This window comes from Nerophis ophidion, linkage group LG10 (genome assembly GCF_033978795.1).
Source record: "Nerophis ophidion isolate RoL-2023_Sa linkage group LG10, RoL_Noph_v1.0, whole genome shotgun sequence".
Lineage (NCBI taxonomy): Eukaryota > Metazoa > Chordata > Actinopteri > Syngnathiformes > Syngnathidae > Nerophis > Nerophis ophidion.
The window spans coordinates 70,657,575-70,729,663 of record NC_084620.1 but is presented as its reverse complement, the minus strand read 5'-3'; the positions used below and the strand labels follow the sequence as shown (position 1 = coordinate 70,729,663).

The following is a 72,089-nucleotide window of genomic DNA, read 5'->3' as shown; positions in this document are numbered from 1 at the left end:
TACTGAAGACGCCGCACCGATCCGCCTGTCGATCTCACCATCCACTCTTCCCTCACCCGTGAACAAGACTCCTAGGTACTTGAACTCCTCCACTTGGGGCAGGGTCTCCTCCCCAACCCGGAGATGGCACTCCACCCTTTTCCGGGCGAGAACCATGGACTCGGACTTGGAGGTGCTGATTCTCATTCCGGTCGCTTCACACTCGGCTGCAAACCGATCCAGTGAGAGCTGAAGATCCCGGCCAGATGAAGCCATCAGGACCACATCGTCTGCAAAAAGCAGAGACCTAATCCTGCGGTCACCAAACCGGAACCCCTCAACGCCTTGACTGCGCCTAAAAATTCTGTCCATAAAAGTTATGAACAGAATGGGTGACAAAGGACAGCCTTGGCGGAGTCCAACCCTCACTGGAAACGCGTCCGACTTACTGCCGGCAATGCGGACCAAGCTCTGACACTGATCATACAGGGAGCGGACTGCCACAATAAGACAGTCCGATACCCCATACTCTCTGAGCACTCCCCACAGGACTTCCCGGGGGACACGGTCCAATGCCTTCTCCAAGTCCACAAAGCACATGTAGACTGGTTGGGCAAACTCCCATGCACCCTCAAGAACCCTGCCCAGAGTATAGAGCTGGTCCACAGTTCCACGACCAGGACCAAAACCACAATGTTCCTCCTGAATCAGAGGTTCGACTATCCAGAGTAGTCTCCTCTCCAGTACACCTGAATAGACCTTACCGGGAAGGCTGGTTATAAAACATTATTACCTTAAAGTATGATTCACATTCAGAATTTTCCATCCTTTTATATGTGGTAGTTGGAGTTGCTGACAACTTCATTACTGTTAAATAGCAGTTTTCAGTAACGTCACAGAAGATGCTTTAACATTTAATTCAGGGGTGTCCAAAGTGCAGCCCGGGGGCCATTTGCGGCCCGTAGGTAATTTTTTTAGGTTCCCCACGGCACATTTTAAAAATAAGACTGAAAAATGTTTAAACTGTAAAAGTGATATAAAAGAGCAAAGGGGTGAAATGTAACAAGAAAATGTTGCAATGTTTACTCTAATAACACAAAGCTGCCATGCAGGCTGTTTCTTTCTTTAAAAAATAATAATGAATCAAAATCAATGTCATTATGAATTATTGACCTATTCAAGGCTCCAATTACGTCTCGTTAAATGTTCCACTTTGAGATGTTTTTTGGGGAAAACTTTGCATAATTTGTGTTTGCCACATAAAAAACTGAGCTGTTTTTTTAAAGAAAGGCCGAAAATGAACAAACAAAAAACATAAACAACAATAAAACTTGTAATTGACCGATAGATCCGAAGTTGATCTCGGGATTATTGTCTTAAAAGTAAATCTTATGTTTTAAGTTACGAGGCTCAATTTTTGTGTGTGTGTGTGTGTGTGTGTGTGTGTGTGTGTGTGTGTGTGTGTGTGTGTGTGTGTGTTCTGGCAGTGCTTACTTAAAGGGGACATCCCTCTGTTTACACAGTCACCTTTAGGAGTTCTGACGGTATGGGGACCAATAAACAGGTCCCCTAAAGGGAAACCTTTTTAAATGGTAATCATTTCCATTTTGAGATGTTTTTTGGGGGAAAACTTTACATATTTTGTGTTTGCCATATAAAAAACTGAGCTGTTTTTTTAAAGAAAGGCCGAAAATGAACAAAACATAAACAACAAAGAGATTATTGTGTTAAAAGTAAACCTTATGTTTAAATTACGAGGCTCAATTTGTGTGTGTGTGTGTGTGTGTGTGTGTGTGTGTGTAAGTTACGAGGCTCAATTTCCGTGTGTGTGTGTGTGTGTTCTGGCAGTGCTTACTTAAAGGGGACATCGCTCTGTTTACACAGTCACCTTTAGGAGTTCTGACTTTATGGGGACCAATAAACAGGTCCCCTAAAGGGAAACCTTTTTAAATGGTAATCATTTCCGCTTTGAGATGTTTTTTTGGGGAAAACGTTACATATTTTGTGTTTGCCATATACAAAACTGAGCTGTTTTTTTAAAGAAAGGCTGAAAATGAACAAAACAAAAAACATAAACAACAATAAAGAGATTATTGTGGTAAAAGTAAACCTTATGTTTAAATTACGAGGCTCAATTTGTGTGTGTGTGTGTGTGTGTGTGTGTGTGTGTGTGTGTAAGTTACGAGGCTCAATTTCCGTGTGTGTGTTCTGGCAGTGCTTACTTAAAGGGGACATCGCTCTGTTTACACAGTCACCTTTAGGAGTTCTGACGGTATGGGGACCAATAAACAGGTCCCCTAAAGGGAAACCTTTTTAAATGGTAATCATTTCCATTTTGAGATGTTTTTTTGGGGAAAACTTTACATATTTTGTGTTTGCCATATAAAAAAACTGAGCTGTTTTTTTAAAGAAAGGCCGAAAATGAACAAAACAAAAAACATACACAACAATAAAGAGATTATTGTGTTAAAAGTAAACCTTATGTTTAAGTTACGAGGCTCAATTTTTGTGTGTGTGTGTGTGTGTGTGTGTGTGTGTGTGTGTGTGTGTGTGTGTGTGTGTGTGTGTGTGTGGCTCGCCTCCACCCAGGGAGAGACAGTGGATGACTGACAGGTGTCACGATTAGGTCCGAATTGATTCAGAATCGATTCTTGATTCTGACCGATTCTCGCAATGTATTATTTCGTCCAACAATTATAATGTATTTTCAAAATAGTTTGTAAAAACTCCTACTGGTTGCATGGATAAGGCCTAAAAAACGTCTTTAAAAAAAATGATTATTATAAAAGGAAATATTTAAAAATTGTATAACTTGTTCAAAATGATGGATCATTTAGAAACAGGGGGAATAAAAATTGCAATTTAATGTAAATCGATGTTTTGTGTTTGTGTGCATACAGTAGAGGCCAAAAGTTTGGACACACCTCCTCATTCAATGTGTTTTCTTTATTTTCATGACTATTTACATTGTAGATTGTCACTGAAGGCATCAAAACTATGAATGTACACATGTGGAGTTATGGACTTAACAAAAAAAAGTAATATAACTAAAAACATGTTTTATGTTCTAGGGTCTTCAAAATAGACTTACACTTCCTTTTTATTGTCATTCAAACTTGAACTTCAAAGTACAGATAAGAACGAAATTGAGTTGCATTAGCTCATGGTAGCGCAGGACAAAAAAGGAATAAGGTGCAGATATAAATAAATAGATTACTGTACAGATAAATATATTACACTTTTGCATATGCATCCACGTTTATGGATGTATGTTACATTGTCTTTATATAAATAGCCACCCTTTGCTCTGATTACTGCTTTGCACACTCTTGGCATTCTCTCGATGAGCTTCACGCACACCTGGGAAGCGAAAACCATTTCAAGCTCATGGAAAGAAAGCCGAGTGTGTGCCAAAAAGTAATCAGCAAGGGGTGGCTATTTTGAATGAACAAGAATATAAAACACGTTTTCAGTTATTTCGCCTTTTAGTACTTAACTCCACATGTGTTCATTCATAGTTTTGATGCCTTCAGTGACAATCTACCATGGAAATAGTCATGAAAAGGCATTGAATGAGAAGGTGTGTCCAAACTTTTGGTCTGTTTGTTTCATTCCACTTTAGGTATCTCATAAGGTACATGAGTAGATTTTGATGAAACTTCCATAAAAAGTCAGAAATGGGATAAGGAACAAGTAATTACATTTTAGGGCCGACCTGTATCACCCGTCTGGGTTCGGGATTCTTGTTAGAAATAATGATTTAATATTGAGCGATGGGGCCAGGCGGAGGTCTGCGCTCTTAGAGTGCGGTTCTTGTTGGATTTGCATTATTTCCTTCGGGAACCAATCTGGTAAGCGATTATTTGATAGGACTTTGATGTCTAGTACGGGTGGCTAACTTACAGTCCTGTCATCTGGCCCTTCATGTCATGATAATCAGAGAAAGCCCAGGAACAGGTCTTGAAAGAAAGGCTCGGTCTTATAAACAAACAGAATATAAACAAAGGCTTAGCGGCAAAACTGAACAAGCAACAAATCATGCCCGTGTTGAACGCTTGCTATGACTTCAGCATAAATACTTTACCCGACCTCTGACCCTGTGGCCTCTTCGACAGGTGGCGAGCATAAAAAGCCGACACAGAGCCGTGCGTCTGGCGCAAGTCAAAGACATACTCTCCCATACCTGGGGGCAACGGGATTGCACGGCGGCGTCTCAGAAACAATCCCACGTCCTCACCTACCACCAAATTCCTCTGATCACGCTGGACTGGGACAACGATAATACTTTAATGGACGATATCTTGAACGCAAGAGCCAAAGTGACCTTGTCGAAAGAAGAAAGTGTAAAAGCCGCAGGGCCAGGGAATGATATTTGGGGGTCTTTTCTCAACGGGCAAGGTCCCGCTGCTGATAACGACACCTCCGTGTGTGACGTATGGCAGGCTTTTATAAACGGGCCCCGCTGCCAGGGCGACTTGACTGTCCCCCAGTCGGAATGGCTGCAGACCGCCACGCTGGTTCCTGCTGCGACTAAAAGCAAGGAGCACGTCCAGAATGCCACCCGAGCTGCGAGTCAGGCGCAGTCACATGCTCCGCGGGCCTCGCCGGATCGCGTTTCCTCGAGAGGTGACAACAGAGTCGCCGCAGAGTTTACGCGGACACCGCCCGTGTCCGAGGGATCTGTTGACACACCAGAAGAACGGGTAACAGAGAGAGATGAAAGCCTGAAGGAGTTGACTGCAATGACAGCGGGGACTCTGATCTCACTGGGAGAAAGGCCGATTCAGGGTTGGGGAGACGAAGGTCACGCGCCGGCATTTTCTGAGACCGCCAGAGAAGAAGGGCGAGGAGTCGCCATAAGCTGCGACAAAATCCTCAAGCCTGAGAGCGATGAAAGACCACTGGATGTAAACAAAAGCCGTGGTGAATGTGATCCAAACCAAAGAACTGAGAACGAAGTAGAGATGTCATTCAGACATCTTGTAGAGGAAGTTGGAGAGGGTGAGGAGAAAAAGGAGGAAATTGTCACACCGGATGTCATCGTCTCAAATGGAACCAGCTTGCAGGTATTTTCAGACAATCCGGAGACTCGTGTCGAGAGGCTTTCGGACAATCCGGAGACTCGTGTCGAGAGGCTTTCGGACAATCCGGAGACTCGTGTCGAGAGGCGACTTGAAATAAAGACTTTAAGACATTTCCCCACGGATAGCCACAAAGGGAAGTCTGAGGAGGGTCAAAAAAGCCCAGAGCTCTGCAACCAACGGGACTTAAACCCAGCAAAACCCAATGCATCTTCAGCTTTGGAGGACCCTCCGGGAGTGAAGGAGCAGAATTTGACGGCGTTCACCAAAACGCTTGAAGCGATCGAGTCCAGATCGGATGGAGATGGAGAGCCCGAGGGAGCTGATGGTGCACTTGAAGAACCAGCAGACCTCCACCATCAGACGGGAAGTAGCGGGCATTCAGATCCTGTCTCGCCCACTCCGGACGTCAACCACCCGTCCAAGAAGTCCAACGGGTTTTTGTGGTGGAGCATGTTGTACATCCTAAGTCACATCACACAGTTCACCACCTGCTGCCTGCTGGTCGCCGGATTCGTAGTCATTGTTTCCTTCTATGATTTCCCAGCATTCTTTGTGCTTTACATGTTCTCACTAGTGTGGTGGTTTTATAAGTGGAAAGGGCCTGAAGAGGCGACAAGGTTGCTAGAGAGGGAGAAATAGTAGCTAAAGCAAGATGTCTTCATAGGGAGTAGGTGCAATGACACATTTTTATAACTATTTTTGTCTTTCCTACCTATCAAGTAGTGCACTGTTTGGCTTTTCTTGAATGAAATAAATGATTGGTCACGATACTTTTTGCCACCTTTCTTGCCTTTTTGAATGCTGACTTAGCCCACAATAAAGTTTCCTAAGCAACGAGAAGGAAGGGAACATCTTGTTTGCCGCGTTGCTTCACACGAATCAACTCCGTGAACCTCGGCAGCCTCGCCGCCTCTTTGGGGAGTCATTCATCGTTCCCGTTTTAAGTGCCTGTCCACTGGAACTGGAAGTAAGTCAAATTCACACGGAGGACACTGTGTTTTTCTCATGGGAGAAGCAGCAATGGTTTGTGATAAGATGGCCTAAAAGTCCTGCTCTTGCTTGAAAAAAAGGTTTCTCCAAATGCCGCTTGGTAAAAACAAATCCAAATGCTGCTAATTTGGGGTTGTACCTAAAATAGGTCTCAAAATTTTATGCTATTAATCACAAAAAATGGTTGCAGTAATTGTGTAGAAACTAAAAACAGATTAATCGTGCAATTTATTTAATTTTTACCTGAAAAATGGCGCTGATTGCTATACGGTTAGTACTGAGATCAACGCAAATAAAGTGCGGTCATCAAAATGAAATGACGTACATTCAAGTAAAATATATATCTTTTAAATGTTCTTCTGTGTGACAATAATATTGCATTTGTGTCAAAATATTTGGGGTATTTTTTAAAGTTAATTTAAAATATGCCAGCGAGTAATTCATTGAGATTAATTGTGATTATTCAAAATCCAAAAGTGTGATTCGTTGCAATCCTCAAATCCAAAAATTCTGATTTAAAAATCGGCTGACTGCACTAATTCAAGTCAAATTTTACATATATGTGAACTAAACTAAAAAAAAAAAATATATATATATATATATATATATATATAAATTTATATACATACATATGCATAATATATATATATGTGTGTGTGTATATATATAGGTTTCTCCTATATATATATATATATATAATATATATATATATATGTGTATATATATATATATATATATATGTATGTGTAGATATATATGTATGTGTGTTTATATGTGTATATGTATATATATTGTCTATATATATATATTGACATACATATATGCACATATATGTACAAGTGAACTAAACTAAAAATATATATATATATATAATTTATATACATACATATGTATAATATATATACGTGTGTATATATATATATAGGTTTCTCCTATATATATATAATATATATATATATATATATATATATATATATATATATATGTGTAGATATATATGTATGTGTGTTTATATGTGTATATGTATATATATATTGTGTCTATATATATATATTGACATACATATATGCACATATATGTACAAGTGAACTAAACTAAAAAAAATATATACATATATATATATATAATTTATATACATACATATGTATAATATATATACGTGTGTATATATATAGGTTTCTCCTATATATATATGTGTGTGTGTGTGTATATATATGTAATGTATATATATATATATGTGTCTATATATATATAGACATGTGTGTGTATATATATGTAATGTATATATATATTTATAAATGTGTCTATATATATATAGACATACATATATGCACATATATATACACACATTTATGTATGTATATATATACATACATAGATGTGTGTATATAAATACATATATGTATGTGTGTGTATGTAATATATATACACGTGTATATCTGTATATATATATATATGTATATATAATTAATATACATACATACACACACGTATGTATGTATATATATATATACATACGTATAAGCACATATATATAATATATATATATATATGTATATATACACACACATATATATTATACATACATACAGTGGGGCAAAAAAGTATTTAATCAGCCAGCGATTGTGCAAGTTCTCCCACTTCAAATGATGACAGAGGTCTGTCATTTTCATCATAGGTACACTTCAACTGGGAGAGACAGAATGTGAAAAAAAAAATCCAGGAATTCACATTGTAGGAATTTTAAAGAATTTATTTGTAATTTATGGTGGAAAATAAGTATTAGGTGACTTCAAACAAGGAAGATCTCTGGCTCTCACAGACCTGTAACTTAATTCTTTAAGAAGCTCTTCTGTCCTGTATTAATGGAACCTGTTTGAACTCATTATCTGTATAAAAGACACCTGTCCACAACCTCAAACAGTCAGACTCAAAACTCCACTATGGCCAAGACCAAAGAACTGTCGAAGGACACCAGGAAAATAATTGTAGACCTGCACCAGACTGGGAAGAGTGAATCTACAATAGGCAAGCAGCTTGGTGTGAAAAAATCAACTGTGGGAGCAATTATCAGAAAATGGAAGACATACAAGACCACTGATAATCTCCCTCGATCTGGGGCTCCACACAAGATCTCATCCCGTGGGGTCAAAATGATCATGAGAACGGTGAGCAAAAATCCCAGAACCACACGGGGGGACCTGGTGAATGACCTGCAGAGCTGGGACCAAAGTAACAAAAGTGACCATCAGTAACACACTACGCTGACAGGGAATCAAATCCTGCAGTGCCAGGCATGTCCCCCAGTTTAAGCCAGTGCATGTCCAGGCCCGTCTGAAGTTTGCCAGAGACCACATGGGAGAATGTCATGTGGTCAGATGAAACCAAAATAGAACTTTTTGGTAGAAACTCAACTTGTCGTGTTTGGAGGAAGAAGAATACTGAGTTGCATCCCAAGAACACCACACCTACTGTGAAGCATGGGGGTGGAAACATCATGCTTTGGGGCTGTTTTTCTGCTAAGGGGACAGGACGATTGATCCGTGTTAAGGAAAGAATGAATGGGGCCATGTATCGTGAGATTTGGAGCCAAAACCTCCTTCCATCAGTGAGAGCTTTGAATGGTTGACCAAATACTTATTTTCCACCATAATTTACAAATAAATTCTTTAAAATTCCTACAATGTGAATTCCTGGAGTTTTTGCCCCACTGTATACATTTGCTTAACTATAAATGAGTCACAGGAACCGCATCCATACATTTTTCTACCTCTTTGTGTCCCTTTTTGGCGGTGCTGGAGCCTATCCCAGCTGCATTCGGGCGGAAGGCGGGGTACACCCCTGGACAAGTGGAGTCATAAGAACCTTGTCCACAAAATGAACCACCACATATTATGAAAATAATTCAATATGTGTACTTTTAGATTTATTAGGGACCGAATGTCCCTTTGGAACAGAGGACCCTATTGTATTTCTAAGGTTTTATTATTATTATACCGCCGCCACTTTGAGCTGTAATTTGACCCCCTTAACATGCTTCAAAACTCACCAAATTTGACACACACATCAGGACTGGCGAAAATTGCGATCGAATCAAAAAACCAAAACCCAAAACTCAAAATTGCGCTCTAGCACCCCCTAGGAAAAACCGACAAAACTGCTTGTAACTTCCGTTAGGAATGTCGTAGAGACATGAAACAAAAACCTCTATGTAGGCCTGATTTGGACCTAGATTTCATACACGACTTCCTTCAGCAAAAATCAACAAGAAGTTGGCAAAAACCCCTTCAAAACGAAAGTTTCCCTAAAAAAATTTCATTTTTGCCTCTTTGAGCTGTAATTTGACCCTCTTAAAATGCTCCAAAACTCACCAAACTGGACACACACATTAGAACTGGAAAATATTGCGATATAATAAAAAACCAAACCCCAAAACTCAAAACTGCGCTCTAGCGCCCCATAGAAATAAAAAGACAAAACTGCTCCTAGTAAGAAAACACTGACAAAATTGCTTGTAACCTTCCGGTAGGAATGTCGTAGAGACATGAAACAAAAACCTCTATGTAGGTCTCACTTAGACCTACATTTCATTCATTTACATCCGTCAGCAAAAAACAACAGGAAGTTGGCAAAAACCCCTTCAAAACAAGTTTCCCTAAAAAAGTGTAATTTTTGCCTCTTTGAGCTGTAATTTGACCCTCTTAAAATGCTTCAAAATCACCAAACTGGACACACACATCAGAACTGGCGAAAATTGCGATATAATAAAAAACCAAACCCCAAAACTCAAAACTGCGCTCTAGCGCCCCATAGGAATAAAACAGACAAAACTGCTCCTAGGAAGAAAACACAGAAAAAACTGCTTGTAACCTTCCAGTAGGAATGTCGTAGAGACATGAAACAAAAACCTCTATGTAGGTCTCACTTAGACCTACATTTCATTCATTTACATCAGTCAGCAAAAACCAACAGGAAGTTGGCAAAAACCCCTTCAAAACAAGTTTCCCTAAAAAAGTGTAATTTTTGCCTCTTTGAGCTGTAATTTGACCCTCTCAAAATGCTTCAAAACTCACCAAACTGGACACACACATCAAAACTGGCGAAAATTGCGATATAATAAAAAACCAAACCCCCAAACTCAAAACTGCGCTCTAGCGCCCCATAGGAATAAAACAGACAAAACTGCTCCTCGGAAGAAAACAGACAAAATTGCTTGGAACCTTCCGGTGGGAATGTCGTAGAGACATGAAACAAAAACATCTATGTAGGTCTCACTTAGACCTACATTTAATTCATTTACATCCGTCAGCAAAAACCAACAGGCAGGAAGTTGGCAAAAACCCCTTCAAAACAAGTTTCCCTAAAAAAGTGTCATTTTTGCCTCTTTGAGCTGTAATTTGACCCTCTTAAAATGCTTCAAAACTCACCAAACTGGACACACACATCAGAACAAGCGAAAATTGCGATATAATAAAAAAACCAAACCCCAAAACTCAAAACTGCGCTCTAGTGCCCCCTAGGAATAAAACAGACAAAACTGCCCCTAGGAAGAAAACACAGACAAAAGGGCTTGTAACTTCCAGTAGGAATGTCGTAGAGACATGAAACAAAAACCTCTATGTAGGTCTCATTTAGACCTACATTTCATTCATTTACATCCGTCAGCAAAAACCAACAGGAAGTTGGCAAAAAACCCTTCAAAACAAGTTTCCCTAAAAAAGTGTCATTTTTGCCTCTTTGAGCTGTAATTTGACCCTCTTAAAATGCGTCAAAACTCACCAAACTGGACACACACATCAGAACTGGCGAAAATTGCGCTATAATAAAAAATAAAAAAAAATTCAAAACTGCGCTCTAGTACCCCCTAGGAATAAAACTGACAAAACTGCTCCTAGGAAGAAAACACAGACAAAACGGCTTGTAACCTTCCTGTAGGAATGTCGTAGCGACATGAAACAAAAACCTCTATGTAGGTCTCACTTAGACCTACATTTCATTCATTTACATCCGTCGGCAAAAATCAACAGGAAGTTGGCAATGACCCATTCAAAACAAAAGTTTTGTAAAAAAACCCTCACCTTTTTTCAAACATTCTCTCCTCTGAGCGTGTGTGTTGTGTCTGCTTCAAACTCACACAGGAAAGAGATTGAACCCTTCTGATTAAAAGTTGCGCAAAGAGTTTTTCTAACTGCTCCGGTTTTGATTTTACGAGCCTTCAAAGAACTGCTGCGCTGCTGCCGCCTCAAGATGGCCGCTTAAAAGCTGGAAGCCCCAGCGTGACCACACAATGCAGAGAAGGTAGGTACTGTGCAGGTAAAGATATGTTGACTGGGTGATGGCAGGAAGCACCAGCATGTATGGGTGAAAGTAAGAAGCCCCAGTGTGACCCCAGGATGCAGGGAAGGTAGGTAATGTGCAGGTAAAGATATGTTGAATGGGTAAAGGCAGGAAACACCAGCAAAAGTCGGTCCTGTCCATCGCTGCTTGCAGCTTTAATCCGAGTTGAAACCCGACGTCTGTGTTTTTCACTAGAAATTCACTTGATATGAACAACACACTTAGAACAATTGTCACATCCAACCCCCTCGAAATGAAAACTTGTGTCACCGCTCAGCAAGTTCAGAGTGCGCCACCAGCGTCATTGATACTCGACACCCGTGGGTGGCGAGGCCGCTCAGCCCGAGTCACTCGATCCAATCTGGGGTATGGCGACCTTTTGTAAGCGGGCGCCAATCCCATGCTGGCACCGAGGCCCCGGCTTTGGGCGGCCGGCCAGTGTTGGCATGGCGTTAAGGCGGGCATGGCTTGGCGACAATGCATTCATCATATCTTAAATAATGTGTAAAATGGGGATTTTAACGCTGTGGATTACAGTAAGAGTAATTATGGGATGCAATAATCAGGTGTTGAAATAGGAGCAGCATCATGTGACTGTAAAATCCAGAATAGAAAGTATTTCCAACTTTTAATAGTGTTGTTGCTGGCAGGCTTCATTGCAGCAAGCCGCTGCAATACCCACACTTTCCACCAGATGCCACTGCAGCATCACTTTTCAAACTGGCTCCTGTTTAAAGCCATAAAAAAGCAGACTTGTACCATCACCTCCGGGCGGATATTTGACACCATCTGCATAATCCGGGACTGGACATGTCACTCTAAACCAGGGGAGTCCAAAGTGTGGCCCGGGGGCCATTTGAGGCCCCCAGCTAATCATTTACCAGCCAGCCACACATTCTGCAAACATTGCAAAATTGATATCCATCCATCCATCCATTTCCTACCGCTTATTCCCTTTGGGGTGGCGGGGGGCGCTGGCGCCTATCTCAGCTACAATTGGGCGGAAGGCGGGGTACACCCTGGATAAGTCGCCACCTCATCCCAGGGCCAACACAGATAGACAACATTCACACACTAGGGACCATGCATGTCTTTGGAGGTGGGAGGGGCCTATCCCCAGGTGCATGTCAAAATTGATAGTATTGCAAAAATTAAAAAAAACTTTAAAAAAAAGTGGAATGAGGTGAAATCCAATGAGAAAAAGTGGCAATGTTGACACAAAGCTGCCATGCAGGCAGTTTGTTTTGTTCCTTTTGTCTTTATTTTCTCTTTTTTCCATTGCTCAATAAAAAAAAGGCAAAAAAAAATCTATGTTATAATGAATTATTACTTGAAAATGATCACTTTAAAATGTTTTATGTGGAAAAAAATTGCATTTGTTGTGTGGTTGCCATATAAAAACATCAAAGTTTTGAGAAAAGAGCATAAAAAACAAAATAATACTTCAAACTTAAAATCTACAGTTGATCTTGAAATTTAAGTGTTAAAAGTAAAAAAAAAAAAAAAATGCATCACTTTATGAGTGGGGAACCTTTCGGATCTCAAATATATTTAGTAGGATTTTATTTAACTTTTAACTGTGATTACTCAAAAATATTCAATGGTGTCCTGCATTATTGATCTTTGAAGGCTTTAATTACTAAATAAAAGAACTCTCCTGAAGGAATCAATAAAGTACTATCCATCTAAATACTGCATATTTCAGTTTTACTATAGAAAACAAAGTTGTCTTCGACAGAAAAGGCATAAAACCTTGTTTGTTTTACTTTATATCAACTTCAAGTTGATATAGAGATTTACTGTAAGCATTAAATAAAAAACAATAATAATAATTTGACTAATTTCTAACACTTTAGTGACTGAGACCCTCTATGCTCCCCAGGAGCCCTAAGGATTAAAAAAAAAATCCATATACAGTGGGGCAAAAAAGTATTTAGTCAGCCAGCGATTGTGCAAGTTCTCCCACTTCAAATGATGACAGAGGTCTGTCATTTTCATCATAGGTACACTTCAACTGGGAGAGACAGAATGGGAAAAAAAAAATCCAGGAATTCACATTGTAGGAATTTTTAAGAATTTATTTGTAAATTATGGTGGAAAATAAGTATTTGTTCAACCATTCAAAGGAGGTTTTGGCTCCAAATCTCACGATACATGGCCCCATTCATTCTTTCCTTAACACGGATCAATCTTCCTGTCCCCTTAGCAGAAAAACAGCCCCAAAGCATGATGTTTCCACCCCCATGCTTCACAGTAGGTGTTGTGTTCTTGGGATGCAACTCAGTATTCTTCTTCCTCCAAACACCACCAGTTGAGTTTATACCAAAAAGTTCTATTTTGGTTTCATCTGACCACATGACATTCTCCCATGTGCTCTCTGGCAAACTTCAGACGGGCCTGGACATGCACTGGCTTAAGCAGGGGGACACGTCTGGCACTGCAGGATTTGATTCCCTGTCAGCGTAGTGTGTTACTAATGGTAACTTTTGTTACTTTGGTCCCAGCTCTCTGCAGGTCATTCACCAGGTCCCCCCGTGTTTTTCTGGGATTTTTGCTCACCGTTCTCATGATCATTTTGACCCCACGGGATGAGATCTTGCGTGGAGCCCCAGATCGAGGGAGATTATCAGTGGTCTTGTATGTCTTTCATTTTCTGATAATTGCTCCCACAGTTGATTTTTTCACACCAAGCTGCTTGCCTATTGTAGATTCACTCTTCCCAGTCTGGTGCAGGTCTACAATTATTTTCCTGGTGTCCTTCGACAGTTCTTTGGTCTTGGCCATTGTGGAGTTTGGAATTTGACTGTTTTGAGGTTGTGGACAGGTGTCTTTTATACAGATAACGAGTTCAAACAGGTGCCATTAATACAGGTAACGAGTGGAGGACAGAAGAACTTCTAAAAGAAGAAGTTACAGGTCTGTGAGAGCCAGAGATCTTACTTGTTTGAAGTCACCAAATACTTATTTTCCACCATAATTTACAAATAAATTTGTACAATGTGAATTCCTTGATTTTTGTTCCACATTCTGTCTGCCCAACTGTATTTTGTTATGTTTTGAAATTGAATTTCTCCCGATTTCCACCCGGATAATAATATTGGGGGCGGGCCGTAAAAGCATTGCTTTTGGCGTTCTCTACATGTCGCCACGTCCGATTTTCTTCCATAAAAACAGCGTGCCGGCCCACTCACATAATATATGCGGCTCATACACACACACAAGTGTATGCAAGCCATACTTGGTCAACAGCCATACAGGTCACACTGAGGGTGGCCGTATAAAGAAGGTTAACACTGTTACAAATATGCGCCACACTGTGAACCCACAGCAAACAATAATGACAAAACACATTTTGGGAGAACATCCGCACCGTAACACAACATAAACACAACCGGACAAATACCCAGAACCCCTTGCAGCACTAACTCTTCCGGGACGCTACAATATACCACCAAACCCCGCTCCTAATCATCACAGATATTTAAGTCACTCTTTTTCTTGTCTTCGTCCTGGGATCCTCTCACTCACACGCACCCTACCCATGCTGTTCCAACCTTCACGCCCTCGTCCATTGTTCCATGCCGTGTAAGTGTTTTGTATTCATGCCACAGTGCTAGTTTTGTTTATAGTTTATTATGATTCATGCCAATCGAGCAAGTGTTTTTGTTTCATGTTTGTAGTTTTGCATTTATGCTAGTCTTTTGTTTGTTCATAGCCAAGTGTCTGTACCTCCTTGTGAGCGCCCTTAGTTTGTTTATTTTTTATCCATCCATCCATCATCTTCCGCTTATCCGAGGTCGGGTCGCGGGGGCAGCAGCCTAAGCAGTAAAGCCCAGACTTCCCTCTCCCCAGCCACTTCGTCTAGCTCTTCCCGGGGGATCCCGAGGCGTTCCCAGGCCAGCCGGGAGACATAGTCTTCCCAACGTGTCCTGGGTCTTCCCCGTGGCCTCCTACCGGTTGGACGTGCCCTAAACACCTCCCTAGGGAGGCGTTCGGGTGGCATCCTGACCAGATGCCCGAACCACCTCATCTGGCTCCTCTCCATGTGGAGGAGCAGCGGCTTTACTTTGAGTTCCTCCCGGATGGCAGAGCTTCTCACCCTATCTCTAAGGGAGAGACCCAAACTCATTTGGGCCGCTTGTACCCGTGATCTTATCCTTTCGGTCATGACCCAAAGCTCATGACCATAGGTGAGGATGGGAATGTAGATTGAACAGTAAATTGAGAGTTTTGCCTTCCGGCTCAGCTCCTTCTTCACCACAACGGATCGATACAACGTCCGCATTACTGAAGACGCCGCACCGATTTATTTTTTATTATAGTTTTAAATAAACAACTATGTACTCACGTCCACGCCTCGCTCGTGCTGATCCTCATCTGCATCGAAGAAACAATCCATGTCCAAGCCTTGTTGTGACAGCCCCAACTCAAATCCGCCGCCGAAAAAAGGCATAAAATGTGTGTTTTTATTTGATTTGATATGCCATTGATATTTTTTAATTATTGTGGCGGTCCACTCCCTGTATGATCAGTGCCAGACCTTGGTCCGCATTGCCGGCAGTAAGTCGGACACATTTCCAGTGAGGGTTGGACTCCGCCAAGGCTGTCCTTTGTCACCCATTCTGTTCATAACTTTTATGGACAGAATTTCTAGGCGCAGTCAAGGCGTTGAGGTGTTCTGGTTTGGTGACCGCAGGATTAGGTCTCTGCTTTTTGCAGATGATGTGGTCCTGATGGCTTCATCTGACCAGGATCTTCAACTCTCACTGGATCGGTTCGCAGCCTAGTATGAAGCGACCGGAATGAGAATCAGCACCTCCAAGTCCGAGTCCATGGTTCTCTCCCGGAAAAGGGTGGAGTGCCATCTCCGGGTTGGGGAGGAGACCCTGCCTCAACTGGAGGAGTTCAAGTACCTAGGAGTCTTGTTCACGAGTGAGGGAAGAGTGGATGGTGAGATCGACAGGCGGATCGGTGCGGCGTCTTCAGTAATACGGACGTTGTATCGATCCGTTGTGGTGAAGAAGGAGCTGAGCCGGAAGGCAAAGCTCTCAATTTACCGGTCGATCTACGTTCCCATCCTCACCTATGGTCATGAGCTTTGGGTCATGACCGAAAGGATAAGATCACGGGTACAAGCGGCCGAAATGAGTTTCCAGGTCTCTCCCTTAGAGATAGGGTGAGAAGCTCTGCCATCCGGGAGGAACTCAAAGTAAAGCCGCTGCTCCTCCACATGGAAAGGAGCCAGATGAGGTGGTTCGGGCATCTGGTCAGGATGCCACCCGAACGCCTCCCTAGGGAGGTGTTTAGGGCACGTCCAACCGGTAGGAGGCCACGGGGAAGACCCAGGACACGTTGGGAAGACTATGTCTCCCGGCTGGCCTGGGAACGCCTCGGGATCCCCCGGGAAGAGCTAGACCAAGTGGCTGGGGAGAGGGAAGTCTGGGTTTCCCTGCTTAGGCTGTTGCCCCCGCGACCCGACCTCGGATAAGCGGAAGAAGATGGATGGATGGATGGATGGATTTTTTAATTATTATTATTTGAAACTGGATTTTGCATGTCACTAAAGTTATTTAAGCCTTGCTTGGTCAATATTCAATGCAAAACTTGTTTGGGTCCCTATTAAAGGGTTAATTAGTTCAACCGTGGCCCGCGGGTTGGTTCAGTTTTACATTTTGGCCCACTCTGTATTTGAGTTTGACACCCCTGCTCTAAATGATAATAAGCATGACACACGTAAACAATCTACTGCCGCCCTGGTAGAAAAAATAAACAAATCCAGTGTGCAAGCGAGTGGTCTTGCGGGGACGAGAGGGTGAATGAGGACATGGCGGCGTGAGTGGATGAGAGCTCCAGTGGGAGCAGGACCTCGCCGCCAGACCCCCAGGGTGGTAAGCAAGCACTCGGCTGACGGATGGCAGACCTGACAAGACCGTGTTGTCCGCCGCACGCCGTCCGACCTTCAGCCCGCCACCTTGGAGTCCTCCTATGACATTCCCAGATGTCCCCTGGATCTTACAGCTGCTGCTGGCACTTGGCATTTGGAGGGCGGTGTGTGGGCGGACCTCCCGTAACGCTAATTGCAGCAAAGTGAGCGCGTTCCTTCGTCCGAGCGCCGTGACGCTAAACTACTTTTGAAGTGCACCTGATACGCCGCTGAAGGCAGGTGTATTTAACCAGCGGGATGATGTCATACCAGCCACCGAGTTCAGTTAAAAACTAGTGAGGCGACATTTTGGCGGCCATCCATCCATTTTCTACCGCTTATTCCCTTTTTGGGGTCGCGAGGGGCGCTGGCGCCTATCTCAGCTACAATCAGGCGGAAGGCGGGGTACACCCTGGACAAGTCGCCACCTCATTGCAGGGTATTTAAGTCTCACCTTAAAAACTCATTTGTATACTCTAGCCTCTAACTCTAACCTCCTTTTTAGACCAGTTGATCTGCCCCTTCTTTTCTTTTTCTCCCATGTCCCCCACTCCCTTGTGGAGGGGGTCCGGTCCGATGACCGGACCCTCTCCACAACGGAGGGGGTCCGGTCACTTCATCCATGGTCACCGGACCCCGATGACCATGGATGAAGTACTGGCTGTCCAGAGTCGAGACCCAGGATGGACCGCTCGCCTGTGTATCGGTTGGGGACATCTCTACGCTGCTGATCCGCCTCCGCTTGGGATGGTTTCCTGTGGACGGGACTCTCGCTGCTGTCTTGGATCCGCTTTGAACTGAACTCTCGCGGCTGTGTTGGAGCCACTATGGATTGAACTTTCACAGTATCATGTTAGACCCGCTCCACATCCATTGCTTTCGGTCCCCTAGAGGGGGGGGGGGGGGGGGGGGCGGGGGATTGCCCACTTCTGAGGTCCTCTCCAAGGTTTCTCATAGTCAGCATTGTCACTGGCGTCCCACTGGATGTGAATTCTCCCTGCCCACTGGGTGTGAGTTTTCCTTGTCCTTTTGTGGGTTCTTCCGAGGATGTTGTAGTCGTAATGATTTGTGCAGTCCTTTGAGACATTTGTGATTTGGGGCTATATAAATAAACATTGATTGATTGATTGATTGATTGATTTTGGCAGCCAGTTCCTAAAAAAACACTACTGTGCTCCTAGCAGGGGGGGGCCCATTGAGGGCCACAGACTTGACAAATCAAAGGGTGCGGGGGTGTCATTTTGGTAGTTTTCACCTTCAAAACCAGTAAAAAAAAAAAAAAAAAAAATATATATATATATATATATATATATATATATATATATATATATATATTTCCTTGAATTGCCGCCGGGGCACTAATTAATTGAAAACCTCTTCTCACGCCGGCGCTTACCAAAGGCATGCGGTAAAAGTAAGCATGCATTAATTATTTTAACACCTCTTCTCACTTCTCACTCTGGCACTTACCAAAGGCATGCAGTAAAAAAAAAAGAGTGTGATGTAAGCTTGGACCTTGAATCATACCGAATAACTTTTAATCTTCTTCCCTTTATGCGATTTCAAGTTATTGGTATTGAAATCAGCCTCCTCCATTTTGAAAATGACGACAGGAGAAGTGTCACTCACGAGTTTGACCAGGCGATAATACCAAGCATGCGCTAATAAGCGAGTTTGACCCGGCAGTAATTCAAGGCAGGCACATACTATATACCCGGCGGCAATTCAAGGAAATACGGTATATATATATATATATATCTATATATATATATATATATATATATATATATATATAGATATATATATATATATAGATATATATATATATATATATTTTTTTTTTTTTATTTTATTAATTTTTTTTTCCCCCCGAGGTGTCTCATTGTCCCATTGGGTTGAGTTTTTTCCTTGTCCTGATGTGGGATCTAAGTTGAGGATATCGTTTGAAATATTTGTGAGTACAAGCTATATAAGTAAACATTGATTGATTGATTTTACTAAGAACTACAAAAAACAATTTCAGTCAACAGTTCGTGTGAATGCTAAAGAGCCAAAGCCGAACTGAAACGCTAACAGTTATCACGCGGGCCAAATAGTGTCAAGTAACAAAACATTTTAGCAAAATGAGCTTGTTCGCCAAAAGTATTATGCTAACAATATCATGCTTGAGTTAATGTTAAAATATATGACAGATTAGATAAACAAAAGATAGCACGCTAATGTTCAGATTGTACGCTAACAGTAATATGCTAACATGCTTACAAAATCATGCTCATAATTAATTTAAAATATATGACACTATACCACGCAAAAATGCTAACTGTAACATGAGTCGAGTACCATAATATATTATTCGGAGGTGTATACCTGAAAAAGGTGTTTAAAATGCTACCTTCCAAACGAACATGCATAAAGTAACAAAATAAGACTAAGGTGTATTCCTGTAAAATTAGCAACAAAAAAAAGCTAGCATAGCAACATTAGCATGCAATGTTTTCTGTTTCTGTTGTAGTTTTCACCTACAAAACCAGTACTATATATATATATATATATATATATATATATATATATATATATATATATATATATATATATATATATATATATAATCCATGCGATTTAGCATCCATGCAAACTCCCCACTCCCCAGCCTCCAATTTCGGGAGGTGGGAAGTTGGGGCGTGGTTGGGGCGTGGCTAAGAGGGGGGAGTATATTTACAGCTAGATTCACCAAGTCAAGTATTTCATATATATATATATATATATAGGAAATATTTCAATTTCAGTGTTCATTTATTCACACACTCATAACACTCATCTACTCATTGTTGAGTTAAGGGTTGAATTGTCCATCCTTGTTTTCTAACCATATGCATGTACAGTAGATGGCAGTATTGTCCTGTTTAAGAGTGTCTCAACATTGCTGTTTACGGCAGACGAACTGCTTTACGGTAGACAAAAACGTGACTGCTGTTGTTGTGTGTTGTTGCCGCGCTGGGAGGGCGTGAATGAAACTGCCTAACAATAAACCCACATAAGAAACCAAGAACTCGCCCTGGATCATTCTACAGTTATAACGTGATTGGGCAGACACGCTGTTTATATTGTGGGAAAGCGGACGTGAAAACAGGCTGTCCTCACTCCGGTCCGCATGGAGATGGAGGGGGCGTGGCCTCCAGCTCCGCCTGAATTTTGGGAGATTTTCGGGACAAAATTTGTCCCGGGAGGTTTTCGGGAGAGGCGCTGAATTTCGGGAGTCTCCAGGAAAATCCGTGAGGGTTGGCAAGTATGATCCTACGCCAACATTTGTTTCTGCTCACTTCCTACGGTGCATTTTCTGAGGCAGAAGGCACAGATTTTTGGAGGCAATTCGTTGTGGGAATTTGTGTTCAAAGTAAGTGTGTCATGGAGTTTGTGTTCAAAGTAAGTGTGTCATGTTTTCAGGCAACATAAGCATGTGACAGCATTTGTGAAGCCTGGATTCACATGTTTTGGAGCGTAAACACAACCAAGTGCAGAGGATTATATTATATATCATGTTTTATACCGTGTCTCTGATGGATGTCAACTATATTATATGTTATGATAAATATGGACTATATTATATGTTATCATAAATATGAACTATATCATATGTTATGATAAATATGAACTATATTATGTGTTATGATGGATATGGACTATATTATATGTTATGATGGATATGGACTATATTATATGTTATGATGGATATGGACTATTTTATATGTTATGATAAATATGAACTATATTATATGTTATGATAAATATTAACTATATTATATGTTATGATGGATATGGACTATATTATATGTTATGATGGATATGGACTATATTATACGTTATGATAAATATTAACTATATTATATGTTATGATGGATATGGACTATATTATATGTTATGATGGATATGGACTATATTATATGTTATGATGGATATGGACTATATTATATGTTATGATGGATATGGACTATATCGCCCATGAGTTGCACAACCCAGCATGAGCTCCTTCAGATGTATGTCTGGAGAATGAAGAAAGAAAGAAAAAAAAAGACTGACGTGCGACGAGGGTGACCTGAGTTCGATCCATTTTTCCGCCACCGCTCGTGTAAATCCACACTCGTGCCTTGTTGCGACACGTACACATATGCGTCTTATCAAGTTCTTATGACCTTCACTACAACAACACTCACCGAATCGACGCAGAGCGTCATCATGTCTTTTTTGACTGTATAAGAATGTATAATAGACTGTATTTATGTTATTCACATGTGAATAATGTTGTATAATAGAATGTATTTATGTTATTCACATGTGAATAATGCTGCAGAATAGACTGTATTTATGTTATTCACATGTGAATAATGCTGCATAATAGATTGTAGTAATGATATTCACATGTGAATAATGCTGTATAATAGACGGTATTTGTGTTATTCACATGTGAATAATGCTGTATAATAGACTATATTTATGTTATTCACTTGTGAATAATGCTGTATAATAGACCATATTTATGTTATTCACTTGTGAATAATGCTGTATAATAGACTGTATTTATATTATTCACATGTGAATAATGCTGTAAAATTGACTGTATTTATAATATTTGCATGTGAATAATGCTGTATAATAGACGGTATTTATATCATGCTATATCTTGCTGTGGTCACCAACATGTTGTTTACATTGGCAGCACTGTGTGACGTCACAGGGAAATGGATAGTGGTTTCGAAGATAGTGAAAATAAGGCACTTTAAAGCTTTATTTAGGGATATTCCGAGACCGGTAAAATTTTGAAAAAAACTTCAAAAAATACAACAAGCCACTGGGAACTGATTTTTATTGTTTTTAACCCTTTTGAAATTGTGATAATGTTCCCCTTTAAAAAATTGTGTTCTTAGGGTCAAAAATGCAACTTTTTCTCATTGCATTTCACCTATTTGCTCTTTTATTCCACTTTTTAATGTTTAAAAAATATATACAGTATATATTTTAGTATTTTTAGAATGATGTTCTGCGGGCCGGTAAAACATTAGCTGGGGGCCGCAAATGGACACCCCTGCTCTAACTACTGCTCTAGAGCAGGGGTCGGGAACCTTTTTGGCTGAGAGCCAAGAAGCCAAATATTTTAAAATGTATTTCCGTAAGAGCCATATAATATATTTTAACATTGAACACAACTTAACGCGTGCATTTTTAAGTAAGATTAACATTTCTAGAGTATAATATGTCTCTTATTCTTTGTAATAACATTGTTATTCTGAAGCTAACTGTGGAGGGGGCGTGGTCTGCAGCAAAGCGGGGTGTTGCCAGGATCGGCCTCAAAATCAGCGACAGGTGCGTAGATGGCCCACCTGGGCCTTGTTAAATAATCACCTGTCGCTCTGTTATAAGCAGCAGCCCGGAGGAGAGACGGGGTTGGAGCTGGAGCCAGAGCGCGAGCGAGAACGAAAGAGAAAAAGACAATTGCTGGAAAGCAACTGAGAGACTTTTTGAAAAATAAAACAATATTGTAACCCTGAAACAGGCTCTCATGTCGGTGCTTGGTGGTCTGAAGAACCCCCAGGAGGACAAGCCCCACACTAACCATTATTAAATAAATAACTTCTTACCATTAACGCCATTTCTTGAACAGGTGCGGTAGAAAAACGGATGGATGGATTAAAACTGCATGAGAATGTTTTATATTTTGAACACTATTTTTAACACTGTGATCCATCCATCCATTTTCTACCGCTTATTCCCTTTTGGGGTCGCGGGGGGGGGGCGCTGGCACCTATCTCAGCTACAATCGGGCGGAAGGCGTCGTACACCCTGGACAAGTCGCCACCTCATCGCAGGGCCACACTGTGATTACAAGAGGAATTATGTATGACTTATCGTATTAAGCAATGTCAGCTCAGATTTATCCGAGAGCCAGATGCAGTCATCAAAAGAGCCACATCTGGCTCTAGAGCCATAGGTTCCCTACCCCTGCTCTAGACGCTTCACAACACCCTGTAGGCTGGACACACACACACACACACACACACACACACACACACACACACACACACACACACACACACACACACACACACACACACACACACACACACACACACACACACACCAACTAGCATACACTACCCAGTATTCTACATGTGCTCATTACCGAGAAACCTCATAGGTCAGAGTAATGTTCTCTGCGGGATTCCCGATGAGAGATCACTCACACAACTCATGTCACACACACACACACACACACACACACACACACACACACACACACACACACACACACACACACACACACACACACACACAGCAGCATGGGAGCGGTCTGCAATGTGGCCGCCTCTGGAGCTAACAAGAACATGTTACCTAGTCAGCGGGGATCCACAGCGGGATAAAAATATGTTGTCCTCCTTTCTTTTCCCCTCAAAAGCAATCTTATCAGTGGAAGTTTGCGTTTCAATTCCGTGCAAAATTGCACTCCCGGCGTTAAGACAAAGTGTTCCAGTCCGAGGCATGATTGATTAATTAATTTCGATATCAGCCTCACCGCCTTGACTGCAGCTATTATCTCTCCCCTTGAAGGTTCACGAACTTTAAAAGATAAATGTGCTTTATATGGAAGAACGTCATCACTGCCAGCTATCTTTGTCTCCGCGCTAACAAGGAGACAAGCTTGCTCCGGTTCATCGCTTACAAGGCTGCTGAAGTATAAGAGGACCGGTGTGCCATGTACTGTAACTGTGTGTGTGTGTGTGTGTGTGTGCGCGTGTGTGTGTGTGTGTGTGCGTGTTAAAGCAGGCCTACAGTAAGTCCGGTGGCTTCACTTTGACTGACAAGTGAAGCTGCACAGCACCTCAGCCTGCTGTTGTCAGCTTATGGGGAAAAGTACTTTCATCGACTTTTCTTAAACGGAACCAAAGCCATGTTTTCTAGCGCTCCATTAGGCGGATGAGGACCGTTTTAAAAGGACAAAAAAAAAATTATGTCAGGGTTTAAAGTTATGTACAGGAAAATCTGTATTTTTCTTTTTTGGGCCAATATATATATATATATTAGGGCTGGGCAACGATTAAACATTTTAATCGAAGTTAATTGTTATGCCTGTTAATTGTGATGCCGGGTTCGATTCCCTCGTGGATGCGTCAACAAGTGAACACAGCAAAGGTAAGATATAAACAATTTATTTAACGAAAAGGATCTATGAAACAAAACACTGTTGCTAATGAAAGGCAAACCAAAGACGCTAGCATAAAAGCTAGGATATACAAAAATGAGAACTAAACTGGCACATGGACACATTAAAGAGTAAAACAAAACATGTAGCATGAGAGCTGGAATAAACAAATGGCTGAGCGTGAAAAGCTAGCGAGAATATATATACGATGACAGAGTGCAGGCGTAACTTGTCGCGTGAAAGCAAATTTGGATCCCAGACTGAACAACAAAAGATGCAGGCTTATATAAGGTAGGTGATTAGTGAGGACAGGTGTGCAGGGCCGTGAGAAACAGGTGAAAACTGATAAGCTACCATGGTGACCGACTTAAACAGGAAATAATAGGATCAGATGGAGAGTGAGAATAAAAATGGAACAACAAACAATAATATGTGGAGGATCCAAAAAGCGGATCTCAACTTTAATCGCAGTATTTCTCAGATTAATCGCGATTAACTGCATTGTATAAGCAAAGCCCAATAATGAATTCAAAAGTAGTGTGTAGTGCACCTTTATTGGAATATTCTCCCACATGAACAAAAGCGCCAAAACATTTGTTGTGCAAACACAATTTAAATCAGTCCTTGTTAAACAGTAGCAGTTAAATAGCATATTTGATGAAAATCAACTCCAAAATGTAAATACAAACTTTTAAGCTTATTGCCACTGCCAGGGTATTTAAGTTATCCTGTTTGTTATGGAAAATAAATATAATCTACATACAAATCTCTGAGCCACAATCATAACATCTGAACAGGCAATTTCTGAGGTAACAGCAGAAACATTTTTTTTTATCAGAGATCTTATGTTTAAAAAACCTATATTATAGGTAGTGGGCTGTTTTAGGGAATTTTGGATCAAATTATCCGTAGTAGCAATATTAATAATGTTGTGTTTATCCTGCGTAGTGCACTTAAAATAATTATGACCATATCTAGGAATTGATATGATGGGAATTTTCCGATTGGTGCTTTGATAAACTGAAGGCATCATATACATGGTACTATATTGTGATGTTATGAGCCAGGGAATAAAAGAACTACCCTACCCAGCATGCAACAGGAGTGAGGAGCATGTATAGGTTGTGTCGCCATGACGGCATCTTGTATGTTGTGATATGCACGCTCTGAAAGCAAACGTTAAGAAGTCAGCCAACACTCCTGGTCTGCATTATTCATAAATAGACAGACAACACATATACTCCGCTGCTTCACAGGCCGCTGGATGTAGCCGGCAAAGTATTCCCATGCTAGCTAGCCGGTCTAGCAAGCACGCCTCATTCAGTCCAAAACGGCCCGATCTATCCACATCCAGAATTGTCTGGCGGTCGTAAGTGATCCCGGAGTGACCACGCTGTAAGCCAGCCAGGACATTTGCAGAATTGTCCGCTATTTTTGCCAAATGTTCCATCTTTACCAAGAGCCCCTCCACGCCATCTTGTTAAGAAAAGGCGTTAACAAAATAAAAGCATGTAAACAACAAACGCAAATGTGCGATAAAATAATTGTCGGCGTTAATAGATTGATGAGTTAACTCATAATTAACGTATTAATTTGCCCACCCCTAATATATATATAAATTATATCCATCCATCTTCTTCTGCTTATCCGAGGTCGGGTCGTGGGGGCAGCAGCCTAAGCAGGGAAGCCCAGACTTCCCTCTCCCCAGCCACTTCATCTAGCTCAGGGGTGTCAAACTCAAATACAGAGTGGGCCAAACTTTAAAACGGAACAAAGCCGCGGGCCGAGGTTGAATAAATTAACCTTTTAATAGGGACCCAAACAAGTTTTGCACTGAATATTGAACAAGCAAGGCTTATATAACTTTAAGGTGACATGCAAAATCAAGTTTCAAATAATTATAATAATAATTAAAAAATATCAATGGCATCCATCCATCCATTTCTACCGCTTATTCCCTTTTGGGGTCGCGGGGGGCGCTGGCGCCTATCTCAGCTACAATCAGGTGGAAGGTGGGGTACACCCTGGACAAGTCGCCACCTCATCACAGGGCCAACACAGATAGACAGACAACATTCACACACTAGGGACCATTTAGTGTTGCCAATCAACCTATCCCCAGGTGCATGTCTTTGGAAGTGGGAGGGGCCTATCCCCAGGTGCATGTCTTTGGAGGTGGGAGGGGCCTATCCTCAGGTGCATGTCTTTGGAGGTGGGAGGGGCCTATCCCCAGGTGCATGTCTTTGGAAGTGGGAGGAAGCCAGAGTAAACGCAGGGAACCCACGCAATCACGGGGAGAACATGCAAACTCCACACAGAAAGATCCCGAGCCTGGATTTGAACCCGGGACTGCAGGACCTTCGTATTGTGAGGCAGACGCACTAACCCCTCTGCCACCGTGAAGCCTATCAATGGCATATCAAATAAAATTTAAATACAAATTTAATGCCACTTTTCTATTTGCAGCCTTCAGAGGTAAATATCAAAATATATTGTAGCGTCCGGAAAGAGTTAGTGCTGCAAGGGTTTCTGGGTAATTGTTCTGTTGTGTTTATGTTGTGTTACAGTGCAGATGTTCTCCCAAAATGTGTTTGTCATTCTTGTTTGGTGTGAGTTCACAGTGTGGCGCATATTTGTAACAGTGTTAAAGTTGTTTATACGGCCACCCTCAGTGTGACCTGTATGGCTGTTGAGCAAGTATGCATGTCATTCACTTATGTGTGTGTAATAGCCGCATATATTATGTGAGTGGGCCTGCACGCTGTTTGTATGGAGGAAATGCGGACGTGACGACAGGTTGTAGAGAATGCTAAAGGCCCTCAATATTGTTGTCCGGGTAAAAATCGGGAGAATGCTTGCCCCGGGAGATTTTCGGGAGGGGCACTGAACTTCGGGAGGATTGGCAAGTGTGAGAAATTGAGGTGTTACAGCGGCACCACTGCTGTGTAATAACGGCGGTCCAGCTGTAATGTTTATTTGATATTGCCTCAAGGGCCAAAATAAATTACACGGCGGGCCAGAGTTTGACACCCATGGTCTAGCTCTTCCCGGGGGATCCCAAGGCGTTCCCAGGCCATCCAGGACATACCTACTCAGTGGCCTAGTGGTTAGAGTGTCCGCCCTGAGCTCGGTAGGTCGTGAGTTCAAATCCCGGCCGAGTCATACCAAAGACTATATAAATGGGACCATTACCTCCCTGCTTGGCACTCAGCATCAAGGCTTGGAATTGGTGGTTAAATCACCAGAAATGATTCCACTGCTCCCCTCACCTCCCAGGGGGTGATCAAGGGTGTGTGACAATCATTAGTACTTTAACGTGTCCTGGGTCTTCCCCGTGGCCTCCTACCGGTTGGACGTGCCCTAAACACCTCCCTAGGGAGGCGTTCGGGTGGCATCCTGACCAGATGCCCGAACCACCTCATCTGGCTCCTCTCCATGTGGAGGAGCAGCGGCTTTACTTTGAGTTCCTCCCGGATGGCAGAGCTTCTCACCCTATCTCTAAGGGAGAGACCCAAACTCATTTGGGCCGCTTGTACCCGTGATCTTATCCTTTCGGTCATGACCCAAAGCTCATGACCATAGGTGAGGATGGGAACGTAGATCGACCGGTAAATTGAGAGCTTTGCCTTCCGGCTCAGCTCCTTCTTGAACCACAACGGATCGGTACAACGTCCGCATTACTGAAGACGCCGCACAGATCGCAAAAATCACAATTTTTGTTCATCCCAATTCTATATATATATATATATATATATTCCGGGTTGTATATATATATATATGTATAACCCGGAATGCCATCTCCGGGTTGGGGAGGAGACCCTGCCCCAAGTGGAGGAGTTCAAGTACCTAGGAGTCTTGTTCACGAGTGGGGGAAGAGTGGATGGTGAGATCGACAGGTGGTGTCTTCAGTGATGCGGACGTTGTATCGATCCGTTGTGGTGAAGAAGGAGCTGAGCCGGAAGGCAAAGCTCTCAATTTACCGGTCGATCTACGTTCCCATCCTCACCTATGGTCATGGGCTTTGGGTCATGACCGAAAGGATAAGATCACGGGTACAAGCGGCCCAAATGAGTTTCCAGGTCTCTCACTTAGAGATAGGGTGAGAAGCTCTGCCATCCGGGAGGAACTCAAAGTAAAGCCGCTGCTCCTCCACATGGAGAGGAGCCAGATGAGGTGGTTCGGGCATCTGGTCAGGATGCCACCCGAACGCCTCCCTGGGGAGGTGTTTAGGGCACGTCCAACCGGTAGGAGGCCACGGGGAAGACCCAGGACATTTTGGAAAGACTATGTCTCCCGGCTGGCCTGGGAACGCCTCGGGATCCCCCGGGAAGAGCTAGACGAAGTGGCTGGGGAGAGGGAAGTCTGGGCTTCCCTGCTTAGGCTGTTGCCCCCGCGACCCGACCTCGGATAAGCGGAAGAAGATGGATGGAAATATATATATATATATATACACACATAAATACGTATACATACATATATATGTACATATATATTTAAGTATACATATATATACATATATATATACACTTCTATATAAATACATTTATATTTTTATTTATTTATATATATATATATATATATATATATATATATAGAGAGAGAGAGAGAGAGAGAGAGAGAGAGGATTGGGATGAACAAAAATTGTGATTTAGATGAGAATAGATTTTTTTGTGCGCCACTAATCATTGTTATTCATTATTTCTCTCATGCATTGAGGTGTCCTTGTTCAGCGATCCTTGAACTCACCATAAAAACATCTTTGTCTCGTATTCCTCTGAACATAGAATGACCACAATGTTGTAAAAGAGCACAGTTTGTACGTTCAATGTGTACAATTGAACATGTTAGTTGCTCACACAGTCATGTGTTTATGTACAAAACACAAAACCAGTGAAGTTGACACGTTGTGTAAATGCTAAATAAAACAGAATACAATGATTTGCAAATCCTTTTCAACTTAGATTCTATTGAATAGACGGCAAAGACAAGATATTAAATGTTCCAACTGAGAAACTTTTTTTTTTTTAGCAAATAATCATTAACTTAGATTTTAATGTCAGCAACACATTGTGAAAAAGTTGGCACAGGGGCATTTTTACCACTGTGTTGAAGTGAATTATATTTATATAGCGCTTTTCTCTAGTGACTCAAAGCGCTTTACAAAGTGACACCCAATATCTAAGTTACATTTAAAGCAGTGTGGGTGGCACTGGGGGCAGGTGGGTAAAGTGTCTTGCCAAAGGACACAACGGCAGTGACTAGGATGGCGGAAGCGGGAATCAAACCTGGAACCCTCAGGTTGCTAGCACGGCCACTCTACCAACCGAGCTATGCCGAGTAACCGTGTAATACTCTTCCATATCAGTAGGTGGCAGTCGGTAGCTAACTGCTTTGTAGATGTGGGAAACAGCGGGAGGCAGAGTGCAGGTAAAAAGGTGTCTAATGATTAAACCAGGGGTAGGGAACCTATGGCTCTAGAGCAGGGGTAGGGAACCTATGGCTGTAGAGCAGGGGTAGGGAACCTATGGCTGTAGAGCAGGGGTAGGGAACCTATGGCTGTAGAGCAGGGGTAGGGAACCTATGGCTGTAGAGCAGGGGTAGGGAACCTATGGCTCTAGAGCAGGGGTAGGGAACCTATGGCTGTAGAGCAGGGGTAGGGAACCTATGGCTCTAGAGCAGGGGTAGGGAACCTATGGCTGTAGAGCAGGGGTAGGGAACCTATGGCTCTAGAGCAGGGGTAGGGAACCTATGGCTGTAGAGCAGGGGTAGGGAACCTATGGCTCTAGAGCAGGGGTAGGGAACCTATGGCTGTAGAGCAGGGGTAGGGAACCTATGGCTGTAGAGCAGGGGTAGGGAACCTATGGCTCTAGAGCAGGGGTAGGGAACCTATGGCTCTAGAGCAGGGGTAGGGAACCTATGGCTCTAGAGCAGGGGTAGGGAACCTATGGCTGTAGAGCAGGGGTAGGGAACCTATGGCTGTAGAGCAGGGGTAGGGAACCTATGGCTGTAGAGCAGGGGTAGGGAACCTATGGCTCTAGAGCAGGGGTAGGGAACCTATGGCTGTAGAGCAGGGGTAGGGAACCTATGGCTCTAGAGCAGGGGTAGGGAACCTATGGCTGTAGAGCAGGGGTAGGGAACCTATGGCTCTAGAGCAGGGGTAGTGAACCTATGACTGTAGAGCAGGGGTAGTGAACCTATGACTGTAGAGCAGGGGTAGGGAACCTATGGCTCTAGAGCAGGGGTAGGGAACCTATGGCTGTAGAGCAGGGGTAGGGAACCTATGGCTCTAGAGCAGGGGTAGGGAACCTATGGCTGTAGAGCAGGGGTAGGGAACCTATGGCTCTAGAGCAGGGGTAGGGAACCTATGGCTGTAGAGCAGGGGTAGGGAACCTATGGCTCTAGAGCAGGGGTAGGGAACCTGTGGCTCTAGAGCAGGGGTAGGGAACCTATGGCTCTAGAGCAGGGGTAGGGAACCTATGGCTGTAGAGCAGGGGTAGGGAACCTATGGCTCTAGAGCAGGGGTAGTGAACCTATGACTGTAGAGCAGGGGTAGTGAACCTATGACTGTAGAGCAGGGGTAGGGAACCTATGGCTCTAGAGCAGGGGTAGGGAACCTATGGCTGTAGAGCAGGGGTAGGGAACCTATGGCTCTAGGGCAGGGGTAGGGAACCTATGGCTCTAGAGCCAGATGCGGCTCTTTTAATGACTGCATCTGGCTCTCAGATCAATCTTAGCTGACATTGTTTAACACGATAAGTAACGAATAATTCGGCTGGTAATCACAGTTTCAAAAATAACGTTCAAATTATAAAACATTCTCATGCATTTTAATCCAACCATCCGTTTTCTACCGCACCTGTTCAAGATGTCGCATTAATGGTAAAAAGTAATATATTTATTATTGGTTAACTTTTAGAATAACAATGTTATTAAACAGAATAAGAGACTTATTATACTCTACAAATGTTGGTCATACTTAAAAATGCACAAATTTAGTTGTATTCAGTGTTGAAAAATGTTATATGGCTCTTACGGAAATACATTGTGAAATATTTGGCTTTCATGGCTCTCTCAGCCAAAAAGGTTCCAGACCCCTGGCTTAAGTTGTTCAACAGTCCGAAGTCTACGTTGAGGTATTTTACGCTTTATAATGTGCCACACATTTTCAATGGGAGACAGGTCTTGACTTCGGGCAGGCCAGTCTAGTACCCGCACTCTTTTACAATGAAGCCACGCTCTTGTAACACGTGGCTTGGCATTGTCTTGCTGAAATAAGCAGGGGTGTCCATGATAACGTTGCCTGGATGACAACATATGTTGCTCCAAAACCTGTATGGACCTTTCAGCATTAATGGTGCCTTCACAGATGTGTAAGTTACCCATGCCTTGGGCACTAATACACCCCCATACCATCACAAATGCTGGCGTTAACACTTTGCGACTACAACAACCCGAAAGGTTATTTTCCTCTTGGGTCGGGAGGACACAACATCCACAGTTTCCAAACAAATTTTAAATGTGGACTGGTCAGACCACAGAACACTTTCACACTTTGCATCAGTCCACAGAGCTCAGGCCCAACGAAGAGTTTCTGGGTGTTGTTGATAAATGGCTTTCGCTTTGCATAGAAGAGTTTTAACTTGCACTAACAGATGTAGCGACAACCTATTGTTACTGACAATGTCTTTTTGAGGTGTTCCTGAAATCCACGTGGTGATATCCTTTACACACTGATGTCGCTTTTTGATGCAGTACCGCCAGAGGGATCGAAGGTCACGGGCATTCATTGGTGGTTTTCAACATTTTTGCTTACTTGCAGTGATTTCTCCAAATTCTCTGAACCTTTTGATGATATTACGGACCATAGATGGTAAAATCCCTAAATTCCTTGCCATAGCTCGTTGAGAAATGTTGTTCTTTAAACTGCTCGACAATTTCCTCACGCATTCGTTCACAAAGTGGCGACCCTCGCCCCGTCCTTGTTTGTGAATGGTTACCCAATCATGGCACCCACCTGTTCCCAATTAGCCTGTTCACCTGTGGGATGTTCCAAATAAGTGTTTGATGAGCATTCCTCAACTTGTGCCAAGTTATTTGAAACATGTTGCAGGCATCAAGTTCCAAATGAGGTAATATTTGCAAAAAAATAACAAAGTTTTCCAGTTTGAATGCTAAGTATCTTGACTTTGCAGTCAATTCTGTCAGATATATTTTGTGTCGAACCCCAAGATGCAGAGAAGGAGGCAGGCATTTGGTAAGTAAACATGATTTAATAAAGATACTAAGACAAAAACAAAACCAAAAGGGTACAAACAAAAACTACGCACATGGGCGGATATAACAAACTAAGGGCTATGAACAAACTAATCGGAAGCAGGGAACAAAAAACAGTAAGCTACAAAACATCTACCAAATATAGCTTACGGCTACGCTGCAATCACACGACCAGTAGGAATGACAAGTAGAAAATGACATTGACACAACAATAATCCAGCCCTGACTGGAGGAGAAAACAGGTATTAAATAGTGGCTGGCTGATTGACACCAGGTGTGGCCAGGTGCCAATCAGCCACAGCTGAGGGTTACACAGCACTCAGGGAGACAAACAGGAAACAGAACCAAAATAAGCGTGCTGACAGGAACTAAAGACAAACGCAGAGGAAAAACTAAAACATAGACCAAAACTGTCAGGGACAAGCCTGACATATTCAAATGAAAATATAGTTTGATAATGATATGCAAATCATTGTATTCTGTTTTTATTTACCATTTTGAAAAAGTGCCAACTTAACCAGTTTCGTGTTTTGTAAATTCCTGCAAGAACGGGCTTCGAAATGATATAATTACACACCTCATTTAAAAGTACCACATTTCCTTGAATTGCCGACGGGGCAGTAATACATTTCTTACCAAAGGCATGCGGTAAAAGTAAGCATGCGCAAATTATTTCAAAACCTCTTCTCACTCCGGCACTTACCAAAGACATGCAGTAAAAATTTGAGTGTGATGTAAGGTTGCACCTTAAATCCTACTGAATAGCTCTTAATCGTCTTCCCTTTATGCCATTTCAAATTACCGGTATTAAAATCATCCTCCATTTTGAAACTGATGACAGGGGAAGTGTCACTCGTGACGTCACGAGTTTGACCCGGCGGTAACACTAAGCATGCGCTAATTATTTTTACGAAGCGAGTTTGACAACAAGCTATCCATACACTCAGGTAAAACGGAATCCATCCTATTTGGGTCCCATATCAAACTTAAGAAGGTCGGTGACTTGACTATAAAAGTGGGTGACATTGTTATCACCAGGAAGGATGAGATCACCTACCTAGGTTCCATTCTAGAGACCAATTTTTCCTGTGATAAAATGGCAACCAAGGTGATCAAAAAGGTCAACCAAAGAACGAGATTCCTCTACAGAATCTCCTCTCTGGTCAACAAAAGCACCTTCGGGAACTCTCATTCAACCCTTCTTCGATTACGCTTGCACCTCCTGGTACCCCAGCACCTCCAAAACCCTCAAATCTAGACTCCAAACATCCCAGAATAAGCTAGTCCGGTTACTTTTAGACCTCCACCCCAGATCACACCTCACTCCAACCCACTTCTCCAAAGTGGGCTGGCTCAGGGTGGAGGACAGAGTCAAACAACTTGCACTGAGCCTGGTCTATAAAATCCGCTACACCTCCTTGATACCGAAGTACATGTCAAACTACTTCCTTAACGTAAATGACCGCCATAACCACAACACCAGGGGGAGCTCCACAAACCACGTTAAACCCAGATTCCCATCTAACAAAGGTCTTAACTCATTCTCTTTCTATGCCACATCAATGTGGAATGCACTCCCAACAGGTATAAAAGTAAGTGCATCTCTATATTCCTTCAAAAGTGCTCTAAAACAACACCTCCAGGCAACTTCAACCCTTTACTAACACCCTCCTCCATTCACATCCCATCTCCCTGGATTATAAACAACTCAAATGTACTTCTAATGTATATACTTGCTCTTATGCTATGTGAACTCACTATGTTCTCTGCTGGCTGTACATATCCTACTAAGTCACACCTACACTCTTTCAATGTCCACATTTCTCTGTTGATGCAATTGTTGATGACTGAAGTACTGATATCAACCAAAGCTCCTCATCCCACCCCCCGGATTGTAAATAATGTAAATAATTCAATGTATATACTCTGATGATTAACTTGTGTGATGACTGTATTATGCTGATAGTATATATTTGTACCATGAATTGATGAACGTGGACCCCGACTTAAACAAGTTGAAAAACTTATTGGGGTGTTACCATTTATCAATCAATCAATCAATCAATGTTTACTTATATAGCCCTAAATCACTAGTGTCTCAAAGGGCTGCACAAACCACAACACAAACCACTACCACATCCTCGGTAGGCCCACATAAGGGCAAGGAAAACTCACACCCAGTGGGACATCGGTGACAATGATGACTATGAGAACATGATACTGTGATACTGATGATACTGATGACTATGAGAACATATGAGAACATGATACTGTGAAAGATCAATCCATAATGGATCCAACACAGTCGCGAGAGTCCAGTCCAAAGCGGATCCAACACAGCAGCGAGAGTCCCGTTCACAGCGGAGCCAGCAGGAAACCATCCCAAGCGGAGGCTGATCAGCAGCGCAGAGATGTCCCCAGCCGATACACAGGCAAGCAATACATGGCCACCGGATCGGACCGGACTCCCTCCACAAAGGAGAGTGGGACATAGAAGAAAAAGAAAAGAAACGGCAGATCAACTGGTCTAAAAAGGGAGTCTATTTAAAGGCTAGAGTATACAAATGAGTTTTAAGGTGAGACTTAAATGCTTCTACTGAGGTAGCATCTCGAACTGTTACCGGGAGGGCATTCCAGAGTACTGGAGCCCGAAATGAAAACGCTCTATAGCCCGCAGACTTTTTTGGGGCTTTGGGAATCACTAATAAGCCGGAGTCCTTTGAAGGCAGATTTCTTGCCGGGACATATGGTACAATACAATCGGCAAGATAGGATGGAGCTAGACCGTGTAGTATTTTATACGTAAGTAGTAAAACCTTAAAGTCACATCTTAAGTGCACAGGAAGCCAGTGCAGGTGAGCCAGTATAGGTATATATGTATGTATATATGTATATAAAGGTATATACAGTATAGGTATATATGTATGTATATATGTATATAAAGGTATATACAGTATAGGTATATATGTATGTATATATGTATATAAAGGTATATACAGTACAGGTATATATGTATGTATATATGTATATAAAGGTATATACAGTACAGGTATATATGTATGTATATATGTATATAAAGGTATATACAGTATAGGTATATATGTATGTATATATGTATATAAAGGTATATACAGTATAGGTATATATGTATGTATATATGTATATAAAGGTATATACAGTACAGGCGTAATGTGATCAAACTTTCTTGTTCTTGTCAAAAGTCTAGCAGCCGCATTTTGTACCAACTGTAATCTTTTAATGCTAGACATGGGGAGACCCGAAAATAATACGTTACAGTAGTCGAGGCGAGACGTAAAGTGGTCAATTTAGTGGTCAATTGTACGGAATATGTACTGTACTGTGCAAACTACTAATAAAAGTATCAATCAATCAATCAAAGACCCGGCAGTAATTCAAGGCAGGTGCATACTATATATCCGGTGGCAATTCAAGGAAATACTGTAACCTAAAAGACGTTATTTTTGTACCAATTCCGAACTGTTTTTGTGCGTAACCGTGCGAGAATCCTTGAGATCGCATCGACGCCAGGTGAGCCGCTGGGGATGCTGGGGACAACAAATCCCGAGCAGTCGGCGTCGGCGGGTGCTTGTGTACCTTGTTGGCAAGCAGAGCAGGCAGCGAGGGGGCGGAGAGGGAAAGGCGCCTACAGTTGGACTGCTGTGTTGCCATGGCGACTGTCTTTGCATCAAAACCACGGAGGAGAGATGCTGGGATATTTTCTTTTTCTGTGTCCTCTCCTCCTTTTTTTTCCCTTCCTTTCTCCCATTGCTTCTTGATGTTTTTCTTCTCTGCTTTGTTGCCGTCTTCCTGTCTACACACACACACACACACACACACACACACACACACACACACACACACACACACACACACACACACACACACACACACACACACACACACACACTCACACACAAAATCCTGAGTTGTTTTGAGTGGAGAGAGAGAAATAAATCGCCGATTCAGACGGAATGCTGATGAAGGAAGGGGAATGTGGAGACGATTATCTGACGCCGAGGTTAAATCTCAACGCAATCAACAAAGACCTCGGGTTGCCTTTCATTTGCCGAGGAGATAATGATGAGCTTGTCAGGTCCCCCCGTGATGTGTCGCCGGATCAAATGTGCCGGCCACACGCCGCAGATAAACGCCGCGCATGGAGGACCGGCGCTGCGTGGGCGTGCAGCAATCACGCGCCGCTGTCGACACTAGAACGCCCGGTTAAGTAGGATCCTTCGCCATGGTAACAGCGCTTTTACCTCTGCCCATTTCTATGGCAACGTTGTGTAACATTCCACTGTCAACGGCGAGGAGTGGCAGGTCATTCACTCTCGCATTATCACTCGCCGAATGTCATCGCACTTTTAGAAACATAAAACCTTGAAGGCGTTTGACATCTAGTAGTTCAGGGGTCACCAACCTTTTTTGAAAACAAGAGCTACTTTTTGGGTAGCGATTGTGCAAGTTCTCCCACTTCAAATGATGACAGAGGTCTGTCATTTTCATCATAGGTACACTTCAACTGTGAGAGACAGAATGGGAAAAACAAAATCCAGGAATTCATCCATCCATCCATCTTCTTCCGCTTATCCGAGGTCGGGTCGCGGGGGCAGCAGCCTAAGCAGGGAAACCCAGACTTCCCTCTCCCCAGCCACTTCGTCAATTTACCATGAATTGATTAACGTGGACCCCGACTTAAACAAGTTGAAAAACTTATTCGGGTGTTACCATTTAGTGGTCAATTGTACGGAATATGTACTGTACTGTGCAATCTACTAATAAAAGTATCAATCAATCAATCAAAACTCTTCCAGGGGGATCCCGAGGCGTTCCCAGGCCAGCCGGGAGACATAGTCTTCCCAACGTGTCCTGGGTCTTCCCCGTGGCCTCCTACCGGTTGGACGTGCCCTAAACACCTCCCTAGGGAGGCGTTCGGGTGGCATCCTGACCAGATGCCCGAACCACCTCATCTGGCTCCTCTCCATGTGGAGGAGCAGCGGCTTTACTTTGAGTTCCTCCCGGATGGCAGAGCTTCTCACCCTATCTCTAAGGGAGAGACCCAAACTCATTTGGGCCGCTTGTACCCGTGATCTTATCCTTTCGGTCATGACCCAAATCTCATGACCATAGGTGAGGATGTGAACGTAGATCGACCGGTAAATTGAGAGCTTTGCCTTCCGGCTCAGCTCCTTCTTCACCACAACAGATCGGTACAACGTCCGCATTACTGAAGACGCCGCACCGATCCGCCTGTTGATCTCACCATCCACTCTTCCCTCACTCGTGAACAAGACTCCTAGGTACTTGAACTCCTCCACTTGGGGCAGGGTCTCCTCCCCAACCCGAACAGGAATTCACATTGTAGGAATTTTAAAGAATCTATTTGTAAATTATGGTGAAAAATAAGTATTTGGTCAACCATTCAAAGCTCTCACTGACGGAAGGAGGTTTTTGGCTCAAAATCTCACGATACATGGCCCCATTCATTCTTTCCTTAACACGGATCAATCGTCCTGTCCCCTTAGCAGAAAAACAGCCCCAAAGCATGATGTTTCCACCCCCATGCTTCACAGTAGGTATGGTGTTCTTGGGATGCAACTCAGTATTCTTCTTCCTCCAAACACCACCAGTTGAGTTTATACCAAAAAGTTCTATTTTGGTTTCATCTGACCACATGACATTCTCCCAATCCTCTATTGTATCATCCATGTGCTCTCTGGCAAACTTCAGACGGGCCTGGACATGCACTGGCTTAAGCGAGGGACATGTCTGGCACTGCAGGATTTGATTCCCTGTCAGCGTAGTGTGTTACTGATGGTAACTTTTGTTACTTTGGTCCCAGCTCTCTGCAGGTCATTCACCAGGTCACCCCGTGTGGTTTTGGGATTTTTGCTCACCTTTCTCATGATCATTTTGACCCCACGGGATGAGATCTTGCGTGGAGCCCCAGATCGAGGGAGATTATCAGTGGGTAATTGCTCCCACAGTTGATTTCTTCACACCAAGCTGCTTGCCTATTGTAGATTCACTCTTCCCAGTCTGGTGCAGGTCTACAATTCTTTTCCTGGTGTCCTTTGACAGTTCTTTGGTCTTGGCCATAGTGGAGTTTGGAATTTGACTGTTTGAGGCTGTGGACAGGTGTCTTTTATACAGATAACGAGTTCAAACAGGTGCTATTAATACAGGTAACGAGTGGAGGACAGAAGAGCTTCTTAAAGAAGAAGTTACAGGTCTGTGAGAGCCAGAGATCTTCCTTGTTTGAAGTCACCAAATACTTATTTTCCACCATAATTTACAAATAAATTCTTTAAAATTCCTACAATGTGAATTCCTGGATTTTTTTTCCCATTCTGTCTCTCACAGTTGAAGTGTACCTATGATGAAAATGACAGACCTCTGTCATCATTTGAAGTGGAAGAACTTGCACAATCGCTGGCTGACTAAATACTTTTTGCCCCACTGTGTGTGTGTGTGTATATATATATATATATATATATATATATATATATATATATATATATATATATACATATATATATATATACATATATATATATATATATATATACATATATATATATATATATATATATATATATATATATATCTTGATTGGATTATCCAGAGAATAGTGCTCGATACCGTGGTAGAGCGCAATATGTAGGTGTGGGAAAAAATCACAAGACTACTTCATCTCTACAGAACTGTTTCATGAGGGGTTCCCTCAGTCATCAATGATGAAAGCGGATACAACTTCACCCTCACCTATGAACCCACTCCAGGAAACCAACCAAAAAAGAGCAGAAAACGAAACAACATCATCTGGTACAATCCGCCATTCAGCAAAGACGTCTCAACCAACATCGGCCGCAAGTTCCTCACTCTGATTGACAAACACTTCCCCAAAGGCAACACCCTAAGAAAAATATTCAACAAGAACAACATTAAATTGAGCTACAGCTGTATGAACAACATGCAACAAATCATTTCAAACTACAACAAAGCAATTGCAAAAGGACTGCCTACCCCCAGACTAAACGACTCTGAAACCAATAAGAAATGTAACTGTCGCAAGAAACCTGATTGCCCTCTCAACGGAGGGTGCTTACAGACATCAGTCGTTTACCAAGCAAAGGTAACACGCAAGGACATTAACACATCCGACACGTACGTAGGATTAACCGAAGGAGCGTTCAAAACAAGATGGAATAATCACAACGCCTCCTTTAGAAACCAGACTTTGCGGAATTCTACAGAACTCAGCAAACACATTTGGAACCTCAAAGACAATAATGTTGAATATTCAATAACATGGCAAATTCTTGCATCCAGCACACCTTACAACAGTGGTAATAAAAGATGCAACCTATGCTTAAAAGAGAAACTGTTTATTATATATCATCCAGATCTGTCATCCCTCAACAAGCGCAGTGAAATCATTTCAACATGCCGCCACAGACGGAAACACCTCCTAGGTAACACATGAGCCAATCACCACACCCTACCCCTGCTTGTACCCACCCACTCTGTGCCCTATATAAACCATTGTATGTGAATGCTTCCATTAAAATCTCCTGATGATTGAGGGAACCCCTCATGAAACAGTTCTGTAGAGATGAAGTAGTCTTGTGATTTTTTCCCACACCTACATATATATATATATATATATATATATATATATATATATATATATATATATATATATATATATATATATATATATATATATATATATATGTATGGGTTGGATCAAAAGCATCAATTCTTAAACTGCCGTACCAGTAATGGAACGCAGAAAGAGGATTTTAATGAAATTAAATTATATTAGAAATATTTACATGGAATATGCATTTGGACACACACAAATTTATTAAACAAAAATTGACTGAATTTGTACTCAAACATATTTCCCAATGCAGAACAACACCAGAAGTTGAAGCACAAGCCGCACACCAAGAGATAAACAATGATGGCAAGTAAAGGTGAGCAAACAAAACCATTCTTGACGTGTTACTTGTCGTAAAAAAAAAGTGTGAGAGGAAGACAAAACCTGAGCTGGACTTATGTGTGGATTCAGGATTCAAACCCCGGTCACAGGGATGTCCCCCTGGTGGCTGCACTGTGCCAGGATTGCTGCTCCAGTATAATTGGCAAATGCAGCGTGCGTGCATTATCACGCCAGGAGGGTTCAAATCAGTGCGGCGCTTAATAAACTGGATTAATACGACTTCCCAAAACAGTCCCTCCCTCCTTCTCTCTCTGGCCTCATTTTGGGTAAAAGGCGGGAGGGGATGTGAGAGTAGTGGGTGGGGGGAGAAAGGGGGGTGGGGGGGGTACACCATCGGAGCAGCCTCCGCTTGGGGGAGAGAGACAGAACATGAGGTGTCTTCCGCGCACCGGATGATGAAATCCTCGGCAGGAAGACGGCGAGCCAATGGCGAGGCACGCAGCCGCCGACGCGTGCGGGGTTTCCACGGCTACCCCAAACCTTCCTTGCTTGCATTTCTTCCTCTTTCACCTCCTTTACATGCAAATTGTAACGCTGACATTTTTTTTTTTAATCACACACGGGATACAATCTGCAAAAAGCCCACTGTTGGACTGTCACCCTCCCTCGTTAAACACGCCCATTTGACGCTCGCCGTGCGGTAGAACCGCATGCAGGTTTGCCGACCTTAAAGTGCATCCGGCAGTGGAGGCTCCTCTGCCTCTTTGCTACGGTTACCCCAGGTGGGCCTTGGCAAAGGCCTAGCACCTGACTGCCCCCTAGCCAAGGATACGGTGAAGACCTCAACGGCGGAGCAGGCGGAAGACGCTAGATTTTAAGAACTACCACAACGGCCCCGATGGTGGATGAAGGTTGCAGCAGAAAAAGGTCCCCGGTCGTCTTGGACTCCATGCCACTGGACCCTGACCCGATTCTGTCAAGGATCACGTGGTGACTAGTCTGTGCACCAGTCTCCCCAACGTAAAACAAAGTCATGCAAAGGCATCCTCCATAAAGGGATACACCCCTACCACATACTTGCCAACCTTGAGACCTCCGTTATCGGGAGGAGGGGAGCATGGAAGGCGGGGGTGTGGTTGGAGGCGGGGTGTGGTTGGGGGCGTGGTTAAGAGGGGAGCAGTATATTTACAGCTAGATTTCACCAAGTCAAGTATTTCATATATATATATTAGGGCTGCGAATCTTTGGGTGTCCCATGATTCGATTCAATATCGATTCTTGAAGTCACGATTCGATAATATATCGATTTTTTTCGATTCGATTCAATTCTCGATTCAAAAACGATATTTTTCCGATTCAAAAGGATTCTGTATTCATTCAATACATAGATTTCAGCAGGATCTACCCCAGTCTGCTGACATGCTAGCAGAGTAGTAGATTTTTGTAAAAAGCTTTTATAATTGTAAAGGACAATGTTTTATCAACTGATTTAACTATGGGTTTCACGGTGGCAGAGGGGTTAGTGCGTCTGCCTCACAATACGAAGGTCCTGCAGTCCTGGGTTCAAATCCAGGCTCGGGATCTTTCTGTGTGGAGTTTGCATGTTCTCCCCGTGACTGCGTGAGTTCCCTCCGGGTACTCCGGCTTCCTCCCACTTCCAAAGACATGCACCTGGGGATAGGTTGATTGGCAACACTAAATGGTCCCTAGAGTGTGAATGTTGTCTGTTTATCTGTGTTGGCCCTGCGATGAGGTGGCGACTGGTCCAGGGTGTACCCCGCCTTCCGCCCGATTGTAGCTGAGATAGGCGCCAGCGCCCCCCGCGACCCCGAAAGGGAATAAGCGGTAGTAAATGGGTGGATGGATGGATGTTTTAACTATTAAACGAACCAAAAATATGACTTATTTTATCTTTGTGAAAACATTGGACACAGTGTGTTGTCCAGCTTATGAGATGCCATGCAAGTGTAAGCCACTGTGACACTATTGTTCTCTTTTATTATTTTTATAAATGTCTAATGATAATGTCAATGAGGGATTTTTAATCAAGGCTGAAATTATAACTAATATTGATACTGTTGTTGATAATATTCATTTTTGTTTCACTACTTTTGGTTTGTTCTGTGTGGTGTTTGTGTCTCCTCTCAATTGCTCTGTTTATTGGAGTTCTGAGTGTTGCTGGGTCAGGTTCGGTTTTGGAATTGGATTGCATTGTTACGGTATTGCTGTGTAGTGGTTAAAAAATTGATTTAAAGAAAAATTAGAATCGATTCTGAATCACACAACGTATTCGAATCGATTTTATCCCACATCCCTGAAATATACATATATATAAAGAAATATATAAATATATATATACATATATATACATAAATATATATAGCTATATATATATCAGGGTTCAATCAAACTCTAGGGGTTCGGTGGAGCCTCCACTCAAGCCACACCCAACTCATCGTGGACATAGAAACTTCTCCCTATCGGCATATTAGGCATACGACAACAGCAGAACCCAAACTGATTTGCAGGTGTGTAATTTGTTACGAGTTCATGCACTGTGTTGGTTTTGTTCTTTGAACAGGACGGCAATAAATGGGCGAGAGCAGGAACTTGGCTTCACGCTGACACCGAGGAAGTCGAGTCGACAACCGGCAGTGGTCCTCACAGACTTCGACTGTGCAGATGACATCAGTCTGCTCTCCAACAACGCGTAACAAGTACAAGAACTACTACACAGGGTAGAGCTAGAGTGTGCCAAGGTTGGCCTTAGGCTAAATGCCAAGAAAACTGAAGTCCTGACCTACAACGTTCCACCAGAACATCAACCTCTGGTAACAGCAGGAGGCACTGTGCTGAAAAAAGTTGAGGACTTCAAATACCTGGGTGCATGGGTCAACTCAACTGAGCAAGATTTAAAAGTGAGGACGGGACTTGCATGGAGGGCCCTGAACGGGATGACCAGTGTATGGAACTCCAACCTCCCCCGCCAAATCAAACTCAGCTTCTTCTACGCGACAGTTGAGTCTGTTCTCCTCTATGGCAGCGAATGCTGGACCTTGAAGCAAACCCTGGAGACTTATCTGGATGGTTGTTTCACCAAGATGCTGTGTACAGTGCATAACATCAACAAGAGTGCGCACGTAACCAACAGAATCCTCTACAAGGGAATACCAAGGGTGAGCGAGAAGTAGGTGTAAGGAGATTGAGACTAGCAGGACACTGCCAAAGACATCAGGAGCTGCCAGCCAGCAAATTGGTGCTGTGGGGACCAACATATGGGCATCGGTCAAGAGGACGCCCCACATTAACGTACGTGGACATACTCAAGAAGGATGCAGGAGCTCAGAGTACCAAGCAACTGGCCAAAGGTATGGAGAATCGGGATGACTGGAAGCAACGAGGACGATCTAGAGAGATGTTCATGCACACTTCATTTTGTGCAACAGTAAACAAATCATATAACTTTGTCTTGAATTTGAAAAACATTTAATTTTTTACTTAAGAAGGGTTCGGTGATTGCGCAAATGAAACTGGTGGGGTTCAGTACTTCCAACAAGGTTAAGAACCACTGATATATATATATATATATATATATATATATATATATATATATATATATATATATATATATATATATATATATATATATATATATATATATATAAGAAATACTTGACTTTAAGTGAATTTTATCTACATATATATTTATTTTACTATATATATGTATATATAAATAAAATAAATACTTGAATTTCAGTGTTCATTTATCTACACATATACACACACATAACACACATTCCTCGTTCTTCTGCTTCATCTCCTTGTTGTGATATCAACCAAAGCTCCTCATCCCACCCCCCGGATTGTAAATAATTCAATGTATATACTATGATGATTAACTTGTGTGATGACTGTATTATGTTGATAGTATATATTTGTACCATGAATTGATTAACGTGGACTTAAAGAAGTTGAAAAACTTATTGGGGTGTTACCATTTAGTGGTCAATTGTACGGAATATGTACTGTACTGTGCAATCTACTAATAAAAGTATCAATCAATCAATCAAAAGTGTGCACAGTTGTGCACTGCACTCTCCAACAGCCGTACATGTTATTCTCACATATGCATGGACAGTAGATGGCGGTATTGTCCTGTTTAATAGTGTCACAACATTGCTGTTTACGGCAGATACGAGTCCGAGTCCATGGTTCTCGCCCGGAAAAGGGTGGAATGCCATCTCCGGGTTGGGGAGGAGACCCTGCCCCAAGTGGAGGAGTTCAAGTACTTAGGAGTCTTGTTCACGAGTGAGGGAAGAGTGGATCATGAGATCGACAGGCGGATCGGTGCGGCGTCTTCAGTAATGCGGACGTTGTACCGATCCGTTGTGGTGAAGAAGGAGCTGAGCCGGAAGGCAAAGCTCTCAATTTACCGGTCGATCTACGTTCCCATCCTCACCTATGGTCATGAGCTTTGGGTCATGACCGAAAGGATAAGATCACGGGTACAAGCGGCCCAAATGAGTTTGGGTCTCTCCCTTAGAGATAGGGTGAGAAGCTCTGCCATCCGGGAGGAACTCAAAGTAAAGCCGCTGCTCCTCCACATGGAGAGGAGCCAGATGAGGTGGTTCGGGCATCTGGTCAGGATGCCACCCGAACGCCTCCCTAGGGAGGTGTTTAGGGCACCTCCAACCGGTAGGAGGCCACGGGGAAGACCCAGGACACGTTGGGAAGACTATGTCTCCCGGCTGGCCAGGGAACGCCTCGGGATCCCCTGGGAAGAGCTAGACGAAGTGGCTGGGGAAAGGGAAGTCTGGGTTTCCCTGCTTAGGTTGTTGCCCCCGCGACCCGACCTCAGATAAGCGGAAGAAGATGGATGGATAGATGGATGGCAGATGAACTGCTTTGAGGTAGACGAATACGTGACTGCTGTTGTTGGGTGTTGTTACCGCGCTGGGAGGACGTTAATGAAACCGCCTAATAATAAACCCACATAAGAAACCAAGAACTCGCCTTCAATCATTCTACAGTGATAACGTGATTGGGCAGACACGCTGTTTATATTGTGGGAAAGCGGACGTGAAAAGAGGCTGTCCTCACTCCGGTCCGCATGGAGCTGGAGGGAGCGTGGCATCCAGCTCCGCCTGAATTCCGGGAGATTTTCAGGAGAAAATTTGTCCCGGGAGGTTTTCGGGAGAGGCGCTGAATTTGGGGAGTCTCCAGGGGAGAAATCCGGGAGGGTTGGCAAGTATGATCCAACCAGGAGGCCCGCCAATAATAATGGCTTCATGACACACATTGAAATCCCTTCTATGTGCCGCTGTCCATGGTGCTGAATTTAGGGGCCGAAACACTGCAGCAATCGAAGCAAATGTGAACATTTAATGAAGGTGACGTGCCCCAGGCGGGCGCTCGCTGCATGTGATGGTGTGTGGGAACATGTCCGTTCATTAGGAGTGCCTGCGTGTGCATGTGCACCTGCTTCATGGGCGCACGACATCTGGCGTTTGCAAGTTGTGCCGCTCGCTCTCCTTTAATTCTGCGTTCGCTCTGTATGTGTTACAATAACGTCGACATCTACCGCCTGAAAACCATCCATCCATTCACTACCCGCTTGTCCCTTCCGGGGTGGCGGGGGGTGCTGCCGCTCTGAGGAACAAGTTCCATACGCCTCTGCATTTAGGCAAGGCGACTTTATCCGTATAGCACTTTTCATACACAAGGCAGACTCAAAGTGCTTCACAGACAACAAAGTGAAATGAAAGAAAATAAAAGCAAAATTAAAATGCTGACAATAAAAATAAAAACAATGCGGACGTTAAAAGTTAAAAGATTTAGCTAAAAGCTAAGGTGAACATAAATGTTTTCAGTCTAGCTTAAAAAGTACTCAGAGTTGGGGAAAGTCTGACATCTTCAGGAAGTTTATTCCAGCTATTTGTTGCGTTTATTTGGGCATTTCCTGATTACATACCTGCAGCTATTTCTAAGGGGAGGGGGTCATAAACCCCTGCTGCACTAGGTCATAAACATCCATCCATTGTCTACCGCTTGTCCCTTTATGGGGTCGCAGGAGGTGCTGGAGCCTATCTCAGATGCATTTGGGCGGAAGGTGGAGTACACCCTGGACAAGTCGCCCCCTCATCGCAGGGCCAACACAGACAGACAGACAGCATTCACACTCACATTCACACATGAGGGCTAATTTTAGTGTTGCCAATCAACCTTGCCTAAAAAATAATGACGGATGATTCGAAATGCATGCCAGAAACAGCCTTCATGCTCAATAATTGGTTGCAATTTTCCACGCCAACAAAGCAAGCATGCCTTGACATAAAGCACTCAAAAGTTGACGTTAAAGTACCAATGATTGTCACACTCACACACACACACACACACACACACACACACACACACACACACACACACACACACACACACACACGAGGTGTGGCAAAATTATCCTCTGCATTTGAACCATCACCCTTAATCACCTCCTGGGAGGTGAGGGGAGCAGTGAGCAGCAGCAGTGGCCACGCCCAGAAATCATTTTTTGGAGATTTAACCCCCAATTCCAACCCTTGATGCTGAGTGTCAAGCACAGAGGTAACGGGTCCCATTTTTATAGTCTTTGGTACGACTCGGGCCGGGGTTTGAACTCACGACCTACCGATCTCAGGCTTCACTCGTCAAACTAGCTCGATGCTGATTTACATTGCCCGCGAAATAGCCCGGATTTCCACGAGATATGTAACACCTAGTTGTCAGGCTTGGGCTGTGGATGTTTGTGCTTCCTCGATGCAAGGTTGATGTGGGACGAGTCAGGCATGAATGTAAGTACATGGTTTATTTAATAAACAAATAAACAACAAAAAGCGCTCACAATGGAGGAAGAAACTTGGCTAAACACTACAAACGTAAAACAAAAACACCTGCTCGATGGCATGGAAGGATGGACATAAACTAAAGGACTTTGCACAAAAACAATTGGCTATGAATAATAATAACCTATAAACAAAACTAGCACAATGGCATAAATACAAAAACTTACACGGCATGGAATTATGGACAAGGACATGAAGGAGGTGCAGCATGGGTTGGGTGCGTGCGCATGTGTGAGAAGATCCAAGAATGATGAACAGAAAGAAAATGACTTAAATACTGGCTGTGATCATCAGGAACAGGTGAGGCTGAGAACAGGGACGTGACAGGTGAAAACTAATGAGGTTGGCATGGAAACAAACAAAACCAGGAAGTGCAAAACGTGACTGATTGTCCAAAATCAAAAACATAACATGACAAAACAAAACATGATCCACAGGTGTGACACTAGTGTTGTCCCGATACCAATATTTTTGTACCGGTAGCAAAATGTATTTCGATACTTTTCTAAATAAAGAGGACCACACAAAATTGCATTATTGGCTTTATTTGAACAAAAATAACTTACGGTGTGGCGGACCAATACTTTTCAGAGGCGGTCATACCGAATATGATTCATTATAGAATAGAATAGAAAGTACTTTATTGATCCCTCGGGGAAATTCAGCAATAGCAAGTATCGCGGTACTATACTAACACCCGTATACCGTACAACCTTATTAGTTACTATGGTAACCTACGTCACAGCTGGTCGGACGAGGCACCAAGCAGTGTGGGTGGGGAGCGTTTCCACAGAGTCTTTCCAGCCTGAATTGTGGGTGTCAGGGACAGACGCGGAAGAAGATTTTTACAAAAAACTTCTAAAGCTTAGTGATATATCAGATTGTAGGTGGGTTTATGTTTTACCCTTTGCGTTCATATTTCGCTGTGTTTGTTGCATTTGGCTTGATTATAAAATATGTTTATTGAGAGAGGGTGTGACGTTCACGTGTTCTCAATATTTAGGGTTTTATCTTTCATAAAAAAACATTTAAATGATAAATGGGTTGTACTTGTATAGCGCTTTTCTACCTTCAAGGTACTCAAAGCGCTTTGACACTACTTCCACATTCACACACTGATGGAGGGAGCTGCCATGCAAGGCGCTAACCAGCACCCATCAGGAGCAAGGGTGAAGTGTCTTGCTCAGGACACAACGGACGTGACGAGGTTGGTACTAGGTGGGGATTAAACCAGGGACCCTCGGGTTGCGCACGGCCACTCCCCCACTGCGCCACGGCGTCCCCTTTCAATTCCAATTCCATTCCGTTTTTAAGGCGGTCTGTCACAACATTTTTAGCATTCAATTATACTTTATTGTGAGGTTTTGTATTAGTTTTCCTAAAAATAGATATCCCGGCCCCAAGGCACATTTTTTTCTCCAAATTTGGCCCCCGAGTTAAAATAATTGCCCAGGCCTGTCTTACACCATACACACTCTTGGATTTTTTTCACACTCCATTTCCTTGATTAGTTTAATTATTATTAATTGTTTATTATATTTACATATATATATATATATATGTATATATATATATATATGTATAAATATATATATATATTATACACATATATATATACCGGAACATGACACTTTACTGGACAAAAGCATCACCAAATCATCCAAAAAAGCGCAACCCAACACTTTACAGAACATCCACCTGGAAAACAAGCGGATCGCAACCGAACTGGACATTGAGGACAGGGTGGACACCACAGCCAACAAAGAAGCCTTCATCACATTGAAGGACCACAAACCCAACTTCGCAAATAACCCAACATGCCGACTAATAAACCCAACTAAATCCGAAATAGGAAAAATCAGCAAAATAATCCTGGACGGAATCAACACAAAAATAAAGGACACAACACCACTCAACCAATGGAGAAATACAGCATCAGTAATCAAATGGTTTAACAACATCCAAGACAAACAACAACACAACTTTATCTCCTTCGACATCGAAGAATTTTACCCTTCCATCACGCAAGACCTACTGACCCAAGCACTAGACTTCGCCTCGGACTACGACTCAATCACAGGCAACGAGAGAAACATCATCATCCACGCAAAGAACTCCATACTCATCCACAACAGGCAAAAAAAGAACAATTCAACATTTGACGTTACTATGGGGAGTTTTGACGGAGCAGAAACGTGTGAACTCGTTGGGAGTTTCCTCCTCTCCCAGCTTGCTAGCCTCAACCTGAACCTTGGTATTTACCGTGATGATGGACTGGCAGTGTGCCACACCTACAAATATATGGATATATATACTTAGAATACTGTGCTCTGGTGTCTGTTGCCGTCACCTCCCCTCGGTCCTTAGTAAAACACAACAGTATCTGCATGATTCCTTGCTTCTCGTCTGTTTAATAGATGTCATCGGTGTTTGAACCTGACAGTTAGTCATTCAATTATTTTTTGTGGTAAAGTAACGAGTAACTTTAACTAACTACTTGAGTAATTTACCGAACACTGTGTAAGAGTTGCCTACTTTAACAGTATCAATCAATCAATCAATCAATGTTTACTTACATAGCCCTAAATCACTAGTGTCTCAAAGGGCTGCACAAACCACAACACAAATCACTACCACATCCTCCGTAGACCCACATAAGGGCAAGGAAAACTCACACCCAGTGGAACGTCGGTGACAATGATGACTATGAGAACCTTGGAGAGGAGGAAAGCAATGGATGTCGAGCGGGTCTAACATGACACTGTGAAAGTTCAATCCATAATGGATCCAACACAGTCGCGAGAGTCCAGTCCAAAGCGGAGCCAGCAGGAAACCATCCCAAGCGGAGGCGGATCAGCAGCGCAGAGATGTCCCCAGCCAATACAGAGGCAAGCAGTACATGGCCAAATTGAAGTCATTAGAAAGGAGATTAAAGACAATGCGTCCCAGCGACAACTGGGTTCTATTAACACTGACACGATTGTATATACGGCAGATACTGCCCTCAAAAATAGTTTCTCTCATTTTGAGGAAATAACATTAGAGGAATTGTTACAACGTGTAAATGGAATAAAACAAACAACGTGTTTACTTGACCCACTTCCTGGGAAACTGATCAAGGAACTCTTTGTATTATTAGGTCCATCAGTGCTAAATATTATAAACTTATCACTTTCCTTGGGCGCTGTTCCCCTAGCATTCAAAAAAGCGGTTATTCATCCTCTCCTTAAAAGACCTAACCTCGATCCTGACCTCATGGTAAACTACCGACCGGTGTCTCACCTTCCCTTTATTTCAAAAATCCTCGACAAAATTGTTGCGGAGCAGTTAAATGAACACTTAGCGTCTAACAATCTATGTGAAACCTTTCAATCCAGTTTCAGGGCAAATCACTCCACGGAGACAGCCCTCGCAAAAATGACTAATGATCTATTGCTAACGATGGATTCTGATGTGTCATCTATGTTGCTGCTCCTCGATCTTAGCGCTGCTTTCGATACCGTCAATCATAATATTTTATTAGATCGTATCAAAACATGAATTGGTATGTCAGACTTAGCCCTGTCTTGGTTTAACTCTTATCTTACTGATAGGATGCAGTGCGTCTCCCTTAACAATGTGACCTCGGACTACGTTAAGGTAACGTGTGGAGTTCCCCAGGGTTCGGTCCTTGGCCTTGCACTCTTCAGCATCTAAATGCTGCCGCTAGGTGACATCATACGCAAATACGGTGTTAGCTTTCACTGTTATGCTGATGACACCCAACTTTACATGCCCCTAAAGCTGACCAACACGCCGGATTGTAGTCAGCTGGAGGCGTGTCTTAATGAAATTAAACAATGGATGTCCGCTAACTTTTTGCAACTCAATGCCAAAAAAACGGAAATGCTGATTATCGGTCCTGCTAGACACCGACCTCTATTTAATAATACAACTCTAACATTTGACAACCAAACAATTAAACAAGGTGACTCGGTAAAGAATCTGGGTATTATCTTCCACCCAACTCTCTCCTTTGAGGCACACATTAAAAGCGTTACTAAAACGGCCTTCTTTCATCTCCGTAATATCGCTAAAATTCGCTCCATTTTGTCCACTAAAGACGCTGAGATCATTATCCATGCGTTTTTTACGTCTCGTCTCGATTACTGTAACGTATTATTTTCGGGTCTACCCATGTCTAGCATTAAAAGATTACAGTTGGTACAAAATGCGGCTGCTAGACTTTTGACAAGAACAAGAAAGTTTGATCACATTATTACTAAACTGGGACAATAATGACAACCCCGGATCATTTTGACTACTAGCCATGATATGAAATGTTCATACCCTTATTATGTCACGACATGGATGAACAGATGTGTTATAATGCACAATCAAGGCAGCTGTGTATGATCTGTGTAATTATGTGTTTATGAGCTGATTCTTTCATTGTGGCGAGCCGCCACAATTAAATTAATGTATGGAAAAGCGTGTGTTTTTTTTTTCTATAATCAATAAATGCTGCCATTTATGAACAAAACACAGCATTTAAATCCCTCCTACCTTCTCCTTGCAAACTTTTACAACGGTCAATTTTTCATTATTTTACCCGGAGCAATTTTCTACCTTGATGTCTGCGTGCTGCCGCGAGACGTGGCGGCACTCAGATCATTAATCAGGCTCGACGGCACAGCGGGTAACGGGCGAGCCACGGGAGAGCGCTAATGCATGCAAATGTATACTCGTTTTGGGGGCAGGTTGAGCCAAGGACAGAACCTCGGTGGCAAAAACAGGGGTGAGGGCGGGGCCTAACACACACCTGATAGCAGCCATAGAGGAAGGTAAATCAGAGCAGCTCATTCTCTCAACTTATGAGGATTGTCAGAAGAAGCTTCTTAAGCTGATTGACTTGCAAACGAGCTTCTTATTAGGAGCCTGATTCTACATCAGTGGCGATAACCTCACATGACTTTTAGAGAAGAACCTGCAAGAGGAGCTTAGAAGACAAAAATCAGAGCTCTACCTCGCTGAAGTGTTGCCGACTTTGTACAAACCCCGTTTCCATATGAGTTGGGAAATTGTGTTGGATGTAAATATAAACAGAATACAATGATTTGCAAATCCTTTTCAACCCATATTCAGTTGAATATGCTACAAAGACAACATATTTGATGTTCAAACTGATGAACACAAATAATCATTAACTTTAGAAATTGATGCCAGCAACACGTGACAAAGTAGTTGGGAAAAGTGGCAATAAATACTGATAAAGTTGAGGAATGCTCATCAAACACTTATTTGGAACATCCCACAGGTGTGCAGGCTAATTGGGAACAGGTGGGTGCCATGATTGGCTATAAAAACCGCTTCCCAAAAAATGCTCAGTCTTTCAGAAGAAAAGATGGAGTGAGGTACACCCCTTTGTCCACAACTGCGTGAGAAAATAGTCAAAACAGTTTAAGAACAACCTTTCTCAAAGTTCAATTGCAAGAAATTTAGGGATTTCAACATCTACGCTCCATAATATCATCAAAAGGTTGAGAGAATCTGGAGAAATCACTCCACATAAGCAGCATGGCCGGAAACCAACATTGAATGACCATGACATTCAATCCCTCAGACGGCACTATATCAAAAACCAACATCAATCTCTAAAGGATATCACCACATGGGCTCAGGAAGACTTCAGAAAACCACTGTCACTAAATACAGTTGGTCGCTACATCTGTCAGTGCAAGTTAACCCTTAACTATGCAAAGCGAAAGCCATTTATCAACAACATCCAGAAACGCCGCCAGCTTCTCTGGGGCCGAGATCATCTAAGATGGACTGATGCAAAGTGGAAAAGTGTTCTGTGGTCTGACGAGTCCACATTTCAAATTGTTTTTGGAAATATTCGACATTGTGTCATCCGGACCAAAGGGGAAGTGAACCATCTAGACTGTTAACGTCGCAAAGTTCAAAAGCCAGCATGTGTGATGGTATGGGGGTGCATTAGTGCCCAAGGCATGGGTAACTTACACATCTGTGAAGGCACCATTAATGCTGAAAGGTACATACAGGTTTTGGAACAACATATGCTGCCATCTAAGCGCCGTCTTTTTCATGGACGCCCCTGCTTATTTCAGCAAGACAATGCCAAGCCAGATTCAGCACGTGTTACAACAGCGTGGCTTCGTTAAAAAAAGAGCACGGGTACTTTCCTGGCCCGCCTGCAGTCCAGACCAGTCTCCCATGGAAAATGTGTGGCGCATTATGAAGCGTAAAATAGGACAGCAGAGACCCCGGACTGTTGAAGGACTGAAGCTCTACATAAAACAAGAATGGGAAAGAATTCCACTTTCAAAGCTTCAACAATTAGTTTCCTCAGTTCCCAAACGTTTATTGAGTGTTGTTAAAAGAAAAGGTGATGTAACACAGTGGTGAACATGCCCTTTCCCAACTACTTTGGCACGTGTTGCAGCCATTACTTGCAAAAAAAAATGTAAGTTTATGAGTTTGAACATCAAATATGTTGTCTTTGTAGTGCATTCAACTGAATATGGCTTGAAAAGGATTTGCAAATCATTGTATTCTGTTTATATTTACATCTAACACAATTTCCCAACTCATATGGAAACGGGGTTTGTACTTCGTCACGTTTATGCTATAAAAAAACTGCTTTTATCGATTCCTCTAAAGAAGGGGATACAATTCCACCATCATAAAGATGGCAGGATTAGAACTAATGTATTAAATATGAAGGTTGGTTCATATTTTTGTCAGAGATCAGCAACCACCTTGGTTTATTGTTACAATAAACTCTTTGAATCATATTTTCATAGGGAGAAACTAGTATTTCTGTAGCATCCTCCAGGGAGCCAGCATCCTCTGCACCGGGCATTTTTGTTTGTTCACATTGTTATGAAATCTCTGACGATGGAAATGTGGAACGACTGTCCGCCGCAGTGGGCACTTTTTCTCAGCAGAATAAAAAGTGGAACACGCTTTTATTCCTGGTTGGAATACAATAAGCATTAATAAAAAACATTGCAGTATTAAGGTAATACAAAGTTTAAAAGCTGTCTGGACGTGGACCATAGTGTGGATTGTTTTCCCGTGGTGCAAAACCATTGGACCGGACATGGCGTGAAGGTAATGACATATTTTAATTATACTATAAAAAGGAACAGACAAAAGGCGCGCACAAGGCGGAGAACAAACTTGGCTATGAAAACAAAACTATTTCCATAACGTAAACTATGGACATGAAAACAAAACTTTAAAACTATGGCATGAATAACGATAACTTACTTGGAACGAGATATGGGCATGGATCATCGCCATAGTAGCAAGGGTGTGAAGAGGGTGAGTTTTGATTGATTAATTGATACTTTTATTAGTAGATTGCACAGTACAGTACATATTCCGTACAATTGACCACTAAATGGTAACACCCCAATAAGTTTTTCAACTTGTTTAAGTCGGGGTCCACCTTCATCAATTCATGGTAGAAGGTGAGAGAGTTATGTCGCCAGGCTGACTGCCTGGCAACTACAGGCTTAAATGGTGACGTGGTGATTGGCAACAGGTGCATGAGTCCAAGCTAATCAGGTGCGTGACATGGGGACAGGTGAAAACTAATGGGTTGCCATGGAAACAAATCAATGGAGTGAAAAAACAGGAAGTAATGGAGTCTGGAAGTAATCCAACACAACTAAACAAAACATGATCACAAAGACATGACTAAAGCATGATCAAATTATTTATAAAATATTTTATTTCTATTAAGCAAAGTGTCCTACACATTGATATGATTGCATATTCAATCAATACAATTTAAAAGGTTCATTTGAAATAATAGCATTTGTTGCCTGTCACTGCTTTAGAAAATTAGATTTTACCCTTATATATAATATTTAAATCCTTCCAGAACGTTACATTTTGTTACTCTTTTCCATCTATACCTTGAGGTGACATTATTGTATTTTTTTATTCTATTTTTGGTTTCAACTTTAGTCCTGATCTGCTAAGATCCCCCAAAACACCAGCTAAACAGTGTATGCAAACTATTAAATGATGTGTACAATTAGTGCACTTGGCATGTGTGATCTACCAAGACTGTGCACATTTGCAAAACAAGTACAAAAGTAGCGCAGACTGCCTTAATTAAATGAGGATTTGCCATGGAGACACTCATTTCCCTCTAAATTCACGTTATTAAGCTTGGTTTTGTTGTGAGGCATCATGCCAGTGCACCATAATAAATGGTGCACTGGCATGATCCAGGCACTAGAAACTGCATGTTGCACTTTTTTTGTTTTTATATGCCCAGCATATGAAAAAACGTCCACGTAATTTTGTCAGAATTCAGCAGCCAATTTGTTTTATTGTTACAATAAACTCTTTGAATCATGTTTTCATAGGGAGAAACTAGTATTTCCAAAGTATCCTCCTGGGAGCCAGCTTCCTCTTCACCGGGCATTTTTGTTTGTTCACATTGTTATGAAATCTTTGACGATGGAAATGTGGAACGACTGTCCGCCGCAGTGGGCGCTTTTTCTCAGCAGAATAAAAAGTGGAACACGCTTTTATTCCTGGTCGGAATACAATAAGCATTAAAAAAAACATTGCAGTATTAAGGTAATACAATGTTTAAAAGCTGTCTGGACGCGGACTATGGTGTGGATTGTTTTCCCGTGGTGCAAAACCATTGGACCGGACATGGCGTGAAGGTAATGACATCTTTTAATTATACTATAAAATGGAACAAACAAAAGGCGCGCACAAGGCGGAGAACAAACTTACTATAAAAAACAAAGTTGTCTTTGACAGAAAAGGCAGAAAACCTTATTTGTTTTACTTTATATCCACCTTATATAAAGAAGGGGTCTCAAACATGCGGCCCGCGGGCCAATTGCGGCCTGCGAGACGTTATTATGCGGCCCGCACTTTGATATGACAATTTAATGTTGGTGCGGCCCGGGAGTTTAATATTAGGGGCGCTTGACAGCGTCATACTTGCCAACGTACCCAATTTTCCCGGAAAACCCCTGAATTTTAGGGCGCCGATTCTATCGGAACCTGTCAATATTTCCCAAATCAAAAATATTCAGGGGGTGCCATAATGGCACTGCCTTTAGCGCCCCCTACATCCTGAACTGACAGCGTATAAGCCCAGTTGTATGTTGCATCTGGCCAAGTAAGACGCATGTGTGTTGTTGCAAAACATATTTGATCAACAGCTACACACGTCACACTGAGGGTGGCCGTAAAAAAAACTTTAACATTGTTACAAATATGTGCCAGACTGTGAACCCTCACCAAACAAGAATGACAAACACATTTCGGGAGAACATCCGCATCGTAACACAACAGAACAATTACCCAGAATCCCATGCAGCCCTGAGTCTTCCGGGCGACAATATACACCCCCCCGCTACCACCAATCCTCTGTACTTGCGTCAGTTGAGGTGTTGTATATTGTGGCCCTGCAAGGTGTTCTGGGTATTGGTACTCTTGTGTTTAAGTTGTGTTAAGGTACGGAAATTCTCCCAAAAAGGGTTTGTCAGTCTTGTTTGGTGTGGGTTGAAAGTGTGGTGCATATTTGTAACAGTGTTAAAGTTGTTTATACGGCCACCTTCAGTGTGACCTGTATGGCTGTTGACCAAGTACGTCTTGCAGCCACCAATGTAGTTCCGCACAAGTCTCATACGGTACATTGGTTGTGTGATGTAAAAGTGTGCGCGATGACATGTAGTGGAGCAGTAGACCTCTTCCAGGGGTTGTGCGAACCCCTGGAGGTACTTGAAGGTATGCAAAGAGACCAGTGAGATTTATTAAAAACATTCTAAAAAATAGCCGCAATTCATAAGTCCTTTATAAATATGTTTATTGAATAATACCTCAATGAAATATGAATGGGGGCGGTATAGCTCGGTTGGTACAGTGGCCGTGCCAGCAACTTAAGGGTTGCTGGTTCGATTCCTGCTTCAGCCATCCTAGTCACTGCCGTTGTGTCCTTGGGCAAGACACTTTACCCACCTGCTCCCAGTGCCACCCACACTGCTTTAAATGTAACTTAGTTTCACTATGTAAAAGCGCTTTGAGTCACTAGAGAAAAGCGCTATATAAATATAATTCACTTCACTAATGTGCTAAATTGTGACACTGGATTGGTTCAGTTGTAATACACTTTTCCACCACTTGTGGCAGTAAGGACAAGATCAAACAAACAGAAGAAGACTGGCGCTCAAGTCATAGAGAAGTTTCTTAAGCGCAAACATTATGACAAAAATGGGTGAAACTGTATTTTAGGGGCGATATAGCTCGGTTGGTAGAGTGGCCATTTCAGCAACTTGAGGGTTCCAGGTCCGATCCCCGGCTTCTGCCGTCCTAGTCACTGCTGTTGTGTCCTTGGGCAAGACACTTTACCCACCTGCTCCCAGTGCCACCCACCTTAGTTTAAATGTAACTTAGTTTCACTATGTAAAAGCGCTTTGAGTCACTTGAGAAAAGCGCTATATAAATATAACTCACTTCACTTATCATACAGCGGCGGTGCCGCTGTATCATCGCATTCAACGCTAATTCTCATACTTGCCAACCCTCACGATTTTTCCAGGAGAATCCCGAATTTCAGTGCCCCGCCCCCGAAAATCTCCCGGGGCAACCATTCTCCCGAATTTCCACCCGGACAACAATAATTGGGTGCGTGCCTTAAAGGTACTGCTTTTAGCGTCCTCTACAACCTGTCGTCACGTCCGCTTTTCCTCCATACAAACAGCGTGCTGGCCCAGTCACATAATATATGCGGCTTCTACACACACACAAGTGAATGCAAGGCATACTTGGTCAACAGCCATACAGGTCACACTGAGGGTGGCCGTATAAACAACTTTAACACTGTGAACCCACACCAAACAAGAATGACAAACACATTTCGGGAGAACATCCACACCGTAACACAACATAAATACAACAGAACAAATACCCAGAACCCCTTGCAGCACTAACTCTTCAGGGACGCTACAATATTTTTCCAGGAGAATCCCGAATTTCAGTGCCCCGCCCCCGAAAATCTCTCTGGGCAACCATTCTCCCGAATTTCCACCCGGACAACAATAATTGGGTGCGTGCCTTAAAGGTACTGCTTTTAGCGTCCTCTACAACCTGTCGTCACGTCCGCTTTTCCTCCATACAAACAGCGTGCTGGCCCAGTCACGTAATATATGCGGCTTCTACACACACACAAGTGAATGCAAGGCATACTTGGTCAACAGCCATACAGGTCACACTGAGGGTGGCCGTATAAACAACTTTAACACTGTGAACCCACACCAAACAAGAATGACAAACACATTTCGGGAGAACATCCACACCGTAACACAACATAAATACAACAGAACAAATACCCAGACTCCCTTGCAGCACTAACTCTTCAGGGACGCTACAATATTTTTCCAGGAGAATCCCGAATTTCAGTGCCCCGCCCCCGAAAATCTCTCTGGGCAACCATTCCCCCAAATTTCCACCCGGACAACAATAATTGGGCGCGTGCCTTAAAGGTACTGCTTTTAGCGTCCTCTACAACCTGTCATCACGTCCGCTTTTCCTCCATACTAACAGCGTGCCGGCCCACTCACGTAATATATGCGGCTTCTACACACACACAAGTGAATGCAAGGCATACTTGGTCAACAGCCATACAAGTCACACTGAGGGTGGCCGTATAAACGACTTTAACACTGTTGCACCACACTGTGAACCCACACCAAACAAGAATGACAAACACATTTCGGGAGAACATCCACACCGTAGCACAACATAAATACAACAGAACAAATACCCAGAACCCCTTGCAGCACTAACTCTTCCGGGACGTTACAATATTTTTCCAGGAGAATCCCGAATTTCAGTGCCCCCCCCCGAAAATCTCCCGGGGCAACCATTCTCCCGAATTTCCACCCGGACAACAATAATTGGGCACGTGCCTTAAAGGTACTGCTTTTAGCATCCTCTACAACCTGTCGTCACGTCCGCTTTTCCTGCATACAAACAGCGTGCCGGCCCAGTCACGTAATATATGCGGCTTCTACACACACACAAGTGAATGCAAGGCATACTTGGTCAACAGCCATACAGGTCACACTGAGGGTGGCCGTATAAACAACTTTAACACTGTGAACTCACACCAAACAAGAATGACAAACACATTTCGGGAGAACATCCACACCGTAACACAACATAAATACAACAGAACAAATACCCAGAACCCCTTGCAGCACTAACTCTTCCGGGACGCTACAATATACACCCCTGCTACCAACAAAACTGGATTTTGCATGACACTATAAAGTTATATAAGCCTTGCTTGTGCAATATTCAATGCAAAACTTGTAAAGGTAAAGACAAAGCCCAACCTTCCCCCATCATGTAAGACCAACATGGCGGACATAACGCCTCATGAAACTACGTTTGCTTCCGTCAGACAGAGAGAGGAATGAAAGCTTCCAGTGAATGAAAAGGCCATTTAGGGAAACCCCACAGGGGGGATCAGAGGTTTTTCAAGGTTGATCCCTCCTACGTTTGTGTGTGTGTGTGTGTGTGTGTGTGTGTGTGTGTGTGTGTGTGTGTGTGTGTGTGTGTGTGTGTGTGTGTGTGTGTGTGTGTGTGGTCCTCCGGGTCTCAGTAACATTCATGCAGGCTGATATCTCCCACTCATGCTGGGAATAAATAAAAAAGTACAGGAAATAATAAAAAGTAGCTGTGTGTGCTGACATGGCCGGGCGCCAACGGCCATTGCGAGTCTACCAGGTCAGGTGGGGGAGGGGGGGGGGGGGGTCAACAGCTGTTGGCGAAGAATGTTCCCTACATTGACTGGCAAGCAAGCCAAACAATATTATTATTATTATTATTATTATTGTCATTATTGTAGTGCGAAAAGGGAGGACTCTTACAAACCCCGTTTCCATATGAGTTGGGAAATTGTGTTAGATGTAAATATAAACAGAATACAATGATTTGCAAATCCTTTTCAAGCCATATTCAGTTGAATATGCTACAAAGACAACATATTTGATGTTCAAACTCATAAACTTTTTTTTTTTCCTGCAAATAATTAACTTAGAATTTCATGGCTGCAACACGTGCCAAAGTAGTTGGGAAAGGGCATGTTCACCACTGTGTTACATCACCTTTTCTTTTAACAACACTCAATAAACATTTGGGAACTGAGGAAACTAATTCTTGAAGCTTTGAAAGTGGAATTCTTTACCATTCTTGTTTTATGTAGAGCTTCAGTCCTTCGACAGTCCGGGGTCTCCGCTGTCCTATTTTACGCTTCATAATGCGCCACACATTTTCCATGAGAGACAGGTCTAGACTGCAGGCGGGCCAGGAAAGTACCTGCACTCTTTTTTTACGAAGCCAGGCTGTCACAACACGTGGCTTGGCATTGTCTTGCTGAAATAAGCAGGGGCGTCCATGATTACGTTGCTTAGATGACAACATATGTTGCTCCAAAACTTGTATGGACCATTCAGCATTAATGGTGCCTTCACAGATGTGTAAGTTACCCATGCCTTGGGCACTAATACACCCACATGCTGGCTTTTGAACTCTGCACCTATAACAATCTGAATGGTTATTTACCTCTTTGTCCTGGAGGACACCACGTCCTCTGTTTCCACATATAATTTGAAATGTGGACTCGTCAGACCACAGAACACTTTTCCACTTTGCATCAGTCCATCTTAGATGAGCTCCGGCCCAGCCAAGCCGGCGGCGTTTCAGGGTGTTGTTGATAAATAGGTTTGGCTTTGCATAGTAGAGTTTTAACTTGCACTTACAGATGTAGCGAACAACTGCAGTTACTGACAGTGGTTTTCTGAAGTGTTCCTGAGCCCATGTGGTGATATCCTTTACACACTGTTGTCGGTTTTTGATGCAGTACCGCCTAATATCATCGCTTACGTGCAGTGATTTCTCCAGATTCTCTGACCCTTTTGATGATTTTACGGACCGTAGATGGTAAAATCCCTAAATCCCTTGCAATAGCTCGTTGAGAAATGTTGTTCTAAAACTGTTCGACAATTTGCTTACAAAGTGGTGACGCTCACCCATCCTTGTTTGTGAATGACTTAGCATTTCGTGGAAGCTGCTTTTATACCCAATCATGGCACCCACCTGTTCCCACTTAGCCGAATAAGTGTTTGATGAGCATTCCTCAACTTTATCAGTATTTATTGCCACCTTTCCCAACTTCTTTGTCAGGTGTTGCCGGCATCAAATTCTAAAGTTAATGATTATTTGCAACAAAAAAATGTTTATGAGTTTGAACATGAAATATGTTGTCTTTGTAGCATATTCAACTGAATATGGCTTGAAAATGATTTGCAAATCATTGTATTCTGTTTATATTTACATCTAACACAATTTCCCAACTCGTATGGAAACGGGGTTTGTAGAATAAATGCCACTGTGGCTTTACATAAACACCCCGAGGTTGTCTGCATTCACGCTGCATAAAAGCTGCTTTCCCGCTCTAACTCACTCAACCTCGGCCGCGTTTAATAACTTTTTTTTTTTTCCTTTTCTATTCAATTTCCTCGGCGGCTTTTCGCAATTACAAATCTCCAAAGTGCTACACGGTATCAATTGAGCTTGAAGCAATTTTCCTGACGAGTAATAGCAATCGTTTTTGAAAGGAAAACATACAATGGCGGAGACAGTGCTGACGGATAAATTAGACTGAGAGGTTAATGCAGTACACAAAAAAACAACAACATAGAAACTGGCTCGGTGAATATTGTTTGAATAAAGTTGCCTGTGAATATTCCTATTTATTGGAGTTATAGTCTCCTCGGGGCAGTGAATGGATCACAAATGGACTGTGAATATTTTTGCCATGCTTCATCAACTGACTGTTACACACCTCCATAGAACAGCTCCAAACTGAGGGCATGGTGCAGGATCTGTATTTTTTTTCTCTACCTGCCAGCGCCTAATGACTGCTGAAGTGCAAGCAGAGGTCTCTGCCAGCTATCTTTTTTCACCACTATAGAGCAAAACCATACACACTCAAATCCTGCACCAGGCTTTCAGACTAGAGCTGTCAGATCTAAAAAAAAAAACTAAAAAAAAACCAAACCAGTGAAGTTGGCACGTTGCGTAAATGGTAAATAAAAACAGAATACGATGATTTGCAAATCCTTTTCAACTTATATTCAAATGAATAGACTGCAAGGACAATATGTTTAATGTTCAAACTGTTAAACTTTGTTATTTTTCTGCAAATATTATCTCATTTGGAATTTGATGCCTGCAACATGTTTCAAAAAAGCTGGCACAAGCGGCAAAAAAGACTGAGAAAGTTGAGGAATGCTCATCAAACACTTATTTGGAACATCCCACAGATGAGCAGGCTAATTGGGAACAGGTGGGTGCCATGATTGGGTATAAAAGCAGCTTCCATGAAATGCTCAGTCATTCACAAACAAGGACGGGGCGACAGTCACCAGTTCAAGAACAACATTTCTCACCGAGCTATTGCAAGACTTTTATTTCTACATATAAAAAGTGGAACATTAAACAGTTTCAAGTCAACTCAGACTCGGATTAACTTTTCTCCCAGCCCCAGCTTGGCTAACCTGGCAGTAAGAGGATATATGGGCTTATTGTTCTTCCACCATAGAAGTGGGTCAAAATCTAGTTCTAATTCAATACAGCAACCCCCCGCGGTAGAAAAAGGAATGGATGGAACGTGTAGTGAAGTACGTCTGCCTGACGATTCTTTCCCCTTTTCAGCTAATCTTTCCGTCTTTGCCAACAAAAATATTCAATTAAGATTATTAATCCCAGGCTCGGGGGTTTGCATGTTCTCCCCGTGACTGCGTGGTTTCCCTCCGGGTACTCCGGCTTCCTCCCACCTCCAAAGACATGCACCTGGGGATAGGCCCCTCCCACCTCCAAAGACATACACCTGGGGATAGGCCCCTCCCACCTCCAAAGACATGCACCTGGGGATAGGCCCCTCCCACCTCCAAAGACATGCACCTGGGGATAGGTTGATTGGCAACACTGAATGGTCCCTAGTGTGTGAATGTGAGTGTGAATGTTGTCTGTCTATCTGTGTTGGCCCTGTGATGAGGTGGCAACTTGTCCAGGGTGTACAACGCCTTCCATCCGAATGCAGCTGAGATGGGCTCCAGCACCCCCCGCTGCCCCGAAGGGACAAACGGTAGAAAATGGATGAATGGAACTTGTAGTGAAGTACATCTGCCTGACGATTTTTTTCCCCTTTTCCGCTAATCCCCGTCTTTGCCTACAAAAATCTTCCAGAAAGTATTCCTTACCTGTGACCACTTCTCCACCTCCTCAGGAGTCCAGTTAGGGAAGAACGCCTTCAGGAGGTTCCGGGAAGCTGCCTGATAAACGGCCTTCTTCTCCCTGTTTCTCAGCCACTGGGGTGGCCACTCGGACCATCTCAGCACCCCCAGCCCGAGGTACCTGGGGGCGGGCAACGCCGCGTGGAGGAAATACGGGTAGTTTCCCAGCGTGTCCTCGAAAAAGACCACCACCCGGCCTTCACGTTCCATTCCAAAAGATCCAGGGTCTGGCCTGGCGGAGCAGGAGGAATCGGGGATGGCCCAGAAAATGATAAAAGGCTGTCCGGACAGCAGTGGAGGACGTGCTGGTCGGGGCGGTCCAGCTGTGCTAGGACCAGCGAGCAGTAAGACCAGGAGGCTCAGTGGAACGGTAGAGCACGACGGGACTGATGGATTAGTCCTGCATTGCTTGTTCCACGCCATCGAAGCTGGTAACGGTCAGCCTGTCACTCCTTCAGCCGCCAATCATGTTTCTGAAAAAAAGAAATCCACAAATCCGAAATTGGCGTCATGATCAAGAAAATGCAAAATGTCATTTACAAACCCCGCTTCCATATGAGTTGGGGAACTGTGTTAGATGTAAATATAAACGGAATACAAAGATTTGCAAATCCTTTTCAAGCCATATTCAATTGAATGCACTATAAAGACTAGATATTTGATGTTCAAACTCATAAACTTTGCAAATAATAATTAACTTAGAATTTCATGGCTGCAACACATGGCAAAGTAGTTGGGAAAGGGCATGTTCACCACTGTGTTACATCACCTTTTCTTTTAACAACACTCAATAAACGTTTGGGAACTGAGGAAACTAATTGATGAAGCTTTGAAAGTGGAATTCTTTCCCATTCTTGTTTTATGTAGAGCTTCATTCGTTCAACAGTCGTATTTTACGCTTCATAATGCGCCACACATTTTTGATGGGGGACAGGTCCGGACTGCAGGCCCGCCCGCTGTTGTAACACGAGCTGAATGTGGCTTGGCATTGTCTTGCTGAAATAAGCAGGGGCGTCCATGAAAAAGACAGTCCTTAGATGTTGTTTCAAAACCTGTATTTACCATTCAGCATTAATGGTGCCTTCACAGATGTATAAGTTACCCATGCCTTGGGCACTAATACACCCCCATACCATCACACATGCTGGCTATTGAACTTTGCGTCAATTACAGTCTGGATGGTTCGCTTCCCCTTTGGTCCGGATGACACAATGTCGAATATTTCTGAAAACAATTTGAAATGTGGACTCGTCAGACCACAGAACACTTTTCCACTTTGCATCAGTCCATCTTAGATGATCTCGGGTCCAGAGAAGCTGGCGGCGTTTCTGGATGTTGTTGATAAATGGCTTTCGCTTTGTATAGTAGAAGCTGATTTGCAGGTCATTGTGTTCCGTTTATGTTTACATCTAGCACAGTTTCCCAACTCATATGGAAATGGGGTTTGTAAGTAACAGCCTCACACTAAAGACTAACTGATGATGTGAAAATAAGGACCAATCAACTCCTTTAAAGGGGAACTGCACTTTTTTTCACAATCATTATGAAAGAGAAGACGACAGATGTATATTTTAATGCATTTTTATTCGTAAATAAAAGTCCGCTTACAATGAAGCTGGTTGAGGTTGAGGGCCTCTATTCCGATCATAAAGCTCTCTAAATAACCATCCAAAAGACGCCATTAGTACTATTTTTACTGACTTAAATATTAACCAAGTATACATGTGTTAAATAGACGGCCCTTTTAGACCAGTAAAAAAAAAAAAAAAAAAAAGGAACGGATGGATGGTCTTAAAAGTTCTGCTATATATATATATATATATATATATATGAAATACTTTACTTTCAGTGAATTCTAGTTTTATATATTTATTTTATTGTATATATAAATAAAATAAATAGTTGAATTTCCGACGGGACCTATCAAATACACAGTAATAAAAACACAGTTGTTCCACTAACTGTACTGTGCTTGCTTGTTCCAAAAAAAAAAAACAACACTTACCTTTCACTATTTGAGTAACCTTTGTTCTGCCATTTGCGGAATTGGCGAGCGATCTCCGAATCCAGGAACATCTTTCACGGATTTGTTGTAAACATCCGCAAATGAGAACGGGATGTTGCTTACAGCTATCAGCATCGCCATCTTTGTCTCAGCATAAGTTACACCATCGGGTCTCCATTTTGCGAGGTGGGCCATAATACTGGGTTGTGAACGATGCTGCGCTGCGGACGCTTTGTGCTTCGCTGACCGTTCATGGCTGAATATCCGTTCACCGTGTTCAATGGAGAAGTCTGATCTACAAAATTTACAGGCCACATACCCCTTCCCCTTCGAACTCTCGTGGATAAACTGAAATTCTTGTTTCCATTCATTTTGGAACTTGCAAGCGTATTTCTTCATTTTGCTGGCGGACGGTGTAATATATTGGGTGGGAGTCAATAACCAGGCCACGTGATGAAGTTAGGTCTCTTTACTGTGGGCTTCAGAACAGACTCCCTAATGCATATGTTCCTTGATTGCACTTAAATGTAGAATATATTTATATTATTCTTATATTGTATATACAATATATACATTTCATTATTTATTATTATCATTGTTTATTGTGGACGAACTGTGGTGCTGAATATCCCCCAGGGATCAACAAAGTACATTCTATTCTATTCTATCTACAGTAGATGACAGTATTGTCCTGTTTAAGAGGGTCACAACATTGCTGAGTATGTTCTCATGGAGCTTGAGGGGGCGTGGCCTCCAGATCCGACTGAATTTCGGGAGATTTTCAGGAGAAAATTTGTCCCGGGAGGTTTTCGGGAGAGGCGCTGAATTTCGGGAGTCTCCCGGAGAATCCGGGTGGGTTGGCAAGTATGGTTGGCAGATGCGTACCCTACTGCTGCTCAACAATGTCGGCACACCTCCGTCCTCCAGTGTTGTATCGCTCCGCAAAGTCGAAGTGTTCCCAAAGGGGAGATGTTAACGAGGCAGGAGGGTCTTCCAGCTCTGGCTTTTGCATGTTGTCCTAGCCCGTTCGCTGCTAGCCTGCCGTGTTTTGTGCCTCGCTCTGCATTGTTTACACAACCTGCGGTGCGTTACCTAATATGTCCGTGTGGAAACTCGTTCGGTACACCTCCGAAGCCGAAGCGAAACCCCCGTACCGAAACGGTTCAATACAAATACACGTACCGTTACACACCTAGTATCTATCTATTTATCTATTAACGTGTTTATCAATGACTGCTGAGACATGGACAAGTGGTAAGAGTAAATACAAATGGCTTCTTTCTTCTCCTTTTCGGAATGGTGCACGTGTAAAAATGTGATGTGGTTGAACAAAACAGCTTATAGAAGCCAAAACAATGACCGTTGCTTTGAAGTACAGCAAGGTAGTAGCCAGGATTGAATCCTGTTGTAAATACAAGAGAGGAAGCGTTGGCCAAATATTGCTGTTGTCGGGATTACGCTAAACCCAAACTCATTTTAGGCAACCTGGTGCATGCTCCTTGGATCAAAACGTCCACACATCCCCAAGCACGCACATGAGCTTAACACACTAAACACCCAGACGACCGCACAAGCCTCGTCGGGACCAAAGTGAGGCGGGGAATTATGTCATCTTTCATTGAGAAGCACCGCAGTGACCCTCAGCATAACATCTTTTTTTTTTTCCCCTAGGAAAGGCACTATTTGGACAACCATTACGCAGCTCAGAAATATTAGAAGTGAAGATCCTACCCTAAATATCCATCCATCCATCTTCTTCCGCATATCCGAGGTTGGGTCGCGGGGGCAGCAGCCTAAGCAGGGAAGCCCAAACTTCCCTCTCCCCAGCCACTTGGTCCAGGAGACAGAGTCTTCCCAACGTGTCCTGGGTCTTCCCCGTGGCCTCCCACTGGTCGGACCTGACCCTAAACAACCTCCCTAGGGAGGAATTCGGGTAAATACTGTATTTCCTTGAATTGCCGTAGTATGCGCCTGCCTAGAATTACTGCCGGGTCAAACTCGTTTCGCAAAATATTATTTTTTATTAGCGCATGCCTAGAATTTCCACCGGGTCAAACTCGCTTCGCCAAATAATTAGCATATGCCTAGAATTTCCGCCGGGTCAAACTCGTTTCGCAAAATAATTAGCGCATGCTTAGCATTACCGCCACTCAGGGTTAACGCCGGGTCAAACTCGTTTCGCAAAATAAAATTTTTATTAGTGCATGTCTAGAATTTCCGCCGGTTCAAACTTGTTTCGCAAAATAATTAGCATATCCCTAGAATTTCCGCCGGGTCAAACTCGTCACGTCACGAGTGACACTTCACCCGTCATCATTTTCAAAATGGACGAGGCTGATTTCAGTAATAAGGGAAGATTAAGAGATATTCAGCATGATTTAAGGTCCAATCCTATTGAATATGCTAAAAAGAACAGTAAGATGCTATGTTTTATTAATATACCATAGCTGCGTGTGTCAAATATGAGTCATTAAATGACTCCCGCCTCCTGGTGGTAGAGGGCGCCAGTGATCCTTCTTGCAACTACTCGGCTGCAGAAGAAGTGGCAGAAGTATTTGTTGTTGATGAACCCCAAGATGCAGAGACGGAGGCAGGCATGGAATATGAAAACATGATTTAGTTCAAACTAAACAAGAACAAACAAAAAGCACGCACGTGGGCGGGATAACGAACTAAGGGAGCTAGCACTAGAAGCTAGAAAACAAAAAGGAACTTTAGCATGGAAGCTAGTGGATAGCAAACAGGAAAACTGGAAATAACTAAAGCTAACAGAAACAGCTTACCGCTACGACGACCAGGACAAAATGTAGTATGACAGGTAGTAGCTGTAACAAAACAACACGACAGGTAGCACAAGAGTGATGTGTGGCAACGACAATACAAATGACAATACAATACAATGATCCAGCAACTGGCACAAGAAAAAGCAGGTACAAATAGGAGGAGGCTGATTGGCAACTGGTGTGGCCGGGTGCCAATCAGCCGCAGCTGAGGAGGAACACAGCACTCAGGGAACAAGACAGGAAGCTGACAAAATATGAGCGCTGACAGGAATTGACACAGCTTTGCAACAGTTGATATTCTAGTTTCAAGCATGTTTTACTCAATATAGGTCATCAAACCTCAGCTACAAGCTGTAATATCTTATTGAGATCATTTAGGACCAAAACACTTAAAACAAGTAAAACACTAACATAAAATCTGCTTAGTGAGAAGAATTATATTATCAGACAGAAAATAGGCAAATATCACCCTTATTACAGATATTTAATCTCAGATTTCAGTTTTTGCAGTGTAGACCATGAGAGTAACAAGCGGTTGCCTTGTTGCCTTTCCATTGATAAAAAATATACTAGTTTTTAGTATAAGTTTGCTGGTTTCAAAAAAATTAATGCAGAGCACATATTATTATGTCAAGATAATGGCACTAGCATTTACTTCATTTGAGAATAATTTTCAATATATATTTAGAAAAAAAAGGTCTCTTTTTTTCTATCAAGAAAAGTGCACTTGTTTTTAGTGAGAATATACTTATTTTAAGGTATTTTGGGGTTCATTGAGGTCAGCTAATTTGACTTGTTTTGGAAAGTCTTGACAAGCCACGTTTTCTTGTTTTATTGGCAGATAATTTTCCTTAGTTCAAGTAAAATACCACTAATTTTTGAATTTTGGGGGGGGGGGGGGTTTTGAACACTGACTTTTTGCAGTGTATAATTATATATTATATTAAAAATATATATTTTGCAAGTAGTTTTTTTTGGCTTTAGCGTCTAATGGGTTATAGGTGATACATCACATTCAAGGACAAGAGCATGGATATATATATATACATACACATACATATATATATATATATACATACATATATATATATACATATACATACATATGTATATATATATATATATATATATATATATATACATACATACATATATATATATACATATATGCATACATACATATATATATATACATACATATATATACATATATTATATATATATGTATATATATATACAGTATATATATACATATATATGTATATACATACATATATATATACATACATACATATATATACATATACACATGTATATATAAATATATATACACATATATATACATATACATATATATACATACATATATACATATATATATATACATACATACACATATATATACATATATATACACATATATATATATACATACATACACATATATATACATATATACACACATGTATATATAAATATACATATATATATATACACATACATGTATATACACATATACATATATATATACACATATACATATACATATATATATATACATACATATACATATATATATAGTGTGTGTGTGTATATATATATATATATATATATATATATATATATATATATATATATATATGAGAAAGCTAGGAATACTTGCCATTAGATCCAATAGATTTCTGTGGATTTCTAGTTCCATTCTAAAAGTTATTTATTCATATTTTGTGCAATATTTCACCCGTAGATACACTAATGTTAGCTTCTTTTTTTTTTTGGTCCAATGTTCTATGCGTAAATACATCGGTTATTTTTTTTTACACTGTGGCACTTTGACGTTGTTTGCTCATCGTAAAGTGCTTTTTTACAAATAAAATGTATTATTATTATTATTATTAATGCCACGGCTGTAAATATATTGATATCGGTTGATAACGGAATCGGTAATTAAGAGTTGGACAATATCGGCAAAAAAACCATTGTCGGACATCTCTAATAATCATCTATGAACAAACTTATTGGTGTCTCTGGTGGGACCGGCGAAAGTTAAGTAGGATAAAATGCGGACCGGTTCCGGTCCCCCAGACCTGTGGTTGGGCACCACTGCTCTAAAGCACAAAGAGTTGTCCAAGTTTTCAGCAAAAACGAAAAACCATCACTATTTGTGCACGCTAGGAGAAAGACTGAGGACTTGGCTCCAGTCCCGATACTTTCTCTAAGTCAGATTGATTGGCTTGGCTGCCGTCCCAAGACTGCGGCTCATTGGTATGTGCGAGTGGTCAGCTGGCGGGACAAAGAGCGGCCACTTGGCTTCCGCCGTGACGGTTTTAACGCGCATCTTGAAACAATATTGCAAAGATGAGTTCACTCTTATCTGTTCCCCCGCCGGCTGAGAATCCTCCGACCTGGCTGTCGGGGGCAGAGGGCGGACGTTAGCTGCAAGATATCTCCCGGGCTTGACACGCCGCGCCTCCTGCTCCAATCTGTAATTACCAACAGTGCAATCAGCGGCCTCGTTAATTTCCCCCGACTGGCAGCAGCTGACGGCTCAATTGCGGAGAATGCGCCGGTACAACTTCATAAGTAAATGGAACTGACGTCTCGCAGCCGTCCTCGGCCCAGAGAGGCTGCGAAGTGCAGGTTGTGTGAAGACTTGTTCTTGGAGGTACTGTCAGACGCCATCGTCTCATCATCTTTGACTTGGTTCTGTTGGGACGTCTGGCATTGAGATGACAACTAAGGAACCGGGGCGAGCGAGCGCTAAAAATAGCCGAGATCAAGGGTGGGCAAACATGTTCTTTTAAAAAGGGATAGTAAAAAAGTGCCATTTTATTGACATACACTGCATTTGTTGAGGATGTAATGATGCGACCTCCATTTCCTGACTTGCAGCCACCATATCATCCATCGCTGCAGTCTTGTGAAAAATAAAAGCAATGTTTCTTTGTCTTTCTGTCTGTGTTGGCCCTGTGATAAGGTGGCAACTTGTCCAGGGTGTACTCCGCCTTCCACCCGATTGTAGATGAGATTGGCTCCAGCGCCCCCCGCGACCCCAGAGGGAATAAATGGATGGATGGATTTTTCGAAATACAAACCCCGTTTCCATATGAGTTGGGAAATTGTGTTAGATGTAAATATAAACAGAATACAATGATTTGCAAATAATTTTCAAGCCATATTCAGTTGAATGCACTACAAAGACAACATATTTGATGTTCAAACTCATAAAACTTGTTTTTTTTTTGCAAATAATAATTAACTTACAATTTCTTGGCTGCAACATGTGCCAAAGTAGTTGGGAAAGGGCATGTTCACCACTGTGT

General features: G+C 42.5%; 2 protein-coding genes across 4 annotated transcripts in view; one reads left to right on the top strand and one right to left on the bottom strand.

Moving 5' to 3' along the window:
• Positions 1-5,833, top strand: part of LOC133561238 (uncharacterized) — a 27,961-nt gene extending 22,128 nt beyond the window's left edge. The window contains exons 5-6 of one of the 3 annotated variants that reach the window (XM_061914577.1): positions 4,095-5,080; positions 5,147-5,833. In XM_061914577.1, coding sequence (XP_061770561.1) covers positions 4,095-5,080; positions 5,147-5,702 — 1,542 coding nt within the window. In that variant the 3' untranslated portion in view covers positions 5,703-5,833. Of the gene's footprint in view, positions 1-4,094 lie in introns of all 3 variants that reach the window. The other 2 variants (XM_061914575.1, XM_061914574.1) reach the window with 2 other exon arrangements.
• Positions 5,834-35,966: 30,133 nt separating this feature from the next.
• LOC133559946 (hyaluronidase-2-like) lies at positions 35,967-64,445 on the bottom strand. Its single transcript, XM_061911932.1, has 2 exons — positions 63,946-64,445; positions 35,967-36,611 (listed from the first exon to the last, which is right to left on the bottom strand). The coding sequence occupies exons 1-2, from the start codon at positions 64,399-64,401 to the stop codon at positions 36,486-36,488; spliced, it is 582 nt and encodes a 193-aa protein (XP_061767916.1). The 5' UTR covers positions 64,402-64,445; the 3' UTR covers positions 35,967-36,485.
• Between the last annotated feature and the right edge of the window lie 7,644 nt (positions 64,446-72,089).

Coding starts and splice junctions, on each gene's coding strand:
- LOC133559946 (XM_061911932.1), bottom strand. CDS start 64,401: ATGGCGTGGAACAAGCAATGCAGGACTAATCCATCAGTCCCGTCGTGC. Junction 36,612..63,945: donor AGGTGGAGAAGTGGTCACAG/GTAAGGAATACT, acceptor GTGTGTGTGTAG/ACAGGAAGACGGCAACAAAG.